Source organism: Dermochelys coriacea, chromosome 4 (assembly GCF_009764565.3).
Source record: "Dermochelys coriacea isolate rDerCor1 chromosome 4, rDerCor1.pri.v4, whole genome shotgun sequence".
NCBI lineage: Eukaryota > Metazoa > Chordata > Testudines > Dermochelyidae > Dermochelys > Dermochelys coriacea.
The window spans coordinates 12,957,876-13,029,964 of record NC_050071.1 but is presented as its reverse complement, the minus strand read 5'-3'; the positions used below and the strand labels follow the sequence as shown (position 1 = coordinate 13,029,964).

Genomic DNA, 72,089 nt, shown 5'->3' with positions numbered 1-72,089 from the left:
CATTGTGGATTGTTCTCTGAAAACATCTGCTCAATGTGCAGGGGCAGTCAAAAAGTAACAAAATGTTAGAAACCACTAGAAAAGGAATACATAATAAGAGACATATCATCATGTCACTATATAAATCCATGGTATCCCCACACCTTGAATACTGTGTGCTGTTCTGTTCAACCCATCTCAAAAAAAGATCTATTAGAATTGCAGAGGGAATAGAGAAGGGAAACAAAAATGATGAGGGGGATGGAACAGCTTCCATCTGAAGAGATATTAAAGAGACTCTGACTGGTCAGCTTGGAAAAGAGACACCTCAGAGGAGTCTGACAGAGGTCTATAAAACCATGAGTGGTGTGGAGAAAGTAAAAGTGTTATTTACTCCTTCACATAACACAAGAACCAGGGCTCACCTGAAGAAATTAATAGGGAGCAGGTTTAAAAGTAATATAAGGAGGTACTTCTTCACACAACATGCTGTCAACCTGTAGAACTCATTGCCAGGGGATGTTGTGAATACCAGAAGTATAACTGGGTTAAAGAAAGGATTAGATAAATTCATGGAGGATAAGTCCAGCAATGGCTATTAGCCAAGAGGGTCCGGATGTCCCTAAACCTTTGACTGCCAGAAGCTGGGACTGGATGACAGGGAATGGATCACTCAATTACCCTGTTCTGTTCATTCCCTCTGAAATACCTTGCATTGGCTACTGTCAGAAGCCAGGATACTGGGCTAGAGGGATCATTGGTCTGACCTTGTATGGCCATTCTGATGTTCTTAATGAGAATTTTACCATTGATTTCAATTTTAACTGAGACAAGACAATGCTGAGTGCATTTAAAAATCCCACCTCAAGCCCTGCAAATATACATAGCATAGTACAGGGGTTCTCAAATGTCACTGCACGGTGACCCCATTCCGACAACAAAAATTACTACACAATCCCAGGAGGAAGGACTGAAGCCTGAACCTGCCCGAGTCCCACCACCCTGGGTAGGGCGGGCCAAGCCCAAACCCCAAGTCCCACCACGCTGGGCAGGGAAGGGGTCAAAGATGAAGCCCAAGGGCTTCAGCCTCAGCCAGGGGGCCTGTAACCTGAGCCCCAGCAAGTCTAAGCCAGCCCTGGCGACCACATTAAAAAGGGTCACAACCCACTTTGGAAGCCCCACCCACAGTTTGAGAACCGCTGGCATAGTACATTACAAATGAGCTCATTAGTAGCATTTACGAGCAGACACAGAGGCACGGTCATAAATTAACTGACTAGCACTGAATTCACATCTTTAGTGTTCTCAGTGAAAATCTACATGGGCACTCCCATTTTGGAATTGATTGTTTTAGTTAATTTAAGACAATAAAAAAAATCAGACTACAGCATATCAACTTGTTTGGTTTTACTTCTTTTTTAAAATGGAATTGAATATTTTTTGAAACCCAGGTTTCATATTGGTGTTTATTATTTTGGTTACGAATCGGATTAAAAGCTAAGTTCTGGCACCCACTCTCACACTGACCATCACTCACAGAGGACGAGAGCATGATTCCTGCTTTAGATTGGGGTTCACACTAAGAGGCGGTGTAGAGCTGCAGAATATGTCCACGTGCCCCCTCTTGGTGGCCCTGAGAGGGGAGTAGTTTTTGCTACACAGCCTACTCCCTCTTCCATGGCCCACCAAGGGGGTAAAAGCCCCAGCTGCTCCAATTTTCTGCTCTTTTTTTTGGGAGAGTTGTTCAAAAGGGTAGTATAACTCGGTGCGCTCCTCTGAGTTCAGACTGGTCCAGAAGTAGGCCGCACCATACATGGAGAGGAAAGTCCTTACTCCTCTCTCTGCAGCCCTTCTGCTGCCATGTAATGGCTAGCCCTCATGTAGTACCTCTGAAGCCAGGGGGCTACTTGAGGACTAACCTGAGCCACCCTGAGTAGTACCTTTCTTCATGGCTAGTAATCACTAAATTCAATGGGGCTACTTGCAGACACAATGTCCTGCTGAGTGAGCAGGGTAATGAGACAACTTGGGCCTCATTCTCTATCACCGATCACTTTGTGTAGGCATTTACACCAGGGCAAGGTGCTACCAGATCACAATGGTAGTATCCTACACCCACTTTGCACAGGTGAAAGTGACCACACAGAGAATCAGGTTCCGTGAGTTGAGTAAGTGCTACTCAGTGTGGGTAAGGGTTGCAGCATATGGTTTAGGATGATTCAGTTCACATAAGGCAAATCTCTAATCTTCCTTTGAAACATAAAGGTTCAGATTCTCTTTTACACCAAGGTCCCTCTACACTGCCAAAGGGGGAGTAAAAGTTTATTCCAGTTTTAAGGTCCATTTCCAATGCCAGAGTGGTGTAGAGGGGCCTTAGCATAAAGAAGAATCAGGCCCAAATGCTGGAGAGTGACAGGGTGACTCAGCTTGGTTTTGACAAAAGTTCAATACACTTAAAAAGTAAAGTAAAGAGACTGGCACTTAAAAATCGCTGCAGACACGGCTGAAAGATAAGCTGTAAGATCGTACGCAAAGTATGTCACAGTTAATCCATAAGTGTTTTCCCACAGCCAAGTTCCAGTGAAGGAAAGAGCTGAATTCCAAAGTTTTAACCCAACTCATTACAAGGTGAAAACAACAATTTAAAATGGCCTTGACATTCAAATGGCTTTTTCCTAACAGATAGAAAAATTCCTATTCATTTTGACTGGAAGAGCATGACTTTTACTCCTACAATGATTAAAGAGACTCCCTGTGCCTTGTGGAGTGTACACTTATCATGGCTGTGTGTTGTGATATAAAATGGTGCTGCACCTTTTCACTGGCTGTGGGTGCACTCTGCCTCTTGGAAAGCTTTGTGAAACAATGTGCGTTTGAAAAACGATCCCAGCTTTAATTATCACCCATGTAGTATATTGAATTGGTTTTAAATTAGTATTTTCTTAATCACATGGATGCAATCAAAGGCAGACCATTACATACCATAATGACTGCCATAAGTAGTACATGATGCATGGAGGAGCAAATCCACCCCCAGCTCTGTGTTGGTGAAATTTAACTCCCCACTCAAAGATGAGAGGGTGCAGGGGGTTCATGCAAGGGTGTGCAGCAGGGTTGACACCTCTAAGGTACAAAAACTGGGATATCCATGATGATCCTGAGCCCATAAAAAGGGGCAGCTGGCAGTGTGTACTGAGAACCCTTACAGATTTCCCAGGACAGCTGCCTCAAATAAGGGATGATACTGGGAAAATCTATACAGGTGGCAATCCAAATGCCCCCTCCCTGCACAGAGCAATCTGATCTGGGCATGTTGGGGAGGCTGGAATATCCACTACTACATGGTCTGTCACACATTCCCACAGGCACAGAGGGGCCACAGAACCTACTGCAAACATCCCTCCCTGCTCCTGCATCTGTCATGTCAGTGTACTTGTGTCTCCTCACTGTTTCCTAACCTTAGAAGCAAGAGGGTGACCCTCTTCCCTGAAGAGAGAGCCTTGAATAGAGTTGAATTTTACACAGTGGGAGATGGACATCTTTTCTAGGGCAGCCTGCAAAGAGACACATTAAAAGGAATATTCTGGCAGAACCTTCACTATGGTGTTGCTCATGTGCCACCATAATATAGTCAGGGAATGTGGCTTGTGGCTGGAGATCATCCATTTACCTCATAACAATGAGTGTCGGGACGGACGGGAGAAAGGAGTAATTTCTTGCATGCCAGTTCTTGCTATTGATCATTCAATTGTAGCAGACACAGCTTTTATTGTTATTTGCATCGTATTATTACACTTGCCCTTGAACCAATAAAAATATTTTATGGGATGAGCAATGGAAAATCACCCAGGAAATATTGCTTCACTTATGATTTTTTGTATACTTTTAAGGAGCTGTTTGTTAGGGTTTGTCAATAAACAAAATCAGCATTTAGTACCCTATTTTGCAAGGTGCTGAATGTCTTCTGTAAAATACTGTTATACAGTATTTGACCATATTGTTACATTTTATACATTTTCAGTGTATTAATAATAATGCTCTTACGTCAACATAGTGCAATAAAAACAGATAGTTTTTTTCTTTTTTAGTGGCAAACAGTGATCTCCTGTGTTCTGCAAAACCTGATCCAATGCTCACTGACATCAATAGTGTCTTTTCATTGATTTCAATGGGCATTGGATCAGGCCCTTAATTATTTTTTTCACAGCAACACATCCCAAATGTTAATTAACTGATCAGAATTACTATGGTGGTATTACGATACCACTCTAGGACTATGTTAAGGTTATGACTGGTAAACAAGAAGAGCAGGGGACCAGAAATCAATGGGCCAAAACTGGTGCTTCAGAGATTAGGCCTAACTGGTGAGCAAAATAATGAGAGGCTGGACCATTCCACCCATCACCCTTTTGGGGGCCCTTAAAAAGAGGCATGGGGGAGAAAAGGGATGGAACTTCTACCACTGCTGTGGCACAAGGATTTTTACCAGGATACCTAGACTCTGGTACTCCCTTGGGGCTATTTGACTGTCATCATTGCACCAGCAAGGACCCCAACCGGACACATGTGAGATCCTGCTCGGTCTTCTCCTCCCCCATATGTCTCTTTCTGTCCCCCACTTTCTTCTTCCTGTCCTCCAACTCTCTCTCAGCTTTTCACTTGAAACGGAAGTCAACTGCCCAGCACAGCAGAAGCACAGTGAGCTGAGATAGCACCATCCAACTCTGCTCGGTCTGAGAAGGACCAGGGAAGGAGATGGACCTGACCAGACCAAGTCCCTGACCAGAGAGGCGAGCCAGAATCCACAGCAACAGCTGTCATGGTGGACCTTCCAGCCTAAAGCATCCATCCGTGACTAACCAGCCACCCTGTATCCCGAGAAAAAAAGATATATATTTTTCTCATCTTTACTATCCTCTCTCTTCTCTCCATTCTACGTCTTTTTTGGGGATTTTTTTGGTCAAAAGCAGGAAAGCGACTAGTATTCCCAACGCAAAACTGAACAGAACTAACCCCATCTTCCCCACAACGGACTGTTTGACAATAAGAGACTTCAACCAATATTCATCCTCTCTATAAAGAGACTTTGATGGATTTTGATTAAATCGGTTTTGCATAACCACTCAATTCCCACTTCAATGCTTTTTCCCTTGTTTTGTTTCTTTTTCTTTGGTGTGTTTCAATCAATACATTTCTAACCTTCAGTATGAATTTCCTGGCATGTTTGCCATGGTACTAAGCATGCTGAGGTCTTTGTATAGCATACCCCCAACCTTGTTTGACACTGTCTAATGCTGGACATCAACAGGGTCCTATTAACGCCTTTTACTCTTTGGGACCATTTAGTCAATCTAAATTAATACACTGAGTTCAATAGAAGTTAGGCACCTAAATACCTCTGAGGATCTGGAATTTTATCCATTTAAGGGTAGGCAATGGGCCAGGGATTCCCAAACTTTTTACTGGCATGGTGCCATTTTAATGAAGTATTTCCTGCCGGGAACCTAGACAACATGGAGGACGTCATGAAGAGCAAAATGGCATCCTCCGCACAGCATGACCTCCCAGGCCCCATATGGGTGAGGTCACATTGCACAGAGGATACCATTTTGTAGAGCAAAATGGTGTCTTCTGCACAATAGGTATCACTGCAACCCCATCTGCTGTTGGCATGACCCCATTTGGGTCACCATCCACAGTCAGGGAACCACTGGAATAGCCGCAGCTTTGGCTCTGTTCTCTCAGCATGCCCACCAGCACAGCAGAGCCAGTTTCAAGAGTTGTTTTCATTTGTTCCTGGTATGAGCCAGTAGCTGATAACTATTATCCATCAATAGCGAAGAAGAAAACAGGAGGGATGATTGTGACACAATGGCATGTCTCAGGCACAGTGCCTCTTGGAGCTACTCCTGATGAGTAAGGAGAGTTGATTATCTGTCCCCCAAGGATTCTGCCTAATGTCACAATCTAACTCTAATAAAATTCTGATTTTAGATTGAGGCTAGTTAAGCACGAAGGTAAATCCATCCTTTGACAATGTTAGAGGGATCATCTTTATATCTCATTATACTGCATATGCTCTGTATGGGAATAAGGCCCATTTCTGCTCAGAGCCAGTTTGGCCTCTCAGTTGCACTAGTGTAACTCCACTGAAGTCAAACGAGGCTACACTGGTATAACTGACACACATATTTGGCCTCAGTGTACATTCTTCCAGCCTTGTATTTCTGGAACTTTATTATATTACATTAAATTCCAGACAATTTCACCTATACTAATGGAGTGGCACAGGCTATCTATATATATTCTGTTTTCTTACAGCCTATGCCATGCCACTAGAAACAGTGGAGTTGTCTGGAGTGTAATTTAGTGCAGAATGTGCTCCATTACATCCATCTTTTCCTATAGCCACTAATGCCACACACAGAATCAGCCGGCCTACAGGGGCAAAGGGCACTTTTCTTCTCAAACAGAAACCATGTACAGAGCAACCCACATATACGTGGGGATTATATACTAGGAATAGCAGTAAAGAAGCCTCTGATATAAAGTTCTGGAGAGGCCTGTAAGCCAGCGATGTGGGAAGTGGAGAAATGACACATACAAAGGCAGAAAAACAACTGAAAATCTCCTAGCTAGAAAAAAAGCCATTAAGGAAGGACATGCTGAGCATGTTAAGAGCAGCAAAGCCGAAAGCCAGTCAGGAATTATTATTCCGAACTGTGCACCAAAGTGAGAGTGTGATTTCAAAACCACACTGATGAGTTTCTTTATTTTTTTTGCCAGGTGTGTTCAGTTTGGCAACTGCTCTCTAAATATTGATTCACCGGGGTGTTCTCTTTTTGCGCAAAGATTAATCGGAAATAAGGAGGAATAGTGACAATTTAGATACAATGGGTCCAATTATGTTGATGGGAAACCCTTGGGAGCAGTGATAGAGTTCTCAAAAAAAGAACTGCTAGAACGCTGAGCAATGGGAGGCCTCATGGGTGGGGAACTGAGGATAGTGGACTCTGCAGAGTCCATCCTGTTCCCACCTCCTGGGTGGCCGAAGCGTACTGTGAAGGGGATGGGGAAGGGAGGAGTAATAGGAGAGGAACTACTGAGACTCAGTGTGGAGGGAAGAGGGGGTGCAGCTAGTTCCATGCTGGGAAGTGGTGGTGGTGGGGGTCGCAGCAGCTCCTACCTGTTCCTCAGTCTGATCCTGTCCAGCTCCTGCTCCTCGTAGGGGTCTCCGCTGCCTGGGTGCCCCACCACCTGGCTCCTGACATCACCTGGCTCTGGCTCCACCTTGGGCTGCCAGCAACTCCAACCCTCATGCTCCCCTGCCCTGTCTCTATATCCCTGGCTCTCTCTGTGCTGACCCATCACTATGCCCATCCCTCCCCCCACCAAATCCTGGCACTGGGCTCTGCCGGCCTGCAGGATGCTCTGCAGCAGGGGAGGGAAGAGACCTGCATTTGTACCAGCTCCTCTAAAAAGTTGAGGAATAGCATTCTGGAATGTTCCAGCATGACTCAAGCACTGCCTTGGAGTCAGTGTGACATCGTGCTGGAGCAATAGAGCAGAAGTCTCTGTAAAACGTAGGAGGGGTAACCCCCCTTTCCTTGCTGGTGTACTCAGGAGCGGGCAACACTCGCCTGGGCGCTGATGTTGTTGACTGTAAAGGAGATCCTGAGTATCCCAGTGGTGATGCCGGTTAGATGGGAATCCTCTATCCACCCCTCCGCTGCAGTCCTCTTTCTTATAATGGAAATTAATCTTGGCAGTGCCTCTACCTGGCTGGACTCGTAAATGCTCACTGGCCTGTCTTGGGAGCCTGCAGGAATAAACCTGGGCTAATCTATGCAATGGGTCTAACTCAAAAGCACCAATTATAAACAACATAACCCTAATCTAAGAAAATATTGGTTGTAACACCCCTTTACTTTATGCAGAGAAACGGGATAACAGATTGAGATTAAAATGTCACAGCCACTTTAAATCAATGGAGGGCACTACAATAAATCAATTAATAAATGCAGTTTACAGCAGTAAATGAAACTTAACCAGCTTACATTTATATCAGTTAGCCCACCTCTGAGTGTGCACTCCTCTGAATGTCAAGAGTTACAAACACTTGCGTGGGAGCGCTTGAAGATCTTGACAGCACCATGCTGGTCCAGTAAAACAGTCCAGTCAACAAGTAGCAGAGCAATTCTAACTTGGGATCATTCCAAGTTGCCCAACCCCTCTGAAGATGGGAGTTGCTCTAACCAGAGGTCAGCAACCCTGGATTCTGGTGAAATGATAACACGACTCCATCTCTTTTCAGACTCAGGCAAACCCCTTACAGTCTCTCCACTGTCCCCAATGGGCCAAAACAAAATGGACACCTTTTATCAAACTCCCCTTCCCACACACACTGTCTTTGTTGGTTCAGATATAATGGAACCCACATGTAATCCAAACTGGTTTTGCAAATGGCCTCCTGCCTCTTCAACTTGTCTCTTATGCTTTCACAGTTTGTAACTTCATATATTTCACATTGCCCTAAGCTCCCATTGAAGTGCCTGAACAATTAAAAAGCACTTATGAATTACAGTGAACATTCTACAACTGACGATGCCTTACCCACAGAAAAATGAAAAATAGCTACCTTCCTCCGTACACACACACTTCACAGCTGTTCATATAAGAAGGTAGCACTTTCATCTGCCAGACTAAAGATACATTTCCACAGCCCTTTCTGTCCAAGAATCTCAATGTGCTTTACAAACACTCATGAATTGAGCTGTACATATCATTATCCTGATTTTACAGATGGTGAACTGAGACACAGAGAGTATTGAGTTCAGGGTCACCGATGAAGTCCACGGCAAAGCTGGGAACAAAACCCAGATCTCTTAACCACCAAGACCACAGACCATCTGTGACAGGGTTCACTCACCACTGTGGCGCCTCCTTCTGGCGGTCCTGGGGATTAGCTCTGTTGGCCAGTGGGGGTGCCTCACCGCCGTCACTTTCATTTCAGTAGCTGCACCACTACCAGGACTCCCAGGACTGCAGCATCCTCTTCAGTGACACGGCCCTCTGGCTGTGCCACACTCTGTGTTCCTCCCTTCCGGGGCACCTGCAATCTCTGTCTAGCCACTTCCCTCAGTGGCAACTGCAGTCCATTATCCTGGGGCCACTTCCCATGCAGCTCCAGCACCCTTTTCTGCCTTTACCTCGGCCTCAGCCTGCAGGCACTAGCAGCCAGCCAGGAGCTCTCTCTAACCCGCCCAGTCTCTGATTGCTTTACTGCTTTGTCCCAGGTGCTGGCGCTCCTTCCTCCTGTTAGGAGCCTGGACTTCTCCCTTCAAGCTTCAGTCCGCTACTGCCCTCTGCTCTGCCCTGCAGCCCTTCTTATATGTGCCTGCCAAACCATGATTGACTGCTCCTCTCAGCACCTTTCTAATTGGCTGCCTCCAGCATAGCCTCCCTAGGGCTGCTTTTAACCCCTTTTCTGCCAGTAAGGGTCAACTTCCCCATCACACCATCCTTCCTCCAAACGGTAGGGAAGAGGAGGAACCAGGTAGCACATGTTTTAGAAAGGGGGCTCAAGCTCAGCAGGAGGAGGACTTCAGGGAGAACACCAGTATGTCACTGATCATCCCTTCAGCCACAGCTGAGTGCTGAAGGGCACTTTTAAAAGTTTCCTCAGTTAAGGCTAAATTGCGCCATTAAACCATAGTCCAAGTGGGAACACCTACATTGCTATTTTTAGCCCCATAGCGTGAGCCCAAGTCAGTTGACCCAGGCTCTGAGACTCATGTCCACATAATTTTTTTTTTTTGCCTTGCAGACATACTCCCAGTCTCTCCATTCCCCATCTCTAAAATGGAGATAACATCACTCTTTTTCTCCCATCCTTAGTCTCTCTTGTCTATTTGGACTGTGAGCTCTTTGAGGCAGAGGCTCTCTCTGGATCCAGGTGTGTGTACAACTCTCAGCACAATGGGGCTCCAATCTCAACTGAGGTCTCTCAAGTTTATCATAAAAAATAAGGACCAAGTGGGCATGGACTGAAGTACCCTCTCTCTGCCAAGGGAGTGGTTCTGGCACATCAAAGTGGAGGTAACAAGGGAAAGCGTCTTTCTCTCCGTCTCTCCCCTTGCTGTAGGATCACTTTTCCATGGATAAGCAAAGGACTTCTGCTTCCAGAGCTACCAGCACATCATCTTCCCAAGTACTTCAAACAAATTCATTTTAAAAGACTAAACGAACACACCTGCATCAATACAATTTTTAATGAGCATGTTTCCTTACCCAGAATCATAGAAATCTACTTTCTGTACTATTTTGTGTTACATCCTCACAAATGTTGCAGGCACAAATCTTCTCTTTGAAAGGGCCTTAAAATAAAAAAAGCTTGTACTTTGAATAGTGAAATAATCCGGTTTAAATCTGTATTTAACAACTCTTTATTCTTTTGCTTTTAACTGTCTGCAGGATCTAATCTCTGGAAGATCCTATTTAATATTTTGACATTTAGTATTTTAAACGCAAGAGAATTTACATTCAGCTTCTTTTTCAAATTGATTGATATGCTTTTGTATTTTCCTAATGATATTGCCCATTAGATCTTCTGATTCAGGAAAAAATGAATTAGCTTCCTTGGATTTTAGATGAGTTATAGTGACAGCTCAATTCACTCAACAGAAATCTATTGTCATACATTGCTTTCAACAGCAAATAATAAATTGTGTGGAATTTCAGTTCTAGTATCTAGCTGGTGTCTTTCTGGACCTGAAGGGATGCTGGAGGAGGTAGGTAATAAAAGGATTTGACCCTTCCATTGCAGGAGGAGAAACCACCACCTTCCTCTCAAGAATTACTAACGGAAGTGTAGTTTGCCAACCCTCCAGGATTGCTCTGGAGTCACTAGGAAGTAAAGATTAAAGATTATGTCATGTGACAAAACCTCCAGGAATATATCCAAACAAAATCAGCAATCCTACTAGAGTGACTATTAAGTTTCTGTCACAGTTACTGGGCTAAATGCACCTCTGACTTCCTGGTCTCTCTGTGCACAACCCCTCTATGGTATGAGGCCTTGAACTGTCACCCATATCTTGGTATATGGTAGAATCATGTGTTGCCCTCAGTGTCAGACTGAGCCTTGTATTGCCGACCCTATCAACCGTGATTACCTTAGCTGGTCTCACTTAGGCTCAAACTCTGCAGTTCTGTTCCCTATAGGGCAACGACAGTGGTAACCAGTGACCAAATAGCCTCCTTAAAGCAAAGTACTATTTCTATAGAACAAAAGCATTTGTTCTAATATAACATTTCAGAGAAAAAGCATTTCACAGAAAACAGATCTTAAAAACAATGAAACAGACTATACACATATCTAGCTTTCCCCTAAGACTGACTAAGGAGATATCTGAGCCATTATCTTGGAAAAGTCATGGAAGACGGGAGAAATTCTATAGGACTGGAAAAGGGCAAGTATAGTGCCCATCTATAACAAGGGAAATAAGGACAACTTGAGGAATTACATACCAGTCAATACTTCAATACTAGTAAAGATAATGGAGCAAATAAATAAGCAATCAATTTGCAAACCCCTAGAAGATAATGAGGTGATAAGTAACAGCATGGATCTGTGAAGAACAAGTAGTGTCAAACCAACCTAGTAGTTTTCTTTGACAGGATAACAAGTCTTGTGAATGGGGGGGAAGAGGTAGATGTGGTATATCTTGACATTAGTAAGGCTTTTGATACTGTCCCGCATGATCTTCTCATAACAAACTAGGGAAATGCAACCTTGATGGAGCTACTATAAGGTGGGTGCATAACTGGTTGGATAACCATTCCCAGAGAGTAGTTATCAGTGGTTCACAGTCAAGCTGGAAGGGAATATTGAGTGGGGTCCTGCAGGGATCAGTTCCGAGTCCAGTTCTGTTCAATATCTTCATCAGTAATTTAGATAATGATATAGAGAGTACACTTATAAAGTCTGAGGATGATACCAAGCTGGGAGGGGTTGCAAGTGCTTCGAAGGATAGGATTAAAACTCAAAATGATCTGCACAAACTGGTCTGAAGTAAATAGGACAAAATTCAATAAGGACAAATGCAAAGTACTCCACTTTAGGAAGGAAAAATCAGTTGCACACATACAAAATGGGAAATGACTGCCTACGTAGGAGTACTGCAGAAAGGAATCGGGGGGGGGGGGTCATCGTGGGTCACTGAGTTAACAGTGTGACACTGTTGCAAAAAAAGCAAACATCATTCTGGGAGGTATTAGCAGGAGCATTGTAAGCAAGACACAAAAAATAATTCTTCTGCTCTACCCCGCACCGATTAGGCCGTCCTTGGAGTACTGTGTCCATTTCTGGATGCCACATATCAGGAAAGATGTGGACAAACTGGAGAAAGCCCAGAGAGGCGCAACAAAAATTAAAGGTCTAAAAAACATGGCCCATGAGAGAAGATTGAAAAATTTGATTTGTGTATTCTGGAGAAGAAAAGACCGAGAGGGGACATGATAACAGTTTTCAAGTACATAAAAGGTTGTTACAAGGAGAAGAGAGAAAAATTATTCTCCTTAACCTCTGAGGATAGGACAAGAACAATGGGCTTAAATTGCAGCAAGGGCAGTTTAGGTTAGACATTAGGAAAAATTTTCTGTCAGGGTGGTTAAGCACTGGAATAAATTGCCTAGGGACATTGTGGAATCTCCATCATTGGAGGTTTTTAAGAGCAGGTTAGACAAACACCTGTCGGGGATGGTCTAGATAATACTTAGTCCTGCCATGAGTGCAGGGGATTGGACTGGAGGACCTCTTGAGGTCCCTTCCAGGCATACAATTCTACGATTCCCTGGATCTGGGAAGGCCCTTAGTCTTCCTCCATAGTCTCTCTCTTTCTGGGTCAGCCTGTCTCCCTAGACAGCTTCTGATAAATGGATCCTCTTCATCCCATCAGAAAGACTTTAATTCTTTAGTCTTATTTTGATGTCTAGCCTCCCACCCTGGGAAAACAAATTTTTCAACTTGCTGGAGACAGGCTGCTAACAGCTTTGCCTCATTGTCTTCCATGTGTGTGCATGGGACTCCTTATCTAGATCTATGGAGTGTAATATCCTGTTTTCTCTCCCATAGCTCCATATTAAATTAGATCAATAAATTTATACAGAAAATTCTATAGTTGTTTCTCAATCTCACCTCACTGCCCAGGTCACTTACATACTCATATCATTGTTACATATCATTATTCATAAATTAATACATAGCAGCTCCATGACTTTCACATCTTCCACTCATTGGGTGCTTAGAAAAACTAACCAACCCTAATTATACAAAGTGAAGAAGAGAGATTTGGCTGGTCCTAAATAAGCGTAATAAGGCACTGAAGAGAGATCTGTTCTTAAGACAACTATTAGGGGAGGGAATGGGCCTGTTTAACCTCCAGTGAAGGGTGGGAAAGCTTCCCCAAAGGGGTGCTTGCATAGGAACAACAATGGCTACCTCTAAAAGAGATGGGAAGGGCAAAAAGGAAACCAGGGTTATCTAATTGTGTGGAACAAATGAACAGTGAAAGTGTCGCGGGACCAGTACCCCTGTCCCCCTGGGATGGGGGGTACGTGTGTGGTAGCCCCGCGGTTAAATCCAATATGGTTCCGCTCAGCCATCGGGCTGCATAGTCCAATGGCCAGAGTCAATAGGGCTGCCCTTGCCTGCAGGGAAACGTGGCCCAATGGCCGGAGTCAATACAACCATCCTCGACTATAGGGTAGTGTGGTCTAGTGGCCAGAGTCCATATAATCACCATTGGAGGCAGGGTGGGGTGGTCTAGTGGCCGGAGTCAATACAACCACCCTTGACTGTAGAGTGGGGTGGCTATGTGGCCAGTGTCTGGGGGCCATCACCAGGGGATGGCGGCCATGGTAGAGGGGCCCAGGCCCACCTGACTCCACCAGGCACCAACCTATGGCCCTAACAGCAGCGGAACAGTCTACCACTGGGTCAGCATGGAATGCCACCGAAACACACTGACCTCATGAGGGTGGGAGGTACCACTCCCTCACCCTCCCTGGGTCACTTCCTACTGGCTTTCTTGCAGCAGCAGTCTATAGGGTATCGGGGCCTCCAGGCTCCTCGGTGCCAGACGCTCCCTGGGGTTCTGATAGCGGCAGGCCTCTGGTCCCGGTCTCGAGCTCTTTGGCTCCAGTAGGTAAGGGCTGTAACAGCTCCTGGGCTGGAGCTACTAACAAGCATCCTTCTTCCTTGGCAGTCAACTTGGACCGAGCTATGCTGCTCCCTTTTATACTGCAGAAGCAGTTGGAGCATGCCCAGCAAGGTCGAGGGGGCGTGGCTTCGGCTGCTAAAAGCTCAGCTTTAACCCCTTCTGCTCCAGTGCGAAGCCAGTCCACCCGTCACAGAAGGGATGAGGTCAAAAGTGTAATAGGAGAATGTTACTGAAGGACACCAAGCAGAAGACCCATGACAGGTCCAAGAAGAGATCAAGCGAGCCAGTCGATGTCACCCACTGATACTCTGTCTGGATACGCATACAAATCAGGACACAATGAAAACTGCCCCATAGTCTCAGAGAATCTCCCTGTGGTGAAGCTTCTTTCTTATGGACTTACAGATGGCCAGAGTAACTAACAGTAGAAGGAGGCTCATGAGGAGATCTTTGATGTTAATAGGGCCTTGGACAGTGTAACCAAAGAAAGAGGTGAAGGGGAAAGTGCTGCCAGAACTCATGGAACAGGTTTTATAAGAAGAAAAATTGCAGCTATAATTTGCTGAGAAATTTTTTCCTTCCCAAATCAAGATAAAAATTCAAAATCTTGAAATCTTGAAAATATTTCGTTAGGGTCAATCAAAATGTTTTGTTACAATTTTAACCCTTTTTCTTTTTAAATCTCTTTTTGATAAAAATTAAAGTTATATTTCAAAACAAAAAGTCATGTTGAACCAAAAGAACAAAATATTTCATATAAAAATAATGCCAAAGTGGGACATTTCAACAATTTTGAAAAACATTTTCCCCCCCGTGTTTTTGAGTTCAGACGTTTGTCAAAACTGACCTTTTCCCACAAACAGTTTCAGTTCTGACATATCAGAATTCTTCAGTGTAAAAAATAAATTATCAAAAATGTCCTGACCAGCTCTAGTTATCACCAGATTTATAAATCCAGATGAAAGAACTGGTCAGTACTGTGAAATACCAGCAGCTTACTTTATCACGGAGTAATTCCCTTCTACTTCTACTACAGGTCACACTACATAAAAATTACATACAAAAAACTATGTTAATAAAACATTAAGTTTGTAAAGTTAGGCATTCAGAATTTAGGGAACCGTGAGAATTAAGGTCGCCCATGCAATCTTAATTCAGTCCCCTTGTGTGTATTGCATTGTGATGCAGTATTTCATTACTTGATCCACATAATAGTTTTCCACAGGACCTCTGTCCCATTCAGTGCACAGGATAGACAATGATCTATTAATGAAAAGCTATTCAAAATTTTGTTTTACCATCAGTCTTCAATGCATGATCTCATGCCTTATCTCCTGCACATTATTTAAATGCTGTTCTGAATACAGAAGTATTAATTTCCTCATGTACCTTATGGTGCTCATTACTGTAGCATCAGAGTGCTTCAAAAACAATAAATGTAGCTTCACAACATCCCCAGGAGGTGAAGTGGTATTATTATTCCCATTTTACAGGTGGGGCATTGAGGCACAGTGACATTATTTGTTAAAAGTATATATTAATTCTGAGTGTCCAATTTGCAATGCCTATGGCCTGATTTTTCCAGAGAACGTAGCATTTTATAGAACTTTATTTGTTCAAAGCACAGCTCCCACTGTTTTCAGTTGCAATCTTGAGCACTCAGCACTTCACAAATCAGACTCCAGGGTTTCAAGTCAGTCACCTAGATAATGAGGAACATACAGTTAGAGACCACCTGCGAAAAATCTAGTTTAAATGACTTCCCCAGCATCGCATAGTATCTTATTTGGCAGTGGCAGAAACAATCCAGGTCTCCAGGGTGGCATTCAGCTGTTTTAACCAAGTGAAATATGCTCCAGCCACATCGTCTCCTGCCCCGGCACATCCTCAGCAAGCTATGAAAAGGGAAGTCAGAAGACATGGTGTAGAGCTGGCTATACTAACTTTATACTAGCCAGGGATTCCCTTATGCAAAGACAATCCCCAACTCGATGTTTAATCCAGATTTCCATTCTCTTTGCACTATCAGAGCTGCACATAGGAGGCACAGGCCACTTCTTTTTGTTTATCGTTTTCAAGACTGCTTTACTCTCAGGCATTCTCTTCTAGCAGATCTTTTAAATATATGTGAGTCTAGTATCTTGAGCATAGGAGCTACAAGTGAAATCAGTAACAAAATAGGCAAATGGCCTGGTAAGTCTAGTGATAATGTCTCCTCGCTCTTGAAATAAGACACTAAGAAACAAAGTACATCTTAGAAAATGAAGCATTGACAGATGGCATGGTGTACTCATCACTTATCCTACAGCAACTTCTCCACACGCACAACATGCTAACCCCAGTAACGCCACTTCCACCTTTCATCCTAATAAAGAGGTCCAATCTGTGTGCTGTTGGATCCAATACAGTATCCTACTCTCCTCCATTCATACAATTAAGGGAGAATTAGTCAGTGATTTAACAAATCTCTCCACACTGTAATTTGTGCCCCAAATAATTCAAACTACTATTTATTTACCTCTTCATATTAAGAACTGTAAAAGCTGTTTTACCTGGTGTAGTACAAGAATAGGATACTTTGAAAATTCTGGGATTTTTTCCATTAGATTCTTTACAAAGAATCATAGATTCCAAGGCCAGAAGGGACAACTGTGATAATCTGTCTGACCTCCTGTACAGCACAGGCTAGAGACCTTCCCCAAAATAATTCTTACAGAATATCTTTTAGAAACACATCCAGTCTTGATATAAAAATTGTCAATGAGAGAATCCACCACAACCCTTGGTAATTTTTCCAGTGGTTAATTACCCTCACTGCCAAAAATTTACACCTTATTTATAGTCTGAATTTGTCTAGCTTCAACTTCCAGCCATCGAATCTTGAAGTCACACTAATAAGTACTTATCCTACTAATAGAAAAATAATTCCTATATTCCTTACTTAGGTAGACAGGAAATAGTACCAAATATGGCCTAGCAATGTCCAAAGCCATCTGATATTTATCTTGATCAGTTATTTCCCAATAGTACTGTAGAAAAATGTTGAAACATTCCATCTGGTTTTACTGAAGCAGTAGTTACCATTCTATGTACATCAATCCCTTTCTAAACTCAGACACACCAGCAACTCTAATAGAAGACATTTCCCCAGCATGTCTTCCAATCCATGTAACTTTGCCAACATTAGCTGGTTTATTGAGTTGTCTGAACAGACAAACAACAAAGGTTTGATTGAGATCTCTACGACATGCTCCCACAGGGCAGTAAGAACGTCTCTTACATCTGCGCATGAGGCAGTGCATAGGGCCTAGTTCCTGCTTACTCCAACCCTGGAGCAGATGGGCAGACAGGCACAAACAATGAGAAGAAACTTGAGGGAGATTCTCACCCCTGCTCTGGCCCCTTTATTTTGGAAAAGGGTCTGATTCTGGCATAGGAACTGTACAAGACGGTTGGTAAAGCAGCTTTCTGAGGATTCCCTCACAAGCCCTATTGTAGCTGTTGAGCAGTGGAGTGTCTGGGGCATAGCTGAGGATGGGAGGGGCGTAGAATCATAGAAATGTTGGGCTGGAAGAGACCTCGGGAAGTAATCAAGTCCAGTCCCCTGTGCTGAGCCAGGCTCAACTAAGCCTAGATCACTCCTGATGGGGGTTTGTCCAATCTGTTTTTTAAAACTCCAAGTGATGGGGCTTCCACAGCCTCCCTTGGAAGTCTGTTTCAGAGCGTAACTATCTTTATAGTTAGAAAGTTTTTCCTACTATCTAACTTAAATTTCTCTTGCCACAGATTAAGCCTATTATTTCTTGTCCTTCCTTCAGTGGACATGGAGAACAACTGATCATAGTCCTCTTTATAACAGCCCCTAACATATTTGAAGACTGTTACCAGGTCCCCCTTCAGTCATCTTTTCTTAAGACTAAATATACCAAGTTTTTTTAACTTTTCCTCACAGGTCAGGTTTTCCAAACCTTTTATCATTTTTGTTGCTCTCCTCTGGACACTCCGATATTTTTCCTAAAGTGTGGCACCCAGAATTGAACACAGTACTCCAGCTGCGGCCTCATCAGTACCCAGCAGAGCAGAACAACTACTTCCTGTGTCTTACAGATGACACTCACATTAGTACACCCCAGAATATTAGCCTTTTTCACACCTGCATCGTATTGTTGAATCATATTCATTTGTGATCCACTATAACCTCCAGATCCTTTTCAGCAGTACTTCCACCCAGCCAATTATTCCCCGTTTTATAGTTGTGCAACTGATTTTTCCTTCCTAAGTGGCGTACTTTCCACTTGTCTTTATTTAATTTCATCGTGTTGAATTCAGACCAAATCTCCAATTTGTCATGGTCATTTTGAATTCTACTCCTGTCCTCCAAAGTGCTAGCCTCCCCTCCCAGTTTGGCATCCTCTGCAAATTTTACAAGCATATTCTCCCTCCAGCTTGAGCACTACCAAAACTCTGCGGAGAAGCTGCAGTAACTTAGGCCCTGCAACAGAGGTGTCTGAATTTGACTTCTGTCCTGACTGAACAACATAGATACTAAACAAGATGGGCTTTACTTCCCTTTTCCTGTTTGTTAACTCTAACTGATTTGGGAATTCACTCATTTCAGATTTACATCGGTCAACAAAAAGACCTCTTATTCTTCAGGTATATTTTCTAGCTAAGGTTTCTAACCTCTTATTTTGGAATCCTTGTTGCCTATACTAACTCAGTATTTAGCTTTATAATCAGTTATCTCTATAAACAACTCCATTGATATACCTGGAACATGTCATTTTCTGCTTCATAAGACAATAAACATTGCTACTCCATCTATCTCAAGGCAAGTCTACACTACAGTGCTACATTGGCACAGTTGCACCGATGCAGCTGTGCCGCTGTAGCGCATCTGGTGAAGACACACTATGCTGATGGGAGAGCGCTTTCCCATTGGTATAATTACTCCACCTCAGTGAGAAGCATAAACTATGTCAGCAGAAGAGCATCTCCCGCCAACAAAGTGCCAGTGTGGACAGTGCGAAAGTAGTGTTGCTCAGGGGAGGCGAGGCTTTTTCACACCACTGAGTGATGTAAGTTAGATTGACTTAAGTGGTAGCGTAGACATCTCCTCAGTTTTCCAGGTTTGTTTAAAGTGTAGACTGTAATCGGCACTCTGTATTATGTGGGTTTTGTTTATGATACCAGGGAACACAAATGATGAAGCTAGAGAATGTGATTAATGGCAGAGGTAGCTCTGCCCTTCTTATTCTTTCCCAATAGAGGAAAATGTATAATAATAAATTTAGTGTTCTCATTGGTATATTCCTATCTTTTTTTATGATGATGAGCTTTTTTTTTTGCGGAGGATCTATGGCAAGACAAAGATATTGTCTAACCCCCTTGCCTCCAGTGAGAGAAACAAGGTGACTCACAGTCCTGGGCATCCAAGAACTGACACAATCATCATCAAAAAACAAACAAACAAATAATAAGTCCATCCCTGCAGACTAGAGGGAAGAAAGAGAGAGAGAGAAATATATCTTTATGTGCACACTATAATTTTGGGAGATGCTAAGTCTCACAATAATGGGTACTGTACACAAATCTAGGCAGAGACACAAAGTCTGGAACCAGTAGACTGGCAGATCTTTTTTGAACTATCATGGACAAATGAATAAATTGTTACATATACCTGATTTCTTCTCTCTCTTTCTTACTGCATATGATCTCCACCATAATGTGGATTGTCTGTCTTAAGAAACGTCACTATGCTACCCTATGTATAACCTGAACCCCATCTATGATACCTCCTAAGATGGTTAGAAGTTCTTAATGGAAACATTTAAATTTCCTATGAAAATGGCAAAAACCAGAATCATGTCATAATAAATCAATATTTTATTGCTTCCATAACCACAATGAAACCCATTGGCACAATACCAAGGACTACCTTAGATTGGTACCACAGCATCCTTTACAGCTACTTACATCTATTTTATGGTTATTTATTATTATTAGTTACAGCAATATAAACTAGCAATAGAACAGCTCTAGATGGTTTCTCACAACCCTGTTGATTAGTTCTGCTGCAGTATGTGCCATGGGATCTTTAATGGCAAGCAGTCAGAGACTCAACATCTAAGCTTATGTGAAAGACAGAACTTCATTGTTATTATTGCTATTTAATTTGTTTTACAGCAGTGCTTAGCATACTCATCCAGGACTCATGTCCCCAGGGACAGACATGGAGTTCAAAGACAATCTCTGCCCCAGAGAGTTTGCAATCTACATTTATGCTCCTGTTTCCTCTTGTCATAAAAAAACATACCAAAGTGGGGAGAGAGACACGGTTACAGTAAAATGAGATGTTTTACATAGTAAGCTGTAGTTTCAGCTCACCTGCCTAGCTAATCCACATTGGTGCAATGATTCACTAAGGACTCAGAGGGAAGAGTGCCATCTACTGAATCACTAGTACCACTTCCCATAGTGCCTCAGTTTCCCTTGGGGGTGGTCTCTCATCCAAACACTAACCAGTCCCATACCCCACTGACTTTTGAAATCTTACATCATCCTAGACTGAGGTAACATAAGTACTGGCCAGGAGTGTGTGCTACATTCCAGAATGGGTCACGGATCCCACCAGGTTTGGACCATTGGAACTACAGAACGACACAGCAGTGTTGAGGAGTCACCTTGAAAGATTCAAGTGAAAGCTTCTCATTTGAAAAACTCACTTACAAAGTAACATTTCTAATATGAAAAATGTCATAACTTTTAATAAAAAGATTCTGAAAAGTTTGTGACAGACAAGCAGAAACTGCAGTCACATTTTGATGCCTGAACTCTTCCATGACTATACAGGTAAACATTCAATTTCAGGATCATTCAATACTCAAAAAATTCTTGCTATGGTTTTTAGACACCTGGTCTTCTAAACAAGCAAATTTCCAATTTTCAGAAGGTTTAATAACTACTATCTGCATGGCCTGTCTGGCTCACTGACTAATGTTTTGTTATCTACAATTAGACGTACTGCAGACAGTAAAGAAAATGCCCAAATATGCTCTATAATTTTCTCCAGCTACAAGAATAATCTTGCTATTTCCTTAAGTATAATAAATATTTTAGAGAGTCTTTTAATCTTGTCACACTGGTGCTGCAATTTAGTATTCTTGAAAATGAAACAGACAGCAAAAATGTACAGGATTTTAACCTACTAAAGAAAATAAAAGTAAATTTGGACAACAGCTCGTGTGACAGCAATGTGTTTTCACAGCTAATCTAGCAGTCATGGTAATGTTATATACATCTTTGATGCAGCTTATGATATAAATTTCCATGGTGCAGTATGTGTCAGCAATAGTTCTGTACATGTCCGTGAAAATGCATCCTTCTCTTTTACCTTGAGCTGTGCAGTTACCAAAAAGAGGGGAGCAAATCTCAGAATGGCTAGTTTCTTTCCTGTATGGTCTTTAGCAAGTCAGTCTTGCAAGGTGCTCCAGGTTGGCAGACCTATGTACCCACACAGACCTAAACTGAAGTCAGTGGGACTTCATGAGAGTGCAAGTTCTTTGCATGGAGCAGCTTGGGTGACTGAGACTTTAGACTGTAAATTCTTTGGGATGGGGACAGCATCTCTCTGTGCTGCAAAAGGAAACTGATTCACCTTCTTTACCTTTATCTGTTAGGAATTCCTATAGCATTCTTCACTGAAGAATCAGATTGACGAATGGGTGAATTGGGGCTGCATGCTGATTGTCACAGTACAACAGGTGAGGAGATAGAGGAAAGAGGTTAATATTTTAAGACACCCCCAAATTATACAAATAAAAGAGAGAAAATAAGTCACAAAAGGAAAAAAAGGAGGGAAAACAGCAAAAGAACAAAACATGAAAAGAGAAGAAAATGTAGGTGAAGTAAGGGAGGGGAAAAGGCAAAGCCAAAGATGCACTCCATGGTGGGAGAGCACTACTGGGTTTTTTTCTACTTCTTCTCCTGCATCCAGGTAGGCCATGCACCAAGGGCCTGCTGCCCTGAAACTAATGGCAAAATTCCCACTGACTTTAGTGGAGCAGGATTACGTTCTCAGTCTTATTTCCTTTTTGCTTGCAGGAAGATTAAGTTTCTCCAGAAAGTTGGTGTCTGGTGACCACTTAGCATGGTCCTTTATTAAGAAGGAGGGGTTCATTACATTAAAGTATAAAAGGAAATGAAGAATGACATTCAGAACAAGATCATGGTGTGGTGCTGCCTTCATTCGGAACATGCTGGGGTGTGATGCTGGAGCAAGCTCCCTGCACATATCAGAGAAAGAGGAGACAGAATAGGATATGGCTCGAAAGGCCCTGAAACCTTGAAATACTACAGCACATTGATTCAGGCATATTCCAAAGTCTCAGAGACACAGGCAGGGCTGAAGGTGATTAGATTTAAATACAGCAACTGGGAATATCAATGAGAGTGGCTAAGATGTGCCTGGTACTTTACATGACATTACACCGCCCCAAAAGCTCCTTCTTTCCTCCGAGACAGGATGCAGCAAGAGGGACCAACAATGAGTGGGCAAATGATGGTGGTGAAGGAGGAAGAAGGTTACAGGAATAAAACCATGGGGTTCCTCCTTTATGGCATTTATTCAGGAGACAAAACCATAAATCAAATCCCACAATCGCAAGCACATTAAAATATTGGGCCAGACCGACTAATACTGACTGCTTTGCAATCACTCACTCAAGTGAGGCTGTCAGGTTTCCAGTGGCTTTGCATGATGGCTGGGAGGAGCCCAGGATGGTTAATCTGACCCTTGTTATTTTGACTGGTGCAACTTGGGAATCCTTTCAGTTTTGGTACAAATATGGGGACTGTCACGATGAGAGGAAGCCAGTTTTCACTCGTTCCTGCTTTAGCGTCTAATCCTGCCAACACATATGTGGGTAAGTAACTCCATTTCAGCAGGTGGCCATAGTTGAACTCAATGGGATTGCCAATTGGAGTGAAATTGCTTATGCCTGCAAGTGTTTGCAGGATCAGGACCTTTGACTAGACTAGCTGGTTCTATGTATACAGAAAGCTGAAACCAGGTCTCATCATTGCAGGGCACTATTTCCAGGCAAGTTCTCTTACTTTATTTCAGGTTTCCTGTCCTTTCATCTATCATCTTTAAGAGCTATATGATTCAGCACTGACATAGTGATACAATACTATTGTCCCTTTTTGACACAAACAGCTGGTCAAAGTTTGGAACATGCACCAAATTATCACCTAGGTATAACAGCCAGGCTGAGACAGAGGGGAATGCCAAGTAATACCCTTTCAAATGTGGCTGGTGCACTGCACCAGCCCAAAGCCATCATTATAGTGCCACAAGCTTTGTCCTGCTGTTAAAGCAGTTTTTCCCCCTTTTTTTGCAAATGCTACTAAAGGAAAATAGGAAGGAGCTTAAACTCTAGCAAGACAAGTATAATTAGGCCAAACATTTTTTTTGAAGTACAACAAGCAAAAGGCACAAAAACGAACAACATTTCAAAAGTATATCTGAAGCAGGAAGCCTGCCCAAAAATTCAGTGGGGCCATTGGACGATCAAAGTGCTACAGGAGAAACTAAATGAATTCTTTTCATTGGTCTTCACTGCAGAGAATGTGAGGGAGAGTCCCACACCTGAGCCTTTCTTTTTAGGTGACAAATCTGAGGAACTGTTCCAGATTGAGGTGTCAGTAGAGAAGGTATTGGAACAAATTAATAAATTAAACAGTAATACGACACCAGGACCAGATGGTATTCACCCAAGAGTTCTGAAGGAACTCGTATATTAAACTGTAGCACTACTAACTGTGGTATATAACTTATTGCTTAAATCAGCCTCTGTACCAAATGACTGGAGGATAGCCAACATAATGCCTGTTTTAAAAAAGGCTCCAGGCATGATCCTGGCAATTACAAGCCAGTAAACCTGATTTCAGTACCAGGCAAATTGGTTGAAACTATAGTAAAGATCAGAATGATCAGATACAAACCTGTACACAATATGTCGGGGAAGAGTCAACACGGCTTTTGTAAGGGGAAATCATGCCTCCCCTATCTATTAGAATTCTTTAGCTAACTTGGAAAGTGTTAATTGCCTGAGAAGGGGCCACTTAACCTTATAGGCCACATCGGAGTAGAATTAGGTGGTCTAAGGAATCCATGACTGATGCTGGACCCAGCTCAGAAGGAACAGGCAGGGCTAGTATAAAGGCAGGAAATTGTCAGCAGAAAAGGGCTGCAATGAGGAAGCTTGCACTTAGAGAGGGCAAGGAGGAAACCCCGGGAGGAAGAGTAGAAACCCTGGGGATTCAGGCCCTGAAGGAAGTGGTTACCCAGAAGGGTAGTGAAGAAGAAGCTTGAGAGAGGCAGAGTAGGAAAAGGATCAGGGAAACAGCAGCAAGGTGGGAAGTTGCAGACCTTGGCTCTGATTAGAGGGTTCCTGAGTTGGAACCCAGAGTAGAGGGCAGGCCTGGGTCCCACTACCAGCCACTGGGGAAGTGGCACAGGTCTGAGCCATGAACTGGAAGACTGCCTGAGATACTTGTAGAGAGAGACTTTGATACATTCTGGAGGACCAAGCCACAAAGAGGAAGAAACCAAGCCAAAAAAGCAAGTGCACGGAGCGCCAGTGAGCGAGTGGGCCGTGGCAAGAGAGGAGTTTTGGAAGGAAGCGTCGGGCCTGGAAGGAACTAATCCCCAGAGCAGCCAGGAGGAGAAGCCCTAGGGGTGAATCTACCCCATTATGGGATGCCAGCAATGTGGACAGGGTATTAATAATAATAATGTGGACAAGGGCTTGGACTTTCAGAAAGCTTTTAACAAGGTCCTGCACCAAAGGCTCTTAAGCAAACTAAGCAGCCATGGGATAAGAGGGAAGGTGCCCCTCATGGCTCAGTAACTGGAAAAGAAATAAGAAACAAAGGGTAGGAATAAATGGTCAGTCTTCACAGTGGAAAGAGGTAAACAGCAGGATACCCCCAAGGATCTGTACTGGGACCTGTGCTATTCAACATTAATAAATAATCAGGAAAAAGAGGTGAACATCGAGGTAGCAAAGTTAGCAGCTGATACAAAATTACTCAAGTCAGTTAAATCCAAAGCAGACTGCAAAGAGTTACAAGGGGATCTCACAAAACTAGGTGACTGGATAACAAAATAGCAGATGAAATGCAATGTTGATAAATGCAAAGTAATGCACATTAGAAAACAAAATCCCAACTATACCTAAAATGATGTGGTCTAAATTAACTGCTAGAAAAAGATCTTGGAATCATTGTGGATAGTTCTCTGGAAACATCTGTTCAATGTGCAGCAGCAGTCAAAAAAGCGAACGGAATGTTAGGAATCATTAGAAAAGGAATGGAAAATATCATAATGCCAGTATATACGTCCATGGTACACCCATGCCTTGAATACCGTATGCAGTTCTGGTCACTCCATTGTAATAATAACAGGTTTCAGAGTAGCAGCCGTGTTAGTCTGTATTCGCAAAAAGAAAAGGAGTATTTGTGGCACCTTAGAGACTAACAAATTTATTAGAGCATAAGCTTTCGTGAGCTACAGATGCATCCGATGAAGTGAGCTGTAGCTCACGAAAGCTTATGCTCTAATAAATTTGTTAGTCTCTAAGGTGCCACAAGTACTCCTTTTCCATTGTAATAAAGATACATTAGAATTGGAAAAAGTATAGAGAAGGGCAAAAAAATTGATGAGGGGTCTGGAACAGCTTCTGTATGAGGTTCCTTCCAGGGTCAGCCACCATACTTTCAGTTGGTCTTTCAGGCACTCTCTCTCTCTCTCTCTGTATTCTGGCCTCAGTTTTTTTTTTCCTGTTTGAACTCTTCCCCTCCACGCCCACACCCCTACCCAAAACAATACTCACCCAAAAGGTCCTGGGCCAATTCATACACACCTTGTGTCTTAAATGGGACTTATTCTTACAGTTATGTTAACTGAAGGGTGAAATCATGCCTATCTATATCAATGGCGTTTTAACTCAACCCATAACAAGGTTTCATCCCGCTCATAACATTGTTCAATGTGCAAGCCTATAATGCTGTCAGACTGTCTTGTATTGTACAGTAGGTCAAAACATAATAGGGCTTTGTAAATATCCATCAAGGATATTTTCATTACCAAATGTTCATTTAGCCAATATCTCCTTTATGATCTACACGTTTGTTACTTCTCCAGTCAAAACAGAAGTTGTCTCTTTCTTTCTGAGATGTTAAAAGTCTATTTCTATTTCATCAGAATAGACAGAAGCAACACTCACAGAATTGTTCTTGTTCACACGGGCATCGCATCAGTGGAGTAGGTTGGTTATGCCGATTTACACCTGCTGAGGTTCTGGCCCTGCAATTATATCTCTTGCAACTCTTGTGGCAGTGTTCTGGCTTTATAGTGACACATTTAGAAAGATTCTTTTAGAAATAAATAAAAGCAAACGGAAGCTGGAGGAGCAATTTTTGTTGTCTGGATTAGCAAAGAATTGACGAGACTGCTATTAAGTGATTTATGTTTTCCAGAGCGACAAGGGAACTGGGAATTTTACTCAGGTTTGTAATTCAACAGTCACAACAAACTCAGATGATGGGGAGAAGAGAAATATGGTTCTAATCTTCCATGGGGCATATCAATGAGATGTCACCACAGCCTCAACAAGGAAAAAGAATTAGTCTCAACAGGATTAAAAAGGGACAATTCAGTTGCTCCGAAGTTAGAATACTTTTGACTGTACTGATGTTCAAATAGGTTAAAGAGAATGAATGCTGGACTTGTTGTGTGAAATAAGAAATGAGCAAAGCTTGTGGAGTCCAAAGCCGCACAGATGAACCAATCCAATTTTGGAGTGGTTCACAAAACCAGGGCAAGTTCAGCAACCATTTTTAGTAGTGGAAACGCTCTCCTATCCCATAAAAGAGATTTGATAAAAATAATGTTTCTAGCTAAAAGGGGAAGCATGTGGTGAAGTTCACAAACACAAACTCATCTCCTAGAGACTGGATGGCACAAGCAGATGCCCTAGATTCAATATATGCACGCTGGAGGGCCTAATTCTATTTTATCTCAGGCACTTATCTGACTTCCTTTACTATGGGTGCAGAATCACTAGAGTACAAGTCTGCTCAGGCAACAACCCCTGCCCCATATCTGCTCCCCTCCTCGTCCAGCCCACCCATGCTCCAGCTTTATTATAGCCCCAGCTTTCCCCGGAATGCCTACTGCATCTAAATTGGGCAGAGCTGACTCTGTGCTGGACACAGGAGCCACCTGTGTTGTGAGAATTCCCCAGGGAGCTAAAGTCTGTCCTGCACCCCCTTTACAGAAGCCTAGATGGTGCAAACAGCCACAAAAAACAGTCAGGTTTGTAGTAAGAGAAAGTCCTTTGAAGAGACCTCTACTTTTCTTCCAATTCCTTACTTCCCCCCTCGCTTCCTTTCCTTGTTCTTCAACTCTGTCCTCTTCTGGTTCTTCTCTCCTCTTTCCTGCTATTTTCTTCTGTGCTTGCCTTTCTCCCTCCCCCCGCCCTGCACCCATCTCTCCTTCTCTGCACCTGTGTCCCCATTTCTTTGTGGCTCGCATCAGCCAGCTCAGAAGATTAATGAGCCTCATGGCACTTTGCAGAAACATTTTATCTAACGGTGCCTGTTGCTGAGTGAGATGGATTAAGCTCATGCAAGCCTTGTCACAGAGCATTTCTCTACAGGAGCACACAGCCATTTGCTACCAGCTTGTTGCAAAGACGTTAGGTGGGGAAAAGGAAGAAGCCTGCATTTCAGCAGTAATGCATCCAGAGTGGCTGAAATGGAAATGTATTACCACCTCCACCATGTCATTCTTTGCTGAGTCAGACACCTAAAGAAACCAGAGAGCCACTGTGGCAACTGCTTTTCTGGATGGTGTTTCCTTCACTTAAGTTTTTAGGTTGAATGATGCTGGCTGTAGATAAGCATCCTTGCATGTGAGCAGGGGATGAAGCATCCCAGAGGCAAATCAGAAAAGCAACCTGCACAACTGTAGTAGAAAGAAAGAAAGCCTAAAGCATGGGCCTGGTGGAAGGCCTGAGGCCTGAACCAAAGTCAGCAAAAATTATGCTTGAACTACAGTCAGGCCCTGTTAAAAGCAGATGCTTGCCTGCAAGCCAGTGTCTGGTACACGGACTTGACACAGGTATTGCTAAAACACACTGAAAATGTCAACACATTCCAACAGGCCAATACAAGAACCCCCCAACCGAGCGCACACTAAAATGGTTTGACAAAAGTGATGAATAGTGATATTTTGTTTGAAACATTAGGAGTGAAAGTACAAAGACAGGGTGGTAAATAGGAATGTGTTGTTTAAAACATCAGGAGGAAAGTACCAGGGGAGGTAACAAACATGTCATGAAACACGTAAGGTGATATGTAAGCTGTTTATCCTAGATTGTTTGTCTCAGTCTATAAATGTTGGGATACCTCACTTTAACTCTTTGTCCAGCCAGGGGGCAGTGCAAAGTCCCCCCACTGATAGAGTTGCATCCATTGTCACGGGCATACATGTGTTAGCGTAACTGTAACCACTGAGCTTTATTGCCAACGTGCTTTGTCGGCAATAAACCTGGCCGGGCGCCTTCGCTACTAAAACAAGTTTTGTGGTCTTACTTAGCAGTTCAATCAGAGCCTGCTGTACAGGCCATCTGGCCAGAGCCAATGCAGCATGCAGAAAGAACACACGCATGCAGCCAAACATCAAATGAAATTGGTCACCCCGTCTGACAAACCAAAACCACCAAAAAAAAAAAAAAATCACACCCCAAAGCCACCAAAAAATATCAATACACAGTTAAAAAAAAACAACAACCCCAAGCATCCCCCCAAAAAGTGCCTTATAAGTAACAAACTGGTCAACTACACCTCAGTCTACCATATATGGACAATTAAGTTAGCCATCAGCCAAAAACCATTAGCTAAACCAGGTTAAACTGTCATTTAAATTTAGCTACTGTGTAAAAGCAGCTGTATTATTGCTGTATTACTGCTATACTGTTGTATTATTGCTATACAACATTTACAGTGTACATAACTTTGCTAAAATGTTTAACCAAAACACAAGTAAAAAAAAATATCAACAAATGGCAGCAAACAACATAAAGGCAAAAAACTCCAACAAATTGGTAAAAACACACACATGCAGCCAAATGTCTAACAACAACTACTGAGAATTGAGGGGTGAGAAATTCCATTGAGTGGCCTTTCACGTGGCACAGCTACTTGCCGAATGTTCTGACATGCCTATAACCCCACTTGCCAGCGAGTGATCGCTTTAATGTAGTGCCCCTCCGTTGATCACTTTGTGCCCATGTGAAAAAGTGCTTCAATCAATTGAAAGGGAGGCCTTGGCCAATGGATGTTACCTGATAATGTGCAGGGACAGACACATAACAATACCTATTTCTTATATAGTACTTTTCATCAGTAGATCTTGCAGCACTTCACAGTCCACTTGTGTGACAGTGCAGATGTAGTTCAGCAGGACAATTAGTGCAGTCAGCTATCACACGTCAGAGCTGAGCCCCATTCCTGCTTGCCTTGTCCCTCCGTCACACTCGTCTTCAGCGCCGCACAGTTCAGTTTTAAAAACACATGAATCTCCACTGCAGCTCCTCTTCTTGTAATCTCTGTCCCAGGCAGAATATTCTGCGAGGGGTGTGTGGGAGGGCAGGGAAAGTGGGCCCTGAAAGTGGATCAGTGAGCGATCCATAGCTGCACTGCTAGGCAAGGGACATTTTAGGGATACCGGGAAGGAATATGTGGGAGATACTGTCAAGGCCTCAGGGCATGATGGGAAGCAGGAAAAGAGTGGGGACTTGCAGCTGGTGACCTAGTTCATTGGCTTTACAAGCTATTGGCCTGATTCTGCAAGGTACTTAACCACATGTCTAACTTCACCGGAAAATGAAGTGGTGTGAAGTCACCATTGACTTCAAGGGGACTCTTCACTACTTAAAGTTGGGCACATACTTAAATGCCTGACTGAGTTGGAGCCTATGAGAGCCGTCCAACATGACAGCCACCCCACCTGAACCAGCGTAAAGGGAAACCTAGTGTGGACGCCAGGTTGGGAGGTGAGGAAGCACTGAATCGGGGAAGATCCACGAGTGTAAATCTGTCAATTGTTACACCACAGACTGAGCTCTCTAGTGTAGAGAAGGCCATACTAATGAGTTATACTGAGGAGTAAGTTCATATTGCTATAGAAATTATTTTTATTAATGGTAAGCAATGAAGAATTTTCTTTGCATATGTTGGACAAACGGCTCTGTGTGTTATTCATAAAACTCCCACAGGCGCATCCAAAATATACACTCCATTCCCAACATCTCTATGCACTGAGGAGTGGATTTCATGCCCCCAAAAGTCTTCTCCTTTTGACAATAAATAATAACGCTGCATATTTTAATGCAGAATTTACCGCACTGAATCTCTCATTCATTAATGAACAGCCTCTGCAAGAGCATATAACATGGAGGCTTTCACTTCATAACACTGCAATGCAATCACAGTCTCAGTGCACATTCTTCCGCAGCTACCTCTTCTGATGCCTTGAGAGCTGTTACCTTCATGTTCTCTGCCGTCAGGTGCCACATGAATGGCTCTCGGCAATTCACACAGAAGAGAAGAAACTATTTCCAGCTAAAAGCCAAACAAACTCAGGCAGCAGGTCACTAAACACCAGTAGTTACTGTCTTGAACCATATTCTGCTAGGATCTTAGGCTAATGGGCCCAGCCCTTGGTTTGCAATAAAAGATAAGATACTGCATCACTGGCCATGAATACTTGAACCATATTTCAAGCATCCAATGTAGGCAATGAGGGTGGACTGAAGCAGAGATTTAAAATACAAATAGAGGGGCAGGAGACACAGACACATGCACTTTGTCTGCAGTAGCCCATTAAATATCTTTTAGGCCAGATCCTCTACTAGTATCAATCAGTTTAGGACCATTACAATCAATGGAGCTACAGCAATTTTTACTGCCTGAGGATGGCCCGTTGCCTGTAAACATTCCAAAAGCCTATTTCTGTTCAAGGATTTGTAGCTTGGATATATTAGAGCTACAAAAGCTGTATGAGAGGTTTCAGAGTAGCTGCTGTGTCAGTCTGTATTCGCAAAAAGAAAAGGAGTACTTGTGGCACCTTAGAGACTAACAAATTTATTAGAGCATAAGCTTTCGTGAGCTACAGCTCACTTCATCGGATGCATTTGGTGGAAAATACAGAGGGGAGATTGATATACACACACAGAGAACATGAAACAATGGGTTTATCATACACACTGTAAGGAGAGTGATCACTTAAGATAAGCCATCACCAGCAGCGGGGGGGGGGGGGGGAGGAAAATCTTTCATGGTGACAAGCAAGGTAGGCTATTTCCAGCAGTTAACAAGAATATCTGAGGAACAGTGGGGGCTGGAGTGGGGGGGGGGAGAAATCATGGGGAAATAGTTTTACTTTGTGTAATGACTCATCCATTCCCAGTCTCTATTCAAGCCTAAGTTAATTGTATCCAGTTTGCAAATGAATTCCAATTCAGCAGTCTCTCGTTGGAGTCTGTTTTTGAAGCTTTTTTGTTGAAGGATAGCAACGCTCAGGTCCTCAGCTCTCGTCTCCTAATGCCCCTACTCTACTTGCGCTACATTGATGACATCTTCATCATCTGAACCCACGGAAAAGAAGCCCTTGAGGAATTCCACCAGGATTTCAACAATTTCCATCCCACCATCAACCTCAGCCTGGACCAGTCCACACAAGACATCCACTTCCTGGAAACTACGGTGCTAATAAGCGATGGTCACATAAACACCACCCTATATCGGAAACCTACTGACCGTTATTCCTACCTACATCCTAAGGATGCCTCTAGCTTTCATCCAGATCATACCACATGATCCATTGTCTACAGCCAAGCTCTACGATATAACCGCATTTGCTCCAACCCCTCAGACAGACACAAACACCTACAGATCTCTATCATGCATTCTTACAACTACAATACCCATCTGCTGAAGTGAAGAAGCAGATTGACAGAGCCAGAAGAGTACCCAGAAGTTACCTACTACAGGACAGGCCCAACAGGACAGGACAGACCTGGGAATGGATGAGTCATTACACAAAGTAAAACTATTTCCCTATGTTATTTCTCCCCCCCATGCTACCTCACTTTTCCTCAGATGTTCTTGTTAACTGCTAGAAATGGCCTACCTTGCTTGTCACTATGAAAGGTTTTCCTCTTTTTTTCCCCCCAACTGCTGGTGATGGCTCATCTTAAGTGATCACTCTCCTTACAGTGTGTATGATAAAACCCATTGTTTCATGTTCTCTGTGTGTATATCAATCTCCCCTCTGTATTTTCCACCAAATGCATCCGATGAAGTGAGCTGTAGCTCACGAAAGCTTATGCTCAAATAAATTTGTTAGTCTCTAAGGTGCCACAAGTACTCCTTTTCTTTCTTCTTCACTGGAGGTTTTCAAAAGGAGGCTGGATTGCCACCTGCCTTGGATGGTTTATACACAACAAATCCTGCATCTTGGCAGCAGGTTCCACTAGATGACCCTTGTGGTCCCTTCTGACTCTGATTCAAAGTCATGAATAAACTGAAGTTTGCTCATTGCTAGTAGAAATGGCACCACACACCCACACAATGCTGCTATATAAATCCATGTTATGGCTACCTTTTGAATACTGCATACAGTTCTGGTACCCCCATCTCAAAAAAGATTGATTAATATTGGAAAAGGTACAGAGAAGGGAAACAAAAATGAATAAGGGTATGGAACAGCTTCTGTAGGAAGAGAGATTAAAAAGATGGACTTTTCAGCTTGGAAGAGAGACGGCTAAGAGGGATCTATGTGATATGACAGAGATCTATAAAATCATGAATGGTGTGGAGAAAGTGAATAAGGAAGTGTCATTTACCCCTTCACATAACACAAGAACCAGAGGTCCCCCAATTAAATTAATAGGGAGCAGGTTTAAAAGAAACAAAAGGAAGTACTTCTTCACACAATGCACAGTCAACCTGTAGAACTCATTGCCAGGGGATGTTGTGAAGGCCAGAAGTATAACTGGGTTAAAAAAGAATTAGATGAGTTCTGAAAGGCTAGGTCCATCAATGGCTATTAGCCAAGTTGATCAGGGATGCAACCCCATGCTCTGGGTGGCCCTAGACTCTGATTGCCAGAAACTGGGAGTGGACGACAGGGGATAGACTACTCAATGTTTGCCTGTTCTGTTCATTGGCTCTGAAACACCTGATCTTGTTCCTCTGCACAGATCTGTGTCCAGGCAACCATGAGTCAAAAAAGGTGATGGGCAGTTAAAGGGATAGCAACACATTTACTGGACATTTATTTTGTTTCTCAGCAGACTGAAGATTTTTAGGTGATATTTAGTCTGCAGGACTCCACAAAGAATCAGTCAAATGAACTAGTGGGTCACTCTGGAGATGATTACAAGATGCTGTGAAAATGAATGGAACCGGCAGTCTTCAGTATTTCACTGCTGTCCTTGGGAGTCTTGTTACTAATGAGTTCTATTTTTGTCAGCAGCTCCAGGGGCACTGGTTGAATGTTACTTTGCAGAAGGTGCACCAGTGAAGAATGGGATTTAATTCTTATAATTATAATTCTTATAATGAAGAAACTGGGTATTTAAAAAAAGAGAGAGAGCAGAGTTGTAACTAGTGAGACTATCCATAAACATCTGCAATAAAAAACGGGGCTCAAGACAATAAAGTATAATGATGTGTTAATTTAAGAGGGAAACTGTTATTGATACTTGTGTGAATCTTTGTCTCTGTTACGCAGAGTTAATTTGATATTAAGACTGCATCAATTAGAACTAGATTTACATCTGTATTGAGGCTGGGAGAGTATAATGAAAGGAAACACATTTCAGCATAGTGAGACAACTTCTGCTATCATTTACAAAGATGTAATAAATCCAGAGTAAGAGCAGAATTTAGCTTCATCTTTAAAACCATTGTAAAACATTTACATAGAATTAGAGCCTTCTTTTATTAAGAAATCATACAGCTTTTGCAAAAAGAAAAGGAGTACTTGTGGCACCTTAGAGACTAACAAATTTATTAGAGCATAAGCTTTCGTGAGCTACAGCTCACTTCATCGGATGCATTTGGTGGAAAATACAGAGGGGAGATTGATATACACACACAGAGAACATGAAACAATGGGTTTATCATACACACTGTAAGGAGAGTGATCACTTAAGATGAGCCCTCACCAGCAGCAGGGGGGGGAAAGGAGGAAAACCTTTCATGGTGACAAGCAAGGTAGGCTATTTCCAGCAGTTAACAAGAATATCTGAGGAACAGTGGGGGGTGGGGTGGGGGGGAGAAATCATGGGGAAATAGTTTTACTTTGTGTAATGACTCATCCATTCCCAGTCTCTATTCAAGCCTAAATTAATTGTATCCAGTTTGCAAATTAATTCCAATTCAGCAGTCTCTCGTTGGAGTCTGTTTTTGAAGCTTTTTTTGTTGAAGGATAGCAACTCTCAGGTCTGTAATAGAGTGAATGTTATAATTCTTGACATCTGATTTGTGTCCATTCATTTTTTTACGTAGAGACTGTCCAGTTTGACCAATGTACATGGCAGAGGGGCATTGCTGGCACATGATAGCATATATGACATTGGTAGATGTACAGGTGAACGAGCCTCTGATAGTGTGGCTGATGTGATTAGGCCCTATGATGGTGTCCCCTGAATAGATATGTGGACAGAGTTGGTAACGGGCTTTGTTGCAAGGATAGGTTCCTGGGTTAGTGGTTCTATTGTGTGGTGTGTGGTTGATGGTGAGTATTTGCTTCAGATTGGGGGGCTGTCTGTAAGCAAGGACTGGCCTGTCTCCCAAGATCTGTGAGAGTGATGGGTCGTCCTTCAGGATAGGTTGTAGATCCTTGATGATGCATTGGAGAGGTTTTAGTTGGGGGCTGAAGGTGATGGCTAGTGGCGTTCTGTTATTTTCTTTGTTGGGCCTGTCCTGTAGTAGGTGACTTCTGGGTACTCTTCTGGCTCTGTCAATCTGCTTCTTCACTTCAGCAGATGGGTATTGTAGTTGTAAGAATGCATGATAGAGATCTTGTAGGTGTTTGTGTCTGTCTGAGGGGTTGGAGAAAATGCGATTATATCGTAGAGCTTGGCTGTAGACAATGGATCGTGTGGTATGATCTGGATGAAAGCTAGAGGCATCCTTAGGATGTAGGTAGGAATAGCGGTCAGTAGGTTTCCGATATAGGCTGGTGTTTATGTGACCATCGCTTATTAGCACCGTAGTGTCCAGGAAGTGGATCTCTTGTGTGGACTGGTTCAGGCTGAGGTTGATGGTGGCATGGAAATTGTTGAAATCCTGGTGGAATTCTTCAAGGGCTTCTTTTCCATGGGTCCAGATGATGAAGATGTCATCTATGTAGCGCAAGTAGAGGGGACGAGAGCTGAGGAAGCGTTGTTCTAAGTCAGCCATAAAACGTTGGCATACTGTAGGGCCATGCGGGTACCCATGGCAGTGCCGCTGATTTGAAGGTATACATTGTCCCCAAATGTGAATTAGTTATGGGTGAGGACAAAGTCACAAAGTTCAGCCACCAGGTTAGCCGTGACATTTTCGGGGATACTGTTCCTGACGGCTTCTAATACATCTTTGTGTGGAATGTTGGAAGTTTCCACAACCTCCCTAGGCAGTCTGTTCCATTGCCTTACTGTTCTTAGTTAGGAAGTTTTTCCTGAGATATAATCTAAATCTGTTGTGCTGTATTTTGAACCCAATGCCTGTTGTCCTGCTCCCTGTAGCAAGAGAGAACAACTTTTCTCCATCTTTTTTATGGCAGCCCTTCAAGTATTTTGAAAACTGCTATTCTGTCTCTCCTTAATCTCCTCTTTCAAAAACCACAAGAACATAAGACCAGCCATACTGCCTCAGACCTATGGACCATCTAGCCCAGTCTCCTGTCTTCTGACAGTGGCCAATGCCAGGTGCCTCAGAGGGAATGAACAGAACAGGTAATCATCAAGTGATCCATCCCCTGGAAATATACCCAATTTCTTTGGCATTTGCTCATTTGGCTTGCATTCCATCCCTTTGATCATCTTTGTCACTTGCCTCTGGATCCATTTCTAGTTTTTCCAAATCCTTTCTATACATTGGTGACCAAAATTGGATACAGTTCTCCAACTGAGGCCTAACCAGCACCTAGTAGAGAGGTACTATCACCTCTTGTAGCTTGCATGCTCTGCCTCTGTGTTAATGCAACCTAAAGTTGCATTTTTTTTTTGGCAATAGCATCGCATTGCTGACTCATGTTAAGGATGTAATCCATGACAACTCCCAGATCCTTCTCAGACTTGCTGCTGCCATCCCAGTTATCCCCTATTCTAGATTTGTGCATTTGGTTTAGCATCTTACATTTGTCTTTGCTGAATTTCATTTTGTTGCCGCTAGCCCAGTTCTCCAATCTATCAAGATCCCTCTGAGTTTTATCTCTATCCTCCAAAGTGCTGGCAACCCTTCCCCCCAGCTTTGTGTCATCTGTAAATTTGATCAGTAAGCTCTGTATTTCTACATGCAGGTCACTAATAAAGATATTAAATAACACCAGACCCAGAACAGATCCCCATTGGACCCCACTTGAGACCTTCCTCCAATCTGACATCATTCCATTAATAGCTACTCTTTGTTTGAGGTTGTTTAACCAATTCTGTATCCACTTAATGGTAGTTCGCCAAGCTGCTTTCTCCAGCTTACTTATCAGAATGTCATGTGGGACAGTGTCAAAAGCTTTGATGAAGTCCAGGTATATTATGTCCACTGCATCCCCCTGTCCATCAAACCAGTTACCCTGTCAAAGAAGGAAATCAGGCTGGTTTTGCATGATTTGTCCTTGGTAAAGCCATGCTGGCTGCTATTGATCTCCCCTTCATCCTCCAGGTATTTGCAAATTGAATGTTTTATACATTGCTCCAGTAGCTTCCCCGTTATTGAAGTCAGGCTGACTAGTCTATAGTTCCCCAGCTCCTCCTTTTTTCCCATTTTTAAAGATGGGCACTACATTAGCCCTTCTCCACTCTTCTGGGACCTCTCCGGACATCCATGAGTTTGCAAATATTATTGCCAGTGGTGCCGACATTTCTTCAGCTAATTCCTTCAGTACCTTGGGATGAATAACAGCAGGTCCCACCAATTTTAGTTCATTAAAATTGGTCAGAAGATCTCAGACGTATTCTTTACTTATCCTGATCTGCATCGCTTCCTCTTTATTGTCTATAGTCACTTTACTAGTCGTCTGGTCACATTATTTTTTGTGAGAAGATTGAAGCAAAGAAGGCATTGAGAAGCTCTGCCTTCCTGTCATTTTCCATTACGAGCTCATCATCTCTATTGAGCAGTGGACCCACAACACCTCTGATCTTTCTTTTTTGTTTGACATATTTGTCAAACCACTTCTTGTTGTTTAACATTACTTGACAGCTGTAACTCATTCTTTGCTTTGGCTTTCCTGATTTTGTCCCTACACGCTCACGCTATTCCGACGTATTCTTCCTTGGAGAAAATGCTTCTCCTTCCATTCCCTGTATGGATCCCTTTTGGTTTTTAAGATAGCTAAAAAGCTCCTTGTGCAGCCACATTGGCATCCTGTGGCTCTGCATTGGAACAGCTTAATGTTGAATCTCGAGTATTACATTTTTTGGAACTGCCAGACCCCTTTGGCTCCTTTTCTTCCTAACTGGTCTTTCCGTGGGACCTTGCCTACTATTTGTCTGGGCTGGTTGAAATCCACCATTCTGAAGTCCAGTGTCCTTGTTTTGCTGTTCTTCTGTCCTCCTTTCCATTGCATCTTGAATTCTATCAGCTCATCATCACTTCTTCCAAGTTCCCAACCACCTTCACATTCGCAAATAATTCATCCCTGTTGGTCAAAACCAGATCCAAAATGGATGACCCCTTAGTTGTTTCAGAATCCAAAAGTTATCCCTTACACACGCTAAGAATTTGCAAGATGTATTATGTTTTGCTGTATTAATCTTCCAACAGATATCAGGGAAGTTAAAATCCCCCATTACTATCATCTCCCTGTGTTATCTCATCTTGTTTTCTGCTCGTAGAATGATACATCCACTTTCACTTCCTGATTTGGTGATCTGTAATAGACCCCCACTGCAACATCATCACTGTTTCTTTCCTTTTTTATCCTCACCTAGAAACTTTCAGTAGGTCTCTGTTACTTCCTCTAGGACCTCAGGGCAAGTGGGTACATTCTTGACATACAGTGCAACACCTCCTCCTTTTTTTCCCAGATCTATCCTTTCAGAACAAGCTATATCCATCTATGCTGATACTCCAATCATGGGAGTTGTCCCACCAAGTCTCTAATGCCAATTAGATCAATTTTCTTCATATACCATGATTTCCAGTCCATCCTGCTTGTTCTCCATATGACTTGCATTTGTATGCAGGCATCAAAGATATTTTGCAGACTGCCCTGTTTTTCTTCTTGCTTTTTTAATGCAGTTGTGATTTCTAGTCCCTTCTCCAGAAACAAGCCCCTTCCCCTTGTTTTCGTTACTTGAGCCTAGATGCACATTGGCCAGATTTTTGTCACCCTTCAGTAGGACCTTGTTTAAAGCTCTCTTATCAGATTAGCCAGAAAATGTCCAACTAGCTCAGTCAGTGCACCAGGATACCGCCCCCTAAGTTGTACAAAGGTGCCCCTCCTTTGACTTCTCCTTTTATACATTGATACAAACAAGTTACGTACTACTTGAGCCGGCAGTTGGACTAGATGACCTCCTGAGGTCCCTTCCAACCCTGATATTCAATGATTCTACACTCCTGGCATGGTTAGTTACCACCCTTATCCTTGTACCTACAAGTTTGAACAAAACATCCCCATCCATTATTTGGTCATCCCATCCTTACCTTATGAGGGGTCGATGTGTTCCAGTACCATTTCTTAAGAATGTGTTCACGTAGTTACTTAAGAACTCTGGGTGTTTTGGACCATCCTCTCTGGTCAGGCATTTGCTTACTTGGTTAACTAATACCTAGTGTGTTTTTATTTTGCCAAGGTCAGGCCTACTCTGTCTCATGCTGTTAGTTATGCCTAGGGCTCCAGCAAGGCCTACAGGTAGTAACAGGGGAACTACTGGCGAGGAGTCTATGCCCAGCGAATTTTGCAAATATTCCAAAGTTTGTAGCTGTCTGAGCCTCTATTGTCTGAACAATTAGGGACTGCAATGCTGAACTAGCAAGGTCAAGAAAATAAGCTCTCTGTTCTTCCTCTTTTCAAGGGTCCAGAACTACCTCAAATACAGCCTTACTCCATAACTTGTGCCAGGAACTACGTACAGAGATCCCCAGAAGCGAAAACCTGACTTGTGAGAGTGAATGTTATACAGACATTTTGGATCATCAAAAGTGTTTCATGTTGAGTTCTGAGTGAAGTTACAAGTCAGACCTCATTTTACCCTGGGGTTCTGCCATTCATAATTGTATTGCCTGCCATGACTAAGGACTCAGTCAAATTACACTGATGTTAAGAATACTCATCAGGGTGGATGTGAATCTTGGACAGCAGGTGCAAAAGGCTGATTTTAATAAGGAAATTAAAGTACCCTTTCCAACTTGATGATCAGTGTCTATGATTAGGCATTAAGGGTTTTTTTGACAAGAGTGATATCATCACTTTCAGCCGATAACACTTAGTAAGAAAAAACATATAGAGGCTAACGGATAATGTTAATTGAGAGGGATAAGTATATAAATGAGGTTTATGCAGTTCAACTAACTTTCCTATCAAGGGTCTTTTTCTTGTTACGCTATGCACATTTCTCACTCAGTATCTCCCCTATCCATGGTTCTGAATAGAATCATCATCTGACGATTATCAAATTAGCTATGGCACTGGAGTTGCTTTTCCATCTCAGAAGAGAATGGGCATTCAAACCCCTCAACAAGTAGAAAATTAAAAGAATAAGCATAAGGATAGTTCTCAGCATTTATTTAGCACTTCACATTTTCAAAGTTGTATACAAACAATTAATTCAACTGAATAATAAGAAGCACCTTCTTGCCTGCTTCCTTATGTACGAGAGGAACAAGCAGTGAAAATCCAGAGGCCACTACATTAATTTCCTTCAGATGTCTCCTTAGAATCACCTATTCCATAATGCCGACAGAACACTGCAGGAGCTAGACAGTTGCAATGCTGAAATCAGTGCTTTGTGCATTAATAATTGTCTATTACTTGTGCTCCACCATCTGTTTGTTGTATCCATCTGTTGACTCTTACAGGCTTGGTGACATGGTACACAATCTGGGATAGGAGGGTGTGAACTGTAGAGCACTCTAAAATGTTATATTCAAGGTGCCCCACATGTACCCTGCTGACAAACTAAAAAGTAGCTAGGTCACACTGATGTAGTACGGTTTCTAATGCAGTCCTGTTAGGACTATATATATATATACACACACACACACACACACACACACACTTACTTCAGTCAGCCCCAGCAGGATATACGTAGGGCACTACTAAGCCCATGCCCATACGAGCTTTAATCTAGCTAGCATGCTAAAATCAGTGAAACAGCATGGGTTGTGCAAGCCCACCCAGTTCCCTTAGGAAAGTACATACTTGTGTTGCTGAGGTCCATCCCTCCCTGAACTAGGCTGGCCACCGACACCTCCCTAGAGTTATATGAACTTCTGGGATGGTGTGACCCCGACCCTGTCATCATGATCTCACTTGCACCTTGCCAGTGAGAGGGAAGCAGTGAGCTCTGCAAAATGGCATCCTCTGTGCATCCATGGTGACCCCGGACAAAAATCGCATATGGTTTTAGATCTGTACCAGACAGGGACAAGCATTACAAAAACAGGCCTAGCCAGCTTCCAACTGGATGAAGAGTTGTCTGCTTAGCCTGAACTGCAAATCACACCTCCCATTACAATGGAGACTGACGTGGTAAGCTGTGTAGGGCATGAACTTTCTTTTCCTTGTGTGTGTACAAGGCCTTGCACAAAGACTACAATCAGGACTGGGGCCCTATTAGGTGCTACCATAAAACAAGAGTAAACAACACTGGTGCTTATTAAAAGGACTAAGGCCCAGATTTTTTTAAAAGGTATTTAGGCTCCTAAATCCAACATTGCGATGCTGAGCACAGCAATGCCTAAATACCTGGCCTAAAGGCCTAACCTGCAAACACTTCTGTAAATGAATACTTCTGTGTATGTGAATAGTCACATTGAGTTCAATGGGACAGTTCATGCATCAAGTTACATACAGAAGTGTTTACAGAATGGGGCCCTAAATTATTTATTTGTATTACAAATAGTGCCAAGTTACTCATCCCCCTCCACCCCATGCTTTTTTGCAGCCTTTTTAGATGAACTGGTGGTATTTTACCCAAGTTTCAGCCCTTTCCTCAATGATAAAAGGTGGCCAAAAAAAATTGAGAGTTAGTAATGCTCTATTTTGAGGGGTGTGATAAATGAGAAGGGGGAGGGGTAGCTCCCTTTTGTGGGCAGCCAGCTAGCTAGCTAGAGAATCCCTCTTGGTAACTGTTCTCTATTTGCTTTACCTGTAAAGGGTTAAAAAGTCTGACTGCTGCATAGGTTAAGGGAAGTGAGTGGGTACCTGACCAAAAGAGCCAATGGGAGGGCTAGAACTTTTTAAAATTGGGGGAAAAAAAAAAAACAACTTTCCCTTTGTCTGGCTGTTGTTCTCCAGAGAGAAAGGACAGAGCAGAGAAAGGACTAAAGACGATGCTGTTAAAACCTTTTTGTTAGGTATGGAAATAATCAGATCATACCCAAACCTCCTCATTTAAAACCCCAGATACGTAAGGAGATCAGAAAATGTCTAGAAAGACGCAAGTAGGTTTCTCTCTGTTTATTTCTTATTGGCTTGTGGACTCCTCTGTGCTAACCCAAAATGCTTTTGTTTTGCTTGCTTTCCTTTAAGCTGGACCTCAAGGAGGTTATTCTTGATGTTAAATTTTGTAAGTTGTTTTTTTTAAATCTAGCTAAAGCCCAAGTTCTAGATGTATTTTCATTCTTTTTGTTTTTAATAACATTTATATCTTTTTAAAGAACAGGATTGGATTTTTGGTGTCCCCAACAGGCTTGTGCATGTCATTTAATTAGCTGGTGGCAACAGCTGATTTCCTGTGTTTTCTTTCTCCGCTTTTCCCTGGAGGGGGTGTGTGAAAGGCTTAAGGGTATCCCACAGGAAGGAATTCCCAAGTGCTCCTTGCGAGGTTCTCAAAAGGGGTGGGGGGTTGAATGGTGGTGGCATCTACCCACCCAAGGTCAGAGAAAAGTTGTGACCTTGGGAGTTTAATACCAGAACTACCTCAAATACAGCCTTACTCCATAACTTGTGCCAGGAACTACGTACAGAGATCCCCAGAAGTGAAAACCAGACTTGTGAGAGTGAATGTTATTCAGACATTTTGGATCATCAAAAGCGTTTCATGTTGAGTTCTGAATGAAGTTACAAGTCAGTATTAATTTTAGAATCCTTGCAGGTCCCCACCTTCAGCACTCAAAGTACCAGAGTGGGGAATCAGCCTTGAAAAGGGGTTAAGTGATGCCTAGGTCTTGTCTTTGTGTTTCTGCACAGGGGTGAATTTCACCCATAAGAAATTTCTTCCCAAGCCATGTAACTGGTTGCTCACTGCTCCAGATACTAGTCTAGTAAACCTACACCAAAGCCAAGTGCTTTGTTAACTCACCCTCTAGGTTTAATTAGTGCATAGTGCTCTAAATCCATGCAACTGTTGGGAGATAAAAAGAAATGACAACGTTTTAATTACAGGAACATTTACTGAGTTGCTGAATGCTTGAGTGTAATGAAGTCTTTGCCCCACCCCCCGTAACTTGCTTTGGGCTTTTGCTTGACTTATAATGAATTGCTTCAATTAAAACTCTCACTGGCAATTCACAAACTTGGCAGCTCTGCCCAATCTAAAGTAGGCTAGAATTGTCCTACTCACTGCTGCAAATGCACCATGAGAAGAGGTTACAGCTTGCAACATTATACAGACTTTAGACTATGACCCTTCCGTTCCGACACCAAGACTACACCCTGATCCCCTATGGAACTCCCCTTAGTTTGCTCCTCTTAATATGTTTTCCCTGCTTTGTCCTTAATTAGACAAGAAATTACTATCAATTGGGGGCTGTTTCAAACATCCACCCACCTGCCTAGCTAACTGGGCGTAGTGCACAGCTTACCTTCACTATCTGAGAAAGACCATTGCTTATTGGGTTCTAGAGTATATGTATATAGTGCAGAGTTTCAGGATGGACAGTCTCTCCCTGAGCTCCCCTTGTAGGAGGCATGACTCTGCACTACCTTTTCTTCAGGGCCATGCCGCTCTCCCTCCTAGCCATTCCGCATCTTAGCTGTTTAGTTCTCACAGGCAAGTTGGAGGAAGTGTCAAGCATTCCGAGTTTTTAAATAGAGTGCTATGGTTACCTCTACAAAGATTTGGGCATCTCTGAAGAGAGATTCCTGGACGCATATGGATTCGAAATTATTGCAGCCTATATTGCCCCCTTCCTGCAAGAGAAATGAATCCACCTTCATCCCCATCATTCACATCCAGATCACTGCAGAAGGGAATTACTCAAACACATGCACTGAACCATGCCCAGGGATTTCGGATTAACCAGGGTAGGTATACTGGTAACTACCAGGGATTAAGGAAACTACCAAAGGAATCTGTGCATTACTTTTAAAAGCTTGGAGCCTTAATCAATATTGTCTACAGCCTTAATAATCAAGGGGGCATTTCAATGTTTTGTGGAAGTGTTCTCTGCTTTGTCTCCTTTATAGCTGGACTTTCCCCATCTGCTCTGACTGTTGCACCTCTGCAGGAACAGGGCAGGGAGAAAATTCCATCCTTGCTTCCGACGTATAGATTACTGCCCCTGCTGCACCAGCAGGCTCTGCCCTTTCCCTGCAAATCCACACACACCCCACCTGTGATGGGGGCAGAAGGAAGCGATGACCCACACATTGCTCTCCTGGGGGTCGGGAGCCTTCTTCCTTAATAAAGAACACTTCAGGAACAATGACAGGGTTTGCTCTTTTTGGTGCTGCTCTCGCTGGCCAACGGTCCGCTTGAGAAGCTCGCGCTGCTCCCGAGATGCTGAAGTGCGGTGTTCAGCAAGAAACAGCTGGCCTCTCGCCCCACTCACACTGGGCCTTGCCTTTTAACACGCGCCTAGAAGGAATCTGGTAGCGCTGACAAAGTCTAAAGCAGCGCTGTGCATTAAGGGTTCTGTGCTGGCTGGGGAGCCGTTCTGCATGCACACGACAGAGGCAGGCAATGCAGGGGAGAGCTCTGACGGAGGGGGGACAGTAAGCACCGCCTAGTGCCTGCTCTCAGTAGTACAGAAGGAGGAGGGGAGCATGCCCTAGTTAGGCTGGGTCCTCTTGCTGAACACTGGCCACCTCCTCCGCGTGTGCTTGCAAGCGGCAGGACTCTGGGTTCCGACTCCCTTCCCTCTGTCTACACAGGGGTGCGCACAAAAGGGGAAGGAACGTACCCTTCTACTCCAGGACCCCCCTTGTCTGCCATTCTGTTTCCATGGCGACCTGCAGCTTCTGGGGCATGGCCAGGCCACCTTTCAAGTCTGGTCCCTTTCCAGGATAATAAAGTCCAAACAGACTCCCCCCTCCCCAAGACTAGTGGCCTCTGTGCTAGGCTCTCAGCCCCCAGCCACAGCTCAGGAGTCTGTGCCGCTCCTAGTCCAAAGGCTCATACTTCTCTCCTCGTGGTGGGGGAGGGGCAGGAGACCCACCCAGGCCTGCCCCCTCCCCTGGGTGGCAGCCCTGTTAGGCAGCTCAGCAGCACTCCTTACAATCCCTCCCCAGCTCCTTCCCTGTTCGTCAGCGCCTGTCACGGGTTGCAGCCTCCACGACTGCTGCGCCTTCTCCTTGTATGGCTGCCCAGACCCAGCTCCAAGGCGCTTCCTCAAAGTCACTGACAGCCTCTGCCTCCCCTCGCCCTCTGCAGCTGGGCCCGATACTAAAAATTGGGCCTGACTCACCCCCACCACCAGACATCGCCTGACGAGCTAACGGGCCTCACACTAGCAAAGGGTTAACAGGAGTCTTAGGGCCTATTCCCCATCACAGTTTGCAACAGAAAGGAGCGTGCTAGACACTAGGGTGACCAGATGTCTGGTTTTCGACCGCAACACCCAAGGAACCCAGGCAACTATGGTCAGCACCGCTGACTGGGCTGTTAAAAGTCTGGTTGGCAGTGCTGCGGAGCTGAGGCAGGCTAGTCCCTACCTGTCCTGGCTCTGTGCTGTGCCCCGGAAGTGGCCAGCAGGTACGGCTCCTAGGTGGGTGGGTGGGTGGGTGGGGCATGGGGCTCCACACACTGCCCCACCCCGAGCACCAGCTCCACACTCCCCATTAGCCAGGAACCGCAGCCAGTGGGAGCTGCGGGGGTGGTGCCTGAAGGCGAGAGCAATGTGCAGAGCCACCTGCCATGCCTCTGCCTAGGAGTGGGACCTGCCGGCCAATTCCAGGGGGCTGCACAGAGTCAGGACAGGCAGGAAGCCTGCCTTGGTTCCCAGTCAGCAGCGCAGTGGAGGGGGCTAACAGAGGTAAGCCCACACCCCAACACTGTACCCCAGCCCCGAGGCCCCCCTCAAACCCAGAGCCCCCTCCTGCACCCCAAACTTCTCATCCCTGGCCCCACCCCAGAGCCTGTACCACCAGACTGAGCCCTCACCCACCTGCAACCCAACCCCACCCCATTACCCCCTCCTGCACCCCAAACCCCTCATCCCCACCCCCAGATGGAGCCTCCAACCCCCTCACTCAACCTGCCTGAACCCCTAATCCACAGCCCCACCCCAGAGCCTGCACCCCAGATGGTGCCCTCACCCCCTCCTGCACTGCAACCCCCTGCCCGAGCCAATGGGGGGGGGGGAAGATACAATGAGTGTGTGTGTGGGGGGGTCAGGGTCTCAGGGAAGGGGCGGGGCTAGGGTGTTCAGTTTTGTGCGATTAGAAAGTTGGCCACCCTACCAGACACCCTCTTCCCTTCCAGCTCCACATTCAGATCCAGAAACTGGCCCTAATCATTCCATGCAAGGCAGTAGGAGCCCAGCACAGGGCTGAAAACAAAGACTGAAGGCTAACGCTGGCTCTGCTACAGATTTGCTGTATGATCTCAGGTAAAAGACTGAAGGCTCCCTGTCTAGTTTCCCCATCACTAAAATGGGAGAGAATAAATAGAAGTGGGTCTAAGCCACAGTGTGTGGAACCAAATATCCCCAGAGTTTGAGTTTTGTTTGCTACATCCTGAAAACAGGGACCACCTGAGAAGTTCTTATCTGGGTCTAAACTCTTCTCCCCCCGCCCCCCGCCAAGAACATTGGGATGCAGGGTTTTGAGTTGGGTCCCATTTGTAGTTACCTTCTTCACAGGGTGCTCTGATGATTAGTTTATTTTGTGCATTGCTTTGAAGAAGCACTTATGATCACCATTAAGGTGCTCGGATACTGTGTCAATCTTTGCCTTATGGGGCAGAGCAGCGCTATTATCCACATTGTACAGATGGGGAAGTTACACAGGAATCTGGGGGTACTGCAGGTAATTGAACACAGGTCTTAAGTCCCAAGCTAGTTTCCTAACCACTGCACTATGCTGCCAAACACTCAGCACGTGTCCTGTTCTGACTAAAATATTAAAAATAAAGCTTTTACTGTTTGTTAGTGCCATTAACTCTGCAAAGGCAACAACTTTAGGAGAATGAGCTAGATCTGATTCCTTCTCGTGAATCAAAACGTTTACCAAGTTCCAATTACACAGACAATCTGTGGGACTGCATAGGCATTGATGAGGGTCTAATTTGGCCTGCAAAATCTCTCACAGGTGAGGCTGTGCAGTATGGATAGATGGCAGTCATATCCCCCCTCCACCCCTTGTAAACCAAGTATATTTCATTCAGAAACCACCATGAGATATGGTGCCCCACTGGCCCATTTTCACAGCGTCATTTTTCAGGATAGACATGTACTTTAACACACTGCGCTTTAGCTATAAGTTTAAAAAAACAAAACAAAAAACAAAACAAAAAACCCCCAAATTTTGTAGTCTCAGGCACCAGAATACAGCCTATTGGAAGCCAGCCTGGGGTCCAAGTACTCTTTCCTCTTGGCTTCCACGATTATAAAGAACTCTTCACTTCAGGCACACTATTTATTCTCAAACTGTATTTCTGCAGAATGTCAGTTCTTTTTCCAATCTCAGTACTGTTTCCCTAGCAGGACTGTCTATAAACCTGCTGTATTAATCTCAAAGTGTAGCCACCTTCACCTTACCTGCAAACATGCAGCCCCACGGACTTTGATTCCAGCACCTTGGCCCCTTTACATGCTGGGACCAGAGATCTCAGCAGACTCTGCCTATGTATTAAAGAATTAGTAGTTTCCAGACTTCTCAAGCGCTAATCACTTTAGTGCGAGTACCTCACTACCATTAATCTCACGCCTCGCCTGTGAGATAAGGCAGCATTAGCATCCCCAGCTGGGCAGCATAATTCCCAGCACAGCTAGACAGAAGCACTAGATCTGCTCAGGGTAGCACCCAAAAATAGCATGGCCACAGTTGCAAAAACAGCAGGTTGGGCTAGCCACCTGAGTACAATACCACCAGACCCAATGGGTATGTATTTGGGTGGCTAGCCTGAGCTCCCACCCATGTTATTGCAGCCAGGGTACAATTTATAGTGCACGTCTGCACGAAGCTGGGTAGGCCTGTTTTTGTAAGGCTTGTCCCTGTCTGGTACAGATCTAAAACCAGATGTGTCACCATGGATGCACAGTGGCCCAACACTGTAGCATTTAAATTTCAGAAAGGGGAACTACAGAAAAATGAGGAGATTAGTTAAACAGAAATTAAAAGGGTACGGTGCCAAAAGTGAAATCTCTGCAAGCTGCATGGGAAGTTTTTAAAGACGCCATAATAGAGGCTCAACTTAAATGTATATACCCCAAATTAAAAAACATAGTAAGAGAACCAAAAAAGAGCGACCGTGGCTAAACAAAGTAAAAGAAGCAGAGAGAGGCAAAAAGGCATCCTTTAAAAAGTGGAAGTTAAATCCTAGTGAGGAAAATAGAAAGGAGCATAAACACTGGCAAATGAAGTGTAAAAATACAATTAGGAAGTCCCCAAAAGAATTTGAGGAACAGTTAGCCAAAGACTCAAAAAGTAATAGCAAAATTTGTTTTAAGTACATCAGAAGCAGGAAGCCTGCTAAACAACCAGTGGGGCCACTGGACGATCAAGATGCTAAAGGAGCACTCAAGGACAATAAGGCCATTGCGGAGAAACTAAATTAATTCTTTGCATCGGTCTTCACGGCTGAGGATGTGAGGGAGATTCCCAAAGCTGAGCCATTCTTTTTAGGTGACAGATCTGAGGAACTGTCCCCAGGGCCGGCTCAAGCTTTTTTGCCACCCCAAGCAAAAAAGGCGGTTGGAGAGCTGGTGCCTGGAGCCAGCCCCGACTGTCCCCGATTGAGGTATCATTAGAGGTGGTTTTGGAACAAATTGATAAATTTAATAGCAATAAATCACCAGTATCAGATGGTATTCTGAAGGAACTCAGATGTGAAATTGCAGGACTACGAACTGTAGTCTGTAACGTTTCATTTAAATCAGCTTCTGTACCAGATGACTGGAGGATAGCTAATGTGACATCAATTTTTAAAAAGGGCTCCAGAAGTGATCCCAGCAATTATAGGCCTGTAAACCTGACTTCAGTAGCGGGCAAACTGGTTGAAACTATAATAAAGAACAATATTGTCAGACACATAGATGAACGTAATTTGTTGATGAAGAGTCAACATGGTTTTAGTAAAGGGAAATCATGCCTCACCAATCTACTAGAATTCTCTGAGGGGTCAACAAGCATGTAGACCAAGGGGATCCAGTGGATATAGCGTACTTAGATTTTCAGAAAGCCTGTGACAAGATCCCTCACCAAAGGCTCTTATGCAAAGTAGGCTGCCATAGGACAAGAGGGAAGGTGCTCTCTTGGATTGGTAACTGGTTAAAAGATAGGAAACAAAGGGTAGGTATAAATAGTCAGTTTTCAGAATGGAGAGAGGTAAATAGTGGTGTCCCTCAGGGGTCTGTTCTGGGATCAGTCCCATTCAACATATTCATAAATGACCTGGAAAAAGGGGTAAACAGTGAGGTGGCGAAATTTGCAGATGGTACAAAATTACTAAAGATAGTTAAGACCCAGGCAGACTGCGAAGAGCTACAAAAGGATCTCTCAAAACTGGGTGACTGGGCAACAAAATGGCAGATGAAATTTAATGTTGATAAATGCAAAGTAATGCACATTGGAAAACATAATCCCAAGTATACATATAAAATGATGGGGTCTAAATTAACTGTTACCACTCAAGAAAGATCTTGGAACCATTGTGGACAGTTCTCTGAAAACATCCACTCAATGTGCAGCAGCAGTCAAAAAAGCAAACAGAAGTCTGGGAATAATTAAGAAAGGGATAGATAATAGGTCAGAAGATATAATGTTGCCTCTATATAAATCCATGGTATGCCCACATCTTGAATGCTGTGTGCAGATGTAGTCGCTCCATCTCAAAAAAAAAATATATATATACACATCTTGGAATTGGAAAAGGTTCAGAAAAGGGCAACAAAAATTATTGGAGGTATGGAACAGCTTCTGTATGAAGAGAGATTAATAAGACTGGGACTTTTCAGCTTGGAAAAGAGACTGCTAAGGGGAGTTATGATTGAGGTCTATAAAATCATGACTGGTGTAGAGAAAGTAGATAAGAGTGTTGTTTATTACCTCTCATAACACCAAGAACTAGGGGTCACCAAATGAAATTAATAGGCGGCAGATTTAAAACAAATAAAAGGAAGTATTTCTTCATATAACGCACAATCAACCTGTGGAACTCCTTGCCAGAGGATGTTGTGAAGGTCAAGACCATAACAGGGTTCAAAAAAGACTAGATAAATTCATGGAGAATAGGTCCATCAGTGGCTATTTGCCAGGATGGACAGGAATGGTGTCCCTAGCCTCGGTTTGCCAGAAGCTGGGAATGAGCGACAGGGGATAGATCACTTGAGGGTTATCTGTTCTGTTCATTCCTTCTGAGGCACCTGGCACTGGCCACTGTCGTAAGACAGGATACTGGGCTAGATGGACCTTTGGTCTGACCCCGTAGGGCCATTCTTATGTTACGTTCAAGAGAGGTTAACAGAGGGTCACAGGCAGAATGCATGACAGAGCCAAGAACAGAACTGCCAAGCTCTAGGCCAACCTTCCTATGAAGGCAGATGCAGTTTATCTGCTATTAGGTGCAGAACTCTTACTCCTGCCAGGCTGTCAATAAGGCTGTTTGGTTAGTAAATTTTGGATGTTCCTGCTCTCTGAAACATCCAAGATCATGTTGGGCCTCCTTTTAAATACATAAATAATATTTATTTCCATTATTTAGAGAATAAAGACAATGCTTTAGGCACTCTAACAATCAGTAATACAACAAAATCCCAGCAGCAATATAATAATTCCAACAGCAAATCAACCAGCTGTCCTCCTTAAACAAAAACAAAAAAACACACACAAAAAAACACACCACTCTTTTCTACCCATTCATTGGTCTGGGAAGCTTACCTTGAGCCCTCCCCAAACCCCCTATCAGATATGCTTGAAAGGCTGCCAAATTTGGGTTCCTTCAGACTGCAGGGTGAGCAAGCTCCAGAGTCTGAACCTACATAGAAAACCCACTAGGAACCATATCTTCTCTTGTACAAGAAAGGGGATCCAACTTGGGTGCCCCTTCTAATCATTGTGGCAGTACAGTACACCTGAGAAGAGGCGTTTCCTTCCGGTAACCCAGTCCCAGGTCACTTAGAGCTTTAGCATTCATAATCAACATCTTATGCTCCACCTGGAGGCCAATGTGCTGTCAGCGCAGATCAGAGAGCACCAGGGTCATGTGTACCCAAGGTGCCCCGCTCAATAAACGAGCTGGTGCAAAACGCTGGGGCTTCAATCACCAAATGGTTTGAAGATGTAACCCCACAAACAGGGCAAGAAAGATGATAATTTTGAGGTAACAAAAGCATGGACAATAGCATCAAGGTCTGCTTTCAAATGGAAAGTTTGCAACCCCTTAGCCAGACTCAGATAGTCAAAAAGCCCACTGATTTACTGTTGCAATATGAACTTCAAACAGCAGCTGGCATCTAAGAATCACCCCTAAACTGCACATGCCATTTAAAAAAAAAGTGTTTGAAGACAATACTAAGGTTGTATGCCCAAGCACTTGAAAGTTGGGAGATGCAAGAAATAAGGCTGCATGTGCAGTGACACAATGAGATGACTGTAGTGTTTGAGCCAGCCCTTATGAGGAGAACTCTACCAGAGCAAAATGACTGCATAGATAGTAACTCTCCACTGGTGACCAGCAACGTGTATAACATGCTTGTTACACTTACACACCCCTGCCAGTTTTCATCTTTCTATTCCAGCCATCTCAGTATTAAGACTTCAGGAAAACAATGCAAGATTTATTTTTTATAATGGGAAAAATATATTCCTTTCACCAACTGTGTTCGGATACTGAAAATTGGCTGACTCATTTTCAGACTTTCAAACAAAACAACCCCTCTGGCAAGGAACAAGCTTAGAAGATGTAATCTTGACAGATAAATGTTTCAAGTGATGAGCAACTGAAAACTATAACGGAAACGCTCCTGCATCGCTGAGCTGTAGCAGTCACTAGTACCCCAGCTGTAATAGAGTACAGAGAACTTTTCATGGACTGCAGAAGAAGCAAGGTTCCAAGGTCTAACTTGAGCTATACCAAAAAAGACAGAAGTAAACATCCCAATGTCTTCATTGCATTTAATGGACTTTCTAGGCTCACCAGGAAGAAAAGAATAAAAAGTAGGTATGAAAGAGCAGTTTTTACTGCTTACTGTTCTATAGATCTTCAGTCAGCATAAGTGGGCAGTTCACTTCAGCCAAAAGCTGTCTTTATACTTGGCATGAAATAGCAAAATATAAATAAATAAATACATACATACATACAATAAAATTCAGCAACATTTTTTTTGTTTTTGTTATCTGTGCTTAAGTTTGTTTTACCTCTAGCTTCTTGTCATGTTTCCTCAGGTTCTCTTTTCTAGCAATTTAATTTTCCTTGCCGTTGGCTATCCTGGCTGGTAATGGGGGACCACAGATGCCACAGGAAGACACCACTTCCTCTACAGCATGACAATTTGTAAAAGCCCTAGCTAATACGCTTCAATACACACATTGTAAATTTATTGTGCAGACAGGGTAAGTTGAGTTTAAGGTGAGAAGGGACCACCATATCATCTAGTCTGACCTCCTGCATATATATCACAGGCCACCTGCCCCACCCAGCAGCTGCACACTAAACCTAACAAACCAAACTCAGACTGAAGTATTAAAAGCCCACAGGCGGCTAGACTGTTGTGCATCACAGGCAGATAACAGAAGGGGCTGAGGTCCACCAGTACTTGAGGGCCCCACAATGGCAGGGAAATAATTAAGTGAGACATACCCAGGTAGTTCTGGCAAGTGACCTATACCCACACGCTGCAGAGGAAGGCAAAAAAACCCTCAAGGTCACTGTCAAACTGACCTGGGGGAAATTCCTTTTCAACCCCACATATGGGGATCAGTTTGACCCTGAGCATGTGAGTAAGAACCAGCTAGCCAACCGCTTATGACAGAGAATGCTCAGTGCTGCCACAGAGCCCTTGCCATCTCCAACCATCACCATCCCTGCTGATTCAGAGGAAGGAGATAAAAGCCCTTCCTGAATACACTAAGGAGGAGGGGAAATTCCTTTCTGGCCCCTGCCAGTGGCTGGCTCAAACTCTGAAGCATGAGCTTTTAGAAACTGAAGACAAACCAGAAGCGAGCCCCATGACTGAGGAGTCCTGCCCCCTACCACCATACACATCCCTGTCATAAAATTGCACTCGCACATTTGTCCGGCTCTCTTAAAACTAAGTTGGTTGCCCACCACAACTCCAACTGGGATGCTGTTCCAGAACCTCACTCATTGATGGAGATAAGCTGGCTATGAACAAATTCAGGCTTGAAGTTAGAAGATTTCTAATCATTTGTCCTTATGCCAAACTGCCTCTTTTGCTTAAATAGCTCTTTACCCTCTCTGGCGTTTACCCCTCCTTGTATTTATAGATAAATCATATCTCCTCTGAACCTTCTTTTTGCTAGGCTGAAACAAGAAAGGTTCTTCCAGTCTCCTCTCATAAGATAGGCCCTCCATTCCCTTGACCATCCTAGTAGCACTTCTCTGCACCTGTTCCAGTTTAACTTTTCTTCAACATGGATGACCAGAACTGTGCACCAGTATTCCAGAGAAGATCTTATCAGGGCTTGTATAACAGCATTAATACTTCATCTCTACTGGAAGTGCCTCAGCTAATCCATCCTAGGATTGCATTTCACAGCCCCTTCACACTGGTGTCTTATCGTCATCCTGTGATTGACTCACATACCCAGAGGTCTCTCCTTCTCGGTCTCTTCCAACTGGTGAGCCCCCAGTTTGTGCTACAAATTATTAGATCTTAAGTGCATGACTTTGGACTTTGTACTATTGAATTTCCCATTTCATCCCTTTTCTGTCAATTCAGTCCTCAGTAAAGTATTTGAATGATCTTGAAGTCCAAGTATATTAGATCTAGTGCACTTCCCTCAGATAAAAATATCAGTTATTTTCTCAAAAAAGGAAATCAGTTTAGTCTGGCATCTATATCCATGAAGTTAAAGTCTCCAGTTGTGTCTCTCTCTATTAATATTAAAGAGACACTATATCCAAGTCTGACCCTAGGGAACTATTACAGACCCCGAATGCTATTCCAACAGAACCTCCTTTTACAATCCTTCCCCAAAGTGATTTTGAAAAACAGATTCTGTTTTGTCCATACTATCACTTTGTATTTCTTTATGGTTTACTTTGTTGATATACAATGTTACTCAACCACCTTTACCTTTATTCCCATCTCTCCTAATTAGCACACGCCTGTAATACAAGTATTGAAGGGTAAGTGTGCTATTCATCCATGCTTCCTTAATCCAAATAGTATCCAGTTTGACCTTCTGCACGAGTAGTTCTAGTTCCTTCAGTTTATTTCCCAGACTCCTTGCATTGGTGTACAAGCATTTCATACCTCACCCAGATTTCTATCCTATGGTGTTCTGTTATCCCTCATTATATCTTCATTTAGCAGATTTTCCTGCTCCTGTGTATTAAGTCATGTATGGAAATCTTATGAGTCTCTCCAAACATCTCCCAGTTTAAAATCCCTTCCCCATCAATTGTGCCAGCCTTAATCCCAGAATCACTAATACCCCAGGTACTCAAGTGAAGTTCATCAGTCGAGACAAGTCCTCTTTCTGCCAATGCCTCCCAATGGTAAATCATCCCAAAATCCTCCTCATAGCACCAGTCTTTGAGCCATCTGTTGATCTCTATTATCTTGTCACAACTTCACCCTCTTTCTCTAGGGACCAAAAGTATTCTACTGAAAACCCCCCCATCACTTGAGCTTCTGCATCTTACCCAAGCGTAGTCATCCTTGATCTGTTCCAGTGAGAATCTAGCAGTGTCGTTTATACCAACATGCAGCAGAGTCAGCAGATTTTCCCCCGCTCCCATCAGGATCCTCTTCAGCCACCTGTCCCCATCTCATATCCTTGCTCCTGTCAGACAGCACATTTCTGTTCTCTGGATCTGGTCTGGTGACAGGCCAGTTGATTCTTCACCTGTTAGCCAATTGAGGTCCGCTCTAAGAGGAGAAGATTGACCACAACCAATTAGTGTTTAAGCAGGACTTGCCCTGTCCATGCTAAGGTTTTTAAAATGCGTGTGTGAAAACATATTAGCTAGCACATTTTAAGAAACAATGCGTTTTCCTCATTTAGACAGGGCCTCTGTGGTAATTTTTAAAATAAAGTTTCACAGCTTCATAACTCATTCAGTGTGACCTAACTGGGAAGGACAGAATTTCATGTTCACAATCTAAGCTGCACCCTCTGTTGGTAGAAAGGCTTCAAGGGATACCCAGCACAGGAGGAATACAGGACCTGTTTGCCATCAGCTCTCTTCCCTTCCGCCACTCCACCTCAGGCTATGAAGTGGTCGTACAGCTCTCACAAGTGAAGCAGGGCCGTGGGCCAGTTCAGTAATAGAAGAGGAGACTCCCGAGAGAAAGCCAACTGCTGGCTGTTGTTCTAGCCACTAATTTTTATTCAGTTCTCATTCCTTCCATAAAGAAAGTGTGTTAAGGTTTTGAGGGGTCATGTGTACAGTTCTAGGCATTGCATTCCAGCGTTAGATGCAATGAACAGAGTCCTGCGTGTATGAGAGTACTGAGTAGAAATAGGGCTCAGAACCCCCCTCTCCACTTGTGGACGGTGTGCTCAATTCAGTGCCAGGAGATCTGCCCTGCTAACAGCCCTATTGACGCTCCACAGTACCACAGGGAGGTGGTCAATCACCTTGGAACCTGGCCATGTCCCAGGCCTCATCATGGGTGAAAACTGGGGTTGGTAGCAGGAACTGGGGGTGGGAGCACATTCTTTTGAAGTAGCAATAAGGAAGGTGGTGAGATGTATTAACTCTGGACCCTCATGGGTGATCATTTCCTCCCTTGGCAGGATGGGTCCTAAACCATATACTCGGCAGCAGCAGCGGCACTTCTTTCCAACCCCTGTACAACTTGTGCGAGTCAGGGCAGGAGTTTGCCCGCATCCGATGAAGTGAGCTGTAGCTCACGAAAGCTTATGCTCAAATAAATTTGTTAGTCTCTAAGGTGCCACAAGTACTCCTGATCTTTTTCTAAAGAGTGATCTGCAAGAACCTACATTAGCACAGACACTTTAGAATGCTGCTTGGGTGCAGCGGTAATGCTGACGTTCTGGTTTAATGGGGTTTTGATTCCCCAATCAGTGCACAGTGCTTGAGCATTTGACAGAGGCAGTCTAATTTCTTCTTAGTCATTGAGGTTTGTAGTTAAAAAAAGACACGTACAGACGGACATAAAATGACAAGATTGATTCTCTGCTTGTCACAGTCCAGATTAGTGCGCTGCCCTATATTCAGTAGAAATAGTCTCCTCGGCCATTTGGAGCACAGAAGAGTGCTACTGAGGAGAGTTTGTTGTACTGACTGGGGCAGAAAGGTATACCAACCTAAAGAAAGCTTGTGAATCATTGCTATATGGATCTCACATTACTTTCCGGTGCCCACTTCACACAAAATGCCACAGAGGAGTCCGAGACAACCAGTAGTTACAGTTACTGGAAATATGTCACTGGATTTGTTTTTTTAAAATGGAAGACTAGAACTCTCAAATCGCTGATTTATCCTTCATCTCTCATGTTGCCCAGTAACCCCTCACTGTTAAGATGAAGTCCCAGAATTTACCAATTTCTTCCTTATGTGTTTGCAGGGTGAGTGCAATCTTCCAGGAGCCAGGTTTTCAAAAGAGAGCAGCACTCACAATCAGGAACAGGTTTTCCAAATGGCTCAGTTCACGCTTAAGCAACTAAGCGAGTGGCCAGTTGGGATGCGGAGCACTTTTGAAAATCTGGCCCCCCAATAGTGATTACTGAGCACCTGAAAAATCTGTCCTCCACTGGATTCCAGGTTGTTATAAAGAGGAGGGTGATAAATTGGTCTCCTTAGCCACAGTGGACAGGACAATAAGTAAGGGGCTTAAGTCTCAGCAAGGGAAATTTAGATTAGACATTAGGAAAAAAAAACCTGTCAGAGTGGTTAAGCTCTAGAACAGATTACCTAGGGAGGTTGTGGAATCTCCATCACTGGAGGCTTTTTGGAATAGATTAGGCAAATACCTGTCAGGGAGGGTCTACATAATACTTAGTCCTGCTTCCAGGGAGGGGGCTGGACTAGATGACCTATAAAGGTCCCTTCCAGTACTACATTTTTATGATTCTATAAGATTAGGAGCTCGCTAAAGTGGCTTAAAGCTATCCTCTAGTTCAACCACAAGTTATTGGGTTCAAAAGCTCACTTACAAAGGAGGGAAGAATAATCGCTCCCAGGAAACCCTAGGTGAAGTTCTCTGGCCTCTTTTGTTCATGGCAAACAAAAGTTAGAGTCTACCTTTCTGGAAGGTAGCAATGTAACTGTACTAGAATATTAAACTGTTATATTGGTCAGCCACGAGGTGGTGCCATGTGATATACAATTTAAGCTCTGAACAGCACGCTCCTGGCGTGCATTAAAGCATGTCATGAAAGAGGCATCTAGAACGTCACTCCATAAAAGCAGCTGTGTAGCCAGTCCATAACGGACAGGTACAAGAGTCTGGACTGCTAGTAGCAGCCCTGCAACCTACTGTGTACAAGTAGTATGTGATGTGGCGTCAGAAGTAAACTAGTGCCAGAGGAGAACTGAAACAGAAGGAATACAGCAACAAAGGTTGCAGGATCCAACAACATGCCACTGTTCAATGAATTCAGCTGTGAAAGCCCTTCAGATGGAAACATTGACAGCAGTGGCTCTTTCTGGTCTTAAAGTCTTTTAGTGGTGTTAACATCTGAAACGCTGCCTGCACTGGCTCAAGAGCATGAAGACCAACCTCAGGGTAGGCTATTAGGAAACAAGGCACAAACTCCAAATTTTATATGTAGATTTCAGCAGTCACCAGTCAGTCTTTAGGCCCTATCACAAAAGGTAATAGAAGCTTCTGTAATCAGCAAGTTCGGTGTGTCCTTTAGGGACAAGCCAGGCTAAGCAGCTGGGGATCTCTTGCTTATACCTAGGAACATCTTGCCCCTCAGAGTCCAAGCTGCATAGAGATAATCAGTTCCTTCTTGATGTGGGAAGAAGAGAATAAAACCCCTATCATTTCAGCTGCAAAGCTCAGCTAATGGGAGGAGTCTCTGCCATGACATCTTCATGGGAAGGAGGCAGAACAATAAGAGTCTTTTGTTTGGCCGCTTGTTGCCGGTCCATAGGGAAATTCCAGCTGCAACCTCCCATAATAGTCCATCTGCTATCAATGGATTTTTCCTGTTGGGAAGGGCATAACACCTTCTGCTGAAGACCAGCCCTTCAGACTAATTGAGGTTTCTCCCCTGTCTGGTGACTTCCAGCCAGAGGCTCACAAAACCACCACTCTAACATTTCCTTACTGTATTGGAGACAGATGTTATAAGTAAAATTAATGCTTGCAGCAACTCACAAGCATTCAATTAAGTCTAAATATTAATATTATGGGATGATTCAGTTGGTGCTGGTTCTGCTTTGAGCAGGGGTTTGAACTAGATGACCTCCTGCGGTCTCTTCCAACCCTAATCTTCTATGATTCTAAACACATTCTTATAGTTTTAGGACCCATTTTAACAAACACTAACGCAGGTGAGCCAGACTGATTCCAGTGGTGTATGTGTCAATGTTCAATTGTGGCAGAAGGACCTTGGCATGAGCTGGCACAGTTTGCCAGAATCGCAGTCTCCTAGTAGGTATTACTACAAGTTTCCCATCAAGGTTTGTCCTACATAAGACAGCAATGGGAGGGCTCTTCCCCCTGCCCCCCAACTCCTACCTTGCATTTACTATGACAAATTGGTTCAGCGTGAGCTGTAGGAAACACTGTATAGGGGAGATGGAGGACTGTGCTGTTGAAAGCAGCCAGATTCTTCCACCTCCTTGCCAACTGCGAGGCTTCTGCCCTGTTGAGTAGTCACAAGTGACTTTCATAGGATCCATGGTGTGGGGGAGAGGAGGGGGGGGGGGGAGAGAACGGGACGGGACTAGAGATCCCTTGGCAGAGGGTCTCCTGTTCTTTGTAAACAGCTCCCACATGTCTCACTGTGTATTTATCCAGCAGGGCTATTGTGCGAGGTATCTACAGAAAGCTTGTAACTTGTCCACAGTCCATCACTGTGATATGTATGTACAGGTAATATTGTAAGGACCAGTGTATTTATTCTGAAAGTATGCTCTCTGGACTGTCAAAGCTCAATCACCAGATGCCTCTGTGCCAGCCATTTCTAGCAAGAGGGAGTTGTCACTCTGCCTAATGAGGTAATGCAAGGCTCAGCAGATCAGCCTTGCTCCATCCCAAAACTATCAATGGAAAACCATTACACAATCAAAGCCGCTTAGAGATTAAAAAAAAAAAAAAAAAAGAACATTCCAACAGACAGAGCTTCACACTGCCTGCAAAGAGAAACAAAACTCAGATTTCAGAATAGAGAAAGCATAGGGAGAGATACTGGATCTGGATCCAGTCACTGAGGAAACCCCCTGGGGAGTAAGGGTGCTTCCACGAATGGCTTGGATCCTGGGTTTTGACAAACCACCCAGCTCTGAAATAGACTGAACTTGGGGGTGGGGAAAATCTACCTGATTCGCTGGTAAAGAAACTATTAATGAGTTTACAACCAGGTTCATATTTTGATTGGTTTTTAGTGTAGCTACTTGTTTACAACCCTCATAGCTAGTTAAATCTTCATTTACACTTTAATAAACCTACTTTTGTTTTATTGTGAATGCTCACAAATGCTGCACGATTTAAGGTAAAACTGGGATACATTGCATCTTGAGGCGCAGTGACTAGCATTGCTGTGATTAGCCAGTGTCAGGGGGTAAGTCTCACAGGGGAATGAATTGAGGGAGAGTGGGGCACATCTACCGTTAACCTGCAAAGTGAAGTTACAGCTGGCATAAGCCCAGAGGAGAGCACGTGAGTGGCTGAAAAGCTAGTGGTGTCAGGGAGTTGACACCCAGCTATCACTATAGACTCCTCTTCCTAGAGGTAACCTCCTGTAATTCCCTTCTCAGACCAGCTGATTTTTTTGCTTCCCTCCACTCCTAGACAGGAGCATGGGTATCACTGTTTTGGTTTGTTTAAAAAAAAAAAAAAAAAAAAAAACCACACACCTAGTAGCACATTGCTGCAGAGCTACCCAACACGTGTTGGACTTCTCTTTTGCCTTCTCCTAGAAAAATGCTATTCCAAGCGACTTCAGGGGGCAGTGTTTGTCTTCTTAACCAAGAAGTCATTTGCATACCAATCATGAAGACATCACAGTAGGTTTTGCCTGGGGCTCACAGTCCCCCAGCACACTCTGTTCTCACTTGCTTCTAAGGAAAACTTGCAGCGTTGTTGTGGTGGGATATAATCTTGTGGAAGATAGTGAATGATTGAGTCCCAGAGAAAAATATGCCAAGTGACCAGCACAGTAAATTAACATACTTACTATTTTTATTCAGATCCACAGGCACAGCCTCCCAAAACAGAAGATCCAAAAAACAAAGTTTGTATTATTTTCTATTTAGCCAGCTACCATAGAAGTTGTCATCCTTACTGATGGCCTCAGGGGTAACTGGAGAGGATTACCAGCATTCATTCTAGTTTTGGACAGGAAGTGCTTGGAATCTAAAAGGACTGTCCAGCTCCCACTGAATTCCCACTCCAGCTTAGTGGGACTAGAATCTGGCTTTAAATCAGACATGGTCCATTATGCCTTTTTCTCCCCAGTGCCTCAACTCTTACTAAATAGCATCTTTGCTTCCTCCCATTCCTGTTCTCCCCCTCACTAGGGGAGGGCCTGTCCCAGCTCTAATGCAGCCAGACAGAGGAGCAAGTCTTCCCCCGCCCACACACATGCACATGAGCACAGCCAGAGGCAGGCTGTTTACAATGCACCCCCTACATGCAGGGGAAGGGTGGGGCTCTGTATCTGATGCTCCTGCCTAAGTGGACAGGAAGGGAAGGGGTGGGATGGAGCCAGGGCTCTCCCCCACCCCCAGCCATTAGTGGTGGTCAGACACCTGGGGAGGAGTAACCCTTAAGAGGGGTGAAGTAGCTTACTTTCTCTTCTGACAGCATGGAGGGAGTAGGGAAGAAATGGTGAGCCAAGTGCACAGCCTTCCCTGTGCTCCTTATATAGGGTGCAGCCTTACCCCCTCGATCTAGCCCACAGACCCAATTCCAAGCACCCCTAGTTCCAGGCGGCAAACAGCATTAGACTTCCTCCCTTACCCCACAGCCACAACTCTGCCTGGAGCCATCCCATTCTCTAAGGCTGTTCTGTTCCTGCCCGACCTCTCAGTGCTACCAGCCTTTCTGCTGCTGAGTCCAGAGGGAGCTATCAGGAACCAGCAGGTCATGCCAGGAACGCAGACCAGGGGAAGAGGGCTGGAGTGAGCAGAGTGTCTCATCCCCTTGAGAAGCCACAAAACTCTTAGGAAATCAGCTAGCTCCCCGTGTACAATCCACCCAAGACTAGACGGTTCAAGGTTAAGTGCAAAACTGAAAGCAGGAAGGCAAAGAAAAAAAAAACAAGAGTAAAACAAAACACAAACCACACACTGGTCCCCAATGTAGCTTTCCTCATTTTGAAACACACACCAGCAGCTCCTCTTCATAACGGACCTGTGCTGTACTTAGAGACAATGAAACTTGTTCATCACCGCAGAAAGGGGAGCCGTCAGCGATGAGGGTGAATTTACACTCACAATAATGCATGTTTGTGGGCTGGCTTTCCTGGATGAGCACCTGCTCCATAGGATCATGAGCAGGAGAACTTGGAAAGGAGGAAGATATTTGGGTTCATCTCAGGAAAGTGGGGGGCGGGGGGGAAGAGAGAGAAAGCCTCCCGAGCCCAAATGACAGATTCTTTCATTTAAAAACAGGCAATTTAGGCTCCAATGTTAGCATTCATTAAAAAGAAAAAAGAGCTTGCAAGTACTTTGCACCCACTGAAAAGTTTCCATCCAAAAAATCTCCAGGCATGTTAATCTGAATTAATGTTTCTAATCCTCAAAGGTAAGGATTAACCCATTTTATAGATGTAAACTGGAAGCAGAGTGCAAGGGACAGACCCAAGGCAATTGGGCAAGCCACCCACATATCTGAAAACAGAATCCAGGTGTTCTAATGGGATTCCCAGTCCTTTGCACCGACCTCTAGATTGCACTGATTCTCTAGTGTGAATAGAAGTGTGCACAATATTTTGTGTAAGTAAAGACAGTGTTTTTTTTTTTTAATTCCCCCTGCAGAGCTTGAATCACAAACACGATAGCATGCAAATATGCATTAGAGACTAGTTCCATTCCACAAGCTAAATAAAATGCAAAAGTAAATGAACACCATAATTGATGAAAAGTGACCTTTAAATTTGTTCAGTTTTGGTAACAGAAGCCTTAGATTATACTAAAGAAGGGACACTTCTTGGTTGAGATATGGTTTTGTACAGTGACAGCATCTGAATGACATTTTTACTTCTCTACTGCTCCTCTTTAAAGCAGACTTTGGAAGAAGAAGAAAAAAAAAAAACTCTGTTCACTAGGATTATTATTTATTTTTGCCTCACTCACCTCTGTGGTGCTTTCTGTGCTACCATTGGTTACCGGGTGCATTTTCTGTGACCCTTCTGATAAATCCATTCCAGCAACAAGGAATTCATGCTTCTTTTTTTGTGCTCAGGCAAGGCAGTTTTCATAGCAGAGAAAAGAAAATACAGGGCACTATTCCTGGGAAGAAAAAACACAAAAACAGAAGAAAGAATGTCAATTTTATTATATTTAAACAGCATCATAAATTATGTTATATGCAGTACAAACAAAGCATACATTCTACATCAGGGTTCTTCCACTTGCTTTCAGTGTCCTGCCCAACACTATTAGCAGAATAGGATAGTCATGCCTTTATTTTAAAGGTATGCAGTGTTGTAGCCATCTTGGTCCCAAAATATCAGAGAGACAGAAGATATTAGCTCTGCCACCTTATTGGACCAACTTCTTGCCTCTCTCACCTACAGAAGTTGGTCCAGTAAAATATTTTTACCGCTGCCACCTTTAGATTGACCAGAGAGCAAGTGTGAAAAATCAGGATGGGGAGGGGGGGGTAATAGGTGCCTATAGAAGACAAAGCCCCAAATATCAGGACTGTCCTTAGAAAAAACAGAACATCTGGTCACCATACCCACCTTGTCTTTCTTAAAAAATGAGATTTTTCAAGTGATGCTACTGATGTGGATCTGCTATTAGCCAATTGCATATATGCATAGAATCACAAGACTGGAAGGGACCTCGAAAGCTAATCTAGTCCAGTCCCCTGCTTAGTCATGGCAGGACTAAGGGCTTGTCTACACTGGCACTTTAGAGCACTGCAACTTTCTCGCTCAGGGGTGTGAAAAAAACACTGCGAGCTATGCCCATTGTGAAGGTGGGTTTTTTATAGCACTGGGAGAGCTCTCTCCAAACACTGGTGCCACGACCACACAGCCACGTTAAAGCACTGCCGTGGCAGTGCTTTAACATTGCTAGTGGAGACATGCCCCAAGTATTATCTAGACCATTCCTGACAGGTATTTGTGTAACCTGCTCTTTAAAATCTCCAATGATGGAGATTCCACAACCTCCCTAGGCAATTTATTCCAGGGCTTAAACTACTCTGACAGTTAAGAAGTTTTTCCTAATGTCCACCCTAAACTGCCTTTCCTGCAATTTTTCTCCCTCCTCGTAACAACCTTTTATTACTTGAAAACTGTAATCATGCCCCCACTTAGGTCTTCTCTTCTCCAGGCTAAACAAATCCATTCCCCCCCACTCCTCCCAATCTTCCCTCATAGGTCATGTTTTCTAGACCTTTAATCATTTTTGTTGCTCTTCTCTGGACTGTCTAATTTGTCCACATCTTTCCTGAAGAGTGACACCCAGAACTGGACACACTACTCCAGTTGAGGCCTAATCCACTCTACTCTGTGCTGAATAATTATTTCTTGTTATTTTCATGTTGAAATCCAAGAGATTTGAGAATGCACAGCCAAGTAGCAGCTAGTATAATCCAGAATATTTACTGTTTTAAACAAGGATGGGTTACACTTCTACATTAAAAAGTTACTAAGTTAGAGCCTGATCCCGTCTCATTGCAGAGACTGGGAGCGCAATGGAGTTAACTGCCTCCAGAGCATGGTCAGGGGATTTCTCTGCAGTACCCAGCTATTTTCCTCTTTTTCTGGACTGTGGAATCTAAGAAGCCCTGAAGAAGTTAAACATTCCCTCCCTGGGGTCCAGTTAATTCAGCCCTCAGGTCCACTAGGCCTTCTGGCCCAAACCCAGTTCTATGCCTCTCTACAGCCCAGTAATCCAAAAAGAACACAAAGACTTTCAAAAAATCAGACACAAGCTCACACAGTCTTCATCTCAGCAGAGCATACCCCTGATCCTGCAGGTCAGTCTTTCTACACCCCAGCACCTCCTACCTGGAATTTCTCCTTCTTTACAGGCCTTCCCCTCTGCTGACTCAGAGCTCTGCAGGAGCCTTCTTACTCTCTACAGGCATAAGCACCATTTCCTAGCCTCCCTTCCCCCTGCCGCTTTGATACTGGAATCACCTGATTTCTCTCAGGTGGGGCTCATTCTGTAATCAGGGTTTGCTAGCTCCAGCTACTAAGGGGCAAGCCACCTTGTTGCAGGGAGTTTTAGTAGGGCCTACAATGGGAATAGCATCTGGCCCTTAGAGAGGAATTGGTGGGGAGTTGGTTATAGGTAAAAAAGGTGGTGGTGAAGTAGGATCTACATTGTAATATCTGACAAGCTATGCTTTCAACATAAATCAAGTGAAGAACACTTGACTGATGGGTGAGGTAGCAGTATCTCTCATTTATCTCTCGTATCAATAGTCTGGCTGCTTTCAACTGAAATAGCAAGCAAGGTTGGCACTATTTAAAGTACTATAATGTTCCTGAAAAATGGTTGCTGAGAACAATGAACAGTTAAGATAAAATATGCAGCTTTTTAATTTAATTGCCTTGTAAAGAATTCTGTTCTAAAGAAATTATATATACATGACACAGTGAAAGGAAGTAATAGATTTCCCCACCCCAGTTCATTATTGTCCAGTTTTAACAACGTCATATGCAACATAACCTTTGATTTATGATGCTAATGTAGTAAAAAAAGACTCTTTGCATTCTGAATGGTTGAATACGGAAAAACTAAGAAGGTGGTATTGGACACTTGCATTGCAGTCACCCCCAGAAGCCTTAATTAGGAGCAAGGTCCCATTCTAAGCACTGGGCAAATACATTTTAGACACAGTGAAGCCGAAGAGCTTACAGGCTAAAGGCTTGTCTACACTGTCAAGTTTCTGCGCAGTAAAGCACCTTTTTGTGCTCAAACTGCAGATGTGTACACACTGCCAAGTCACTTGGTGCATAGAAACTCCTCAGTTGCAGCGCTGCAAAAAACCCACCTCGAGAAGTCTTGAGGCTATTTGTGCAGAGGCTCCAGGGCTCTATTGCCAGTGTAGGTGCTCGATTGCTTTCTGCGCTGTAATTGGCCTCCAGAGCTGTCCCCTAATGCCTCAAGTGATGGCTCTGTTCATTGTTTTGAGCTCCACTGCCCTGGAGCCATGTGCCCCTCCCCTTTCAGAGCACCATTTCTGACAGCCTTTGCGTGCTGTGTTGATCTGCTCCAGGACACACCGCAAACCATTAATGTGGAATGCTGGTGCAGATGAATACAGAGGCAGGCATGTGTGTGTGAGATTGTTGTGCAGAGAGCCCAGGGAAGGAGGCGAGGGCTGATGGCGTTTCCCCCTCCCCCTGCCTCAGGACTGGTTGCTTTCTGCCGCTGTCTGAACTTACAAGACAGCATGCTGACACGCATTCTGTCCCCCAAAACACACTGTCTCTCTCTCCCCACCCTCCATACACACACACCCTGTCACACACACAAACACACCCCTTCAGTTAAAAAGCAGCTGGCAATGTAGTCGGATACCCATGGAAGAATGGGATTGGGAAACCTACATCATGTGACACTGTGCCTGCCCCACGGGGCATTGTAAACCCTCCCCAAAGCACCCTGTGGCTTGTTGTACAGTGGGAGAGCTACCACAATACACTGCTGTCTTTGCCGTTTCAAGAGCTGCTAATGTGGTTGTGCTCCAGCATCACAAGCAGCACAGTGTGGACACGCAACAGCGGTTTAATTCCAGCATTTTAGTAAAAGTAGCATAACTTGTGGCACAGAAACTTGCCAGTGTAGACATACTGGCACCTGTCGGTATCCAAAATGTGTCATTTACTTCTTCCTTTACATTAGGATTGATTTGAAAAAGCATTCGAATACTTAGGAACGAAACCTGACTGACAAACATTAAAAATTAAGTATAGAAGCTGACAGAACTTTCTTTCTCCAAAAACCAGTATCAGATTGCCTGGCAATGCTCTTTTGAATTCTCAGAGGTTCTGATTGCCCTGTGTGGTATGCAATGGGCAATGGATGAAAGGATGCAAGATACACATATTCTGAGGGGACATGACACTAAAGAAGATCCATCCCATGCTTCTGTCATGAATGTGTTTGTGCTGAACAAGATATGAGTGTGGCCTTCCAAAAGCAGGCAAGGTCGTGGACAGATTCCTTACATATTTCCCTTCAAAAGCAATGTATAAAAAGGAGTATGCTAAAACTGCATGACCACCTTAACTTCCCACTGTGTACACTGGGGACCACAGCAGATATTGGTGTAGATGTAGGGGACTCAGTGTACTTTGGGATGGACCAGAGATACGAGTAATTCATGTCTCGTGTAGACTATGGCTGTGTATATTGGCCCTTGTGTGCATCAGTACATATGCCATTTGGATTCGACCCTAATAAGAAATACTACAGTAGCCACACAAAACGCTAGAGGTGGCTCTGGTTTGGTGGGGGGAGATCTGAGGAAATGGGCCTCCACAAGGATAGCATGGTCACAATAGTATTCCAGTGTTTATTATTGGCTGACTGTGGACTAGTTCTGATGAAAATATGTGAAATGGAGAAACAAACAGCACAACTATCAAGTACTTGGTAGAACTTCCATTGAACCCAATAGGAGCAGTGTTAAGCCAATGCTGAGCGCTGTGGAAAATATCTGCCACAGCATCATGGGCCAGATTATGCTCTTCCTGTATAGGAACAACTCCTCTGACCTCAGCAATTGAAATATTTGACAGTGAAATATGAGATACTCATTATAGCTGCCTTGGAAGAGAGGCCACTCAAGCCTTCCTGTATTTGAACTTGTAGCTAAAAGTAATTAAGCATCCCAAACCGGATCTTCTAAATATAAATGCTTAGACCACTAAGACCGCCACTCGAAATAGCCAGCTTTGGCCACCCTTGCGCACGTTAAGTAGCATGGTACATTGATCCACAAGATTACTTATTTAGGGAATAAGGCCACCCTGAGAGCTGGATTCTGCTGCCCTCCCTCACATGAGTAGTAGCATGTAACTCATTAGTAATGCTATGCACCTTAATGTTGAAAGTCAATATTGTGGCTCAGTGTGAATAATCCCACTGGAAATAGAGGTAGCAACGTGTTAGGATGTCTTGTGATCTTTCCTGGTAACTGTTTCATTGTCTCTCATTTTAGCCCTATAATTTAGTGCATTTCTCTGCATTATTTAAACAGAACAGATGCTTTATATTTCACATTGTTGGTTTCTGTTTGAAACTATCTGGACGCTTTATTGCTTTGTAGCAGCTGGTGTATGCAACCAAACAGCATGAGACCGAATCAATGAAACAAAAGGATTATGCATAGAATTAGAAGAATGATTTTAAAAGGTGACAAATTAGTGTAAATTTGTGATCATTTTATGTGAGCAAATCAAGCAGGTGACTGAATTAGAATTAAAATCCATGCTTGCCTTTACAAAATCCAGCTACAGAGGTAACATTTTATAGCTGGATGTGTATCTAAAGGAACATTTTATGACAAACACAACTCAGCTCTCAAAATTAGTTCCTAGCAGGGAAGAAAACCCTAATGTTCCTCTCCAAAAAGTGCAGTAGCAATAATTTAGTGAAATGCTACAATGTGAGTTTGGATTTGTGCAGGAGATAGCTGATCCCTCACTTGGCTGAGTACAGCAGTGATTTCAGGTTCTGAGATGTTCACTGACAGCATGGATAATACATCATTCAGGATGGCTTGGGGCCGGAATCATGAGAAAAACTTTATTCTTCTGTAATACTATGTCTTTTTTAGGTTCTTGTGAAAAGGTTGCTCAGTTCCAGGCTCAAGTGTTCTATTATAACTGTCCATTTAGAACTGAAACTAGCACACAGGGGGCCAGATTCTGCTTTAAGTTACTTGCGCACATGAAAGACATGTTCCCCAGTGCAGACGTCTGTAAAATAGAATGCCAGTATTTACATTGGCAAACACACACATTACAACCACTCATATAGTCATTGTATCTGGTTGTTTCTCACGCCTCCATTCTATTAACACACCATGTCAATATTCCCTGGACACAAACAAAGCAATCAGCTGTACCTGACACTGCCAACAGAGTTACAACATAGGTATACTATAATGTCATTAGTTGGGACCGAACTTGGGGTCTTCAACTACAGAGAAACAGGCACCTGTAACATTTGCTAAAGGCCCATTCTTATTAACTGCACAAGCACACAGTTCATATGGACTCTGCTAAGGCTTCTGGAAACATCCAAGTCATGCTGAGCTGAATCAGATGCTTAGACATTAGTATTGTCATTCCCATGCTAGAAATGTAATTTCTTTCCTTTCAGTCCCTGCAACCTGATCCAAGCTACAGAGAATCTCTTAGCTGCAGTTGTATTAGGATGTATGGCCTCTGAGTTGCAGAGATAAGGGCAACCTTGTCCCACATACTTAAACCAGTTTGACAGTCCATCCAACATATGTACACACACACACACACACACACACTTTAGCCAGCATACGGCAACCTCTAATGTTGATTCCATTCATCCCTGTGTACTATAGTTCAGCTCAATGATTAGGTTACAGGAGAATAATAATCACCCTGTGCAAATTCTTGTTGAAGTTTCTTCTGAAGTTTAAGCCCTTAAAACAAGATGTTGAGAAAAACAGGTGCTCAAATGGCAATATTTTATCCAACAAAGCTTTGGATTACATATGAGGGGAATAATTACAATAAAATCCTCTAAGGTCCAAAGCTTTGTTTTCAAAGGTCATGAAAAACAGCTTTTAAGAATGATCAATTTTTTCAAAGCTACTATTGCTTCTGGTCTTAATAGAGATAAATGGAATTCCTCACTTCTTGGAGCCCAAGTCTTAGGTATTTAACAGTGTAATGAAGTTTTTGATGAGTAGGAAATCTCTCAGTAGAATAAAGCTGTACATCTTTCATGCAGCATAACGATGAAGTTTCATCTAATTTGGCAAGATATGGAGACATTTGCCTAGAAACTTCCCCCCCCTCCATTGTATTGCAGTTTCTTTTTTCTGCATTGACTGTCATCTATGTATGATGACTTTTAAATGTAGCCTTGAGGGAAAAGTAAATGGACAAAAAATTTAAGAATAATTGTTCTTGAGCCTGGTTGCAGTAACAGATTGAAATGCCTTGCATATTTTCTTGATTATACTGCTACAACACCTCTTGCTCAGACATTGACGACTCTATAGGCTGTTCACTGAGTCTATGGGCAAATTTGGCCCTGGGATAATCTAGTGCAACTCTCAAAAGGAATGGGAGATGCACCCACTAAAGCCAGGGATAAATTTCAATCCATGTCCCGAATGATTTGTGAAGAAAGGTTGCAACAGATAGCCATCAGACAGAATATTTGAAGTGTCTGAAATATGCACACCCCACAACTAGTATTGCTAGACCTCCAACTGTAAGTCAGACATGGACCAGATGTTTAGAAATCAGGTAGCCCTGATCCCAAAGGAATGAGGCAAGGCCACATTGTCAAAAATTCCAGACTGTTTAATGCAGCCAGAACCCTGACATAGCAGCATCTGCCACCTCTAGAGCTGGAAAAAGGCAGCAAATGAATGCTTTGATTCAATTCAAGTCTCCCAGCCTCTCTCTCAAGCCATACACACCTGAAACCCAGCTAATGGAGGTGGTATAGCTTGCTGTAGCGAGCCAAGTGACAATAATCACTGCATAACAAAGGTCCTGATCCAGCAGGCACTTAGTATTTTTACACGCCAGAGCAGTCCCATTAACTTCAATGAGACCACTCACATATGTCAAGTTACTCACATTTCTGTGTTTATAGGATCAGGGCCTAACTTATTTCGGTATAAAGCAAGGACTTTCAGCATAAGTTATGATCTCTAAGTGGAGTCACCAGCAGTTGTCTGAGAGGTTCCTGAGTGAGATGGCTTCTGTTTGGCACCTCTAGTCTTCTGTTGACATGGATTTGCAATTTAGACTGCAGGAGTGACTGATGAAGTGAGCTGTAGCTCATGAAAGCTTATGCTCAAATAAATGTGTTAGTCTCTAAGGTGCCACAAGCACTCCTTTTCTTTTTGATAAAACACTAACAATTCTTAACACTGTAACAGTCATGTGAATAGCTGCAAGACCCAGTAACTCCCGTGAAGCACTGGAAGAAATACTTCCACATTTATGGAAGACCTTGGGTGCGTGGCCTAGTGCATGGGTCATTTCACATCCCTACAAAGTTGAGAACTTCATTTACATAGTAGGGAAGAGTTTCCCACTACAGCAGCAATCACTGGGTGAAATTCCAAGGCCAGTGTTCCACAGGAAGTCAGCCTAGATTATTATAATTGTCCTGTAGGGCTGCTGGCCTCTTTCTCAAACTCAGGAAGGATTAACACCCCACCCAAAGTCTGTTAAGGCCCTTCCACAGTATATTCTTGAAACACAACCAAAGCTATTCTCCTGGCCCAAGCAGGCTGTAGGAGACCAGAAGCCCCTCTCCTTGCAACTTTTCAGGCAACTGGATTGTTTCTGAAAATTAAAAACAAAGTTAAAAACCCCTCATACTGAATTTCCCCTTATTTCTTTCTGAAGTATTTGCAGATCTCCTTCAGCCCTGACTAGTCTGATATGCTTAATGGTAAATGGAAAGAAAAATTAATGAGTAAAAACAGAACCTAAAGCATAGAAAAAAAGTTATGTAAAATGTTCTGTAACAATTGGGATTTTTAAAAGTGCAGCTTAACATTGCAGTCAATGTGAGTTTTACCATTGGACTGTATAGCAGCAGAGTTCTACAACACTTGAAAATCCCATTCATTTTTCTGTACTGTATTCTATTAAATGCCTATTCTCCACTCACAGTATGTCTACACAGCAACTGAAGGTGTTATTATAGTGCAGCGAGATACACTTGCGAGCTTTAATTGAGATAAAATAGGTAACAATAGCAGTGAAGCTGAGGTGGCACAGGCTAATTGCTCCAGTACAAGGCTGCTGGGGACCCTGGGCATGCAGTCTCAGGTTGCTAGCCCACAGTGAAGTCCTTGATGCCACATCTTCACTACTCTTGTTACCTGAACTAGCTAGATTGAAGCTACCACAGGTGTACCTACCTTTACTACACACCTTCACTGGCAGTGTAGACAGACCCTCAGACACTCTGGTTGCAATGAAAAGCAAGGTTTACAATTTGTGATACTCTCAAGAGCAGGCCTGCAACCTTCAAGAGAGGATGCTGGGCAGGGAGATGAGCATTCCCTCTAATTCCAGAGCTGAAGAGAGATATAATTGGCTCCTGAGCTACATGTCTAATGGGCCTCAAGAAGCACAGGTCCCCAGGGAGTGGTTTATGCTGCTGTTCCTAAAGGTTGGCTCTGTTTTAGTGACACTGTGAAGTAGTCTTTTACCTCTCTTTGTTAACATTGCAAAGGCTTCACCAAGGAAGCACAGCTTTGGGCTGCAGAATCCCTGGGTTCAGATTTAAT

General features: G+C 43.5%; 2 long non-coding RNA genes across 2 annotated transcripts; both read right to left on the bottom strand.

The window, feature by feature from the left end:
- Nucleotides 1–36,172: 36,172 nt before the first annotated feature.
- LOC122459927 lies at nucleotides 36,173–51,207 on the bottom strand. Its single transcript, XR_006280913.1, has 3 exons — nucleotides 51,196–51,207; nucleotides 45,356–45,360; nucleotides 36,173–36,303 (listed from the first exon to the last, which is right to left on the bottom strand). It is a non-coding gene; the product is annotated as an uncharacterized LOC122459927 (long non-coding RNA).
- Nucleotides 51,208–54,631: 3,424 nt separating this feature from the next.
- On the bottom strand, nucleotides 54,632–64,695 carry LOC119854718. Its single transcript, XR_005292578.2, has 3 exons — nucleotides 64,612–64,695; nucleotides 62,723–62,878; nucleotides 54,632–55,151 (listed from the first exon to the last, which is right to left on the bottom strand). It is a non-coding gene; the product is annotated as an uncharacterized LOC119854718 (long non-coding RNA).
- Between the last annotated feature and the right edge of the window lie 7,394 nt (nucleotides 64,696–72,089).